At 51.3% G+C, this 71,124-nt stretch overlaps 1 protein-coding gene across 4 annotated transcripts; it reads left to right on the plus strand.

The window, feature by feature from the left end:
* Positions 1 to 10,157: 10,157 nt before the first annotated feature.
* VSTM2B (V-set and transmembrane domain containing 2B) lies at positions 10,158 to 49,050 on the plus strand. Of its 4 annotated transcripts, XM_063615038.1 has the most exons (6): positions 10,158 to 10,242; positions 10,648 to 11,262; positions 11,806 to 11,990; positions 12,984 to 13,013; positions 14,357 to 14,828; positions 48,355 to 49,050. In XM_063615038.1, exons 2-6 carry the CDS (start codon positions 11,181 to 11,183, stop codon positions 48,441 to 48,443), a joined length of 858 nt encoding a protein of 285 aa, XP_063471108.1. In that variant the 5' UTR covers positions 10,158 to 10,242; positions 10,648 to 11,180; the 3' UTR covers positions 48,444 to 49,050. The 4 variants fall into 4 exon arrangements, with proteins under 4 accessions (XP_063471108.1, XP_055092769.2, XP_055092771.2 ...); XM_055236796.2 differs by lacking the exon at positions 10,158 to 10,242 and having other exon boundaries at positions 10,478 to 11,262; XM_055236794.2 differs by lacking the exons at positions 10,158 to 10,242; positions 12,984 to 13,013 and having other exon boundaries at positions 10,477 to 11,262.
* Positions 49,051 to 71,124: the final 22,074 nt, after the last annotated feature.

Below are 71,124 nucleotides of genomic sequence, written 5' to 3' on the forward strand. Positions count from 1 at the left end.
GTGTGTGTGCACGCGCGCACACACACACACACACAGGGAACACCCCATCTGCACACACGCTCTCTGTCTGCACACAATAGGCATGCCATCCACACACGGGTATACTGTCCGCATACAAGTGTGTGCACACACATACACATCCTCTCTGCATACCTGCTGTCTGTGTCCTGAGGTCACACCACTGGGACCCCAGCACCTAGAAGAAAGAGTTAGGGGACATATAGTCATGGGAAAGGGTGGTGCTTGAGGCTGAGACCCAGGGGTGGCCAACTTCTGAGTCCCTCCCCAGGCCCAGAGACAGGGAGGTAGGTGTGGGGGAACTCTAGCCCCTATCGACCCTCCAGTCGCACTCCAGGTGTGGGGAGGACTCTAGCCCCTGCCAACTCTCCAGGTGCACTTGCCGCTCCCTTTCTCACCAGGCCTCCCCCAGCTCTGTCATTCATCTCCTGCTCCTCTGTCCCCTCAGCCTGCTCACCCTAGTATCTCTCTGCCCATCCCCCAGCCAAACGGGCTCTGGAAGCCATGGTGTAGACCGATGGCACCACTGCAATCACACAGGACCAACCCTTCCACAGCAAAGAAGAGAGAGCTCTGAGCCCAGCAAGGCCTGGTCCTCCATCCAGGTGTGCCCCCCACGACCCACCTCCAAGCCAGCACCAGGCCGTTCACATGGCAGGCCCTCCCTAGAGACTTGCCAAGCTGGGTGAGACCTCTAGATACCACTTGTCTAAAGTGGCATGGGACCAGCTCAAAACTCGACAAAGAATCTTGCACCCATTATCCCCCCTCACCAGCTCCCGGTCCTGGAAGGAGCTGGACAGCGAGTGGCACTTGCTGGTGAGTACAGAGAGCCCAGCCAGAGAGACAAGGACAGGGGCACAAGCCAGTGTGGCCCAGCGCCGGGGCTCTCCCCAGACAGAGAATCTCAATCAATAGGGCTTTTTATTTTTATTTTGAAATGGGAAAATGACATTTCGCAACATTACTGTGAAAAATTAAGCTAGATCTGAAGCATCACAGATGTTTTGCAAATAAAACCAGGGCTTGCTGTGGCTGGTGACTGCTGAGTTTAAACCCGCAGGTGCCCTGGCCTGGCCAGCAGACCCCAGGGGGAGCAGCCTGTGTCCACCTGACCCTGCGCTTCTGGGGAAGTGTGGCCTGCCTCAGAGCCTGGGGGGACAGCAGCCACATGTACACGAGGCCAGGCAGCCCCAGCTCCCCAGGCACGGTGACCTTTTGTCAACTTCGGACAGGAACACAAATCTACCGTCACTCTGTATCGGCTATGATTGGATCAAAATCCCATCGGAAAACAGGGGGAAAGGCAATAAAACCTCCAGAATTGATATTAAACCACTGACATTTCACAAACTGAGCAGCGCTGGCAGCTGCCAGTCTATCAGCAGGAGGGACTCGAAGGGGACAAGTCAGGCATGAAGGTCATGGCAGTGCCAGAGAGCTCCTCCCAGGCCCCACGTCAGCACCAAGGGGAGAAGAGGCCTAGACGGCCACAGCCCCCATAGGACCACCACATCCCTCTGCACCTGGTCCGTCCATTTGCCACATGTGCTCTCTTCAGTGGGAGAATAAACTGACCTCTGAAGCCAAAGATGATGTCAAATCCGCAGCTTGTGACTGTCCTCAAACCCCAGTACTGTGCCTACCACAGTCCCACAGTGCAGAGAAGCCACCACCCAGGATGAGACCAGGACAGACCAAGGCTCCTTTGAGAGAACAGCCTGGGCCTGAGGACCAGAAGATGTGAAATGGCCTCAGCTTTCTGCAGCCCAGCATCGACTAACCCCTGTCATGTGCCAGGCAAGGTGACTAGGCAGGTACGAGGATGACCAGAGCACAGCTCCCGCCCTGGAAGGGCTCAGAGCAGGCATCTTTTTTTCCAGGTAACCCCACCTGGGCAGAAGCTGGGAGTGGGCTGAAATGAGACCCTGCTGAGGCCCAGCCCCCTCCCGGAGCACGCCACCTCTCACATGGACAGCAGGCCTCCCAGAGCCCGTCAACTCTGGCACAGACCTGCATGCGCATAGAGCCAGCCCTGTGCTGGCCTTCGAGGGACAGTGCAAGAAGGCCTTAGCTCCCTCCAGTACTCAGGGAGACCCAGAAAGCCACTCTAGAGGTGGCGAATCCTGCCACCTCCCCCAGCCCCCAAGCCCTCGGCAGACATCGCAACACGGTACACTCTCCTGCTAAGCCCAGATGCAGCCTCAGACTCTGGGAGCTGGCCTGAGATGAAAGCAGGTCTGGGGCCTTCCTGAAATAAGAGCTTAAAGCCAGACACGAGGGCAGTTCTTGGTGTAGTGACAAAAACAAGGGCAGTCCAATATGTTAGGAGGAAGCAAGCAGGAGGAAGGCTTCCTGGAGGAGGAGAGACTGCAGCTGGCCAGAGTCTGCCAGGAGAGCTGTGTGAACAGGCAGGCAAGTAGGTGCAGGACCGAGCCAGACTGGCAACCGGGGGGATATGAAGTGGGACGGAGTCCACATCCTGTGCCCTACTGTGGAGCCCCAGGTGGGGCCCTAGACCTTCAGGGGTCACTCAGCCCAGGACAGTGTCGGTGGGATGGAGGATCCTCTGCTTCCCCCACCCTTCAGAGCCACCCCTAGGGCACAGAGGTGAGCCACCAAGAGCCAGGAAACACCTGTGGCCATGGTGTCACCAGCTGGCCCCAGGACCCATTCTCAGGGATGCTCAGGTCAGAAGCCTCTAGATGGTGGCCCAGGAAGATGGAGAAGGGATGCCAGAACCTTGGGGTTTTGGATCGGAAGCCACCCTTTAGTGTGACTGGCATTTCCCGAGCCACTTTTGATCCAGAAATTCAGGGTACACAGAAACGTGAACGTTGACCTGAGTGCACCCTATGATAATTTGCAAAGCTACTTCCTGGGCATCAGCTGGTGGACCTCACAGCAGCCCTGGGAGCAGGGAAGGAAGACAGTGCCCTCTGAGCAGAGGGTCCAAGGCTCAGTGTGGTGGAGAGACTCAGCACAGATCTAACAGTGGCAGTGTCTGCATCCAGGCTTTGACCACCCCTTCACTGCCTCCATTGCACCATGCTCCCCGCCCTGTGTTCCTGCTTCCCTGACGACATCAGACCAACCCTGCAGGAGGCTGGTCAGTCACAGGTGACCGAGGCTGGCAGGACCCAGCGGGAGGCTGCCACAGATGCCCCAGGCCCCCATAGCATCTCCACTGGAACCATTAAACGGCATCCTGCCGGCGGAGAGCCTTCTCCATAGGTCAGGAGAGCACAGGGGAGCCAGGGCCCTGACCCTCTGGCCGACCCTTGGTCATGATGAGCCGGCTCCGTGATTGCTAATCACCAGCCTTGCCATTAAAGTGAAGGAAGCGCACGGGGAAATAGCAGAGTTTATCTCCAACAGATCGATCTGCTGAGATCCGTCTGGCCCCAGCCTCTTAATTCTCCATAATGTCAAAGCAATTTTTGGTTAAGTATACAGTCTGTCCTCTACTAAATTAAACTAATAGATCTAGTGGGAAATAAAACCCCAAGTGTATTGAGAATATTAAAAATAAAAAAATAAACTTTCCATGAGTCTATAAGATTTATCTTGGCAAATGATTAAATAACACACACACACACACACACACACACACAGAGGCTGTAATAAAATCAATTTGGGGGTGCTCAGCTCCACCAGTCACCTCCAAGTTCTGGCCATTCCTCTCCTCTTAGTAATACCACCCGTCCTAAGCACCTGGGTTCAAGAGTGGCTGGGCAATGCCCTCAAATACCCCATGCTACATCCTTACAACACCAAAGCTAGCAATGCATATGCATCAACATGTGGACTGTTGCTGTTAGGGCCACACCCCAGGTGCTGAGTGACTGGCTCTCAAAACCAATCCTCCCATTCATCCACTACGGGCAGCAATGCCAGTACACCCATTTTACAGATGAGAAAAACGAGGCTCTGCAAGGCCAAGGCAAGGCCAGGATCTGAGCCAATGTCCATCAGACTCCATAGCCCTGGACCCCAATCTGCTTCGTTCTGCTTTGCTTTGTTTTGTTTTTTACTTAATTGTCCATTTGGCCATACACGGCCCAGGCCGTGAGGCAGGATCTTGCTTTGATGACACTCATCAGAGACAGCGTCTGGGCTTTCCCTATAGAACACAAAGGCTGGCACCCCAGGGAGGGCAGAGGAACCAGGAAGGGTGGGGTGAGGCAGGCTGGCCCCGGGACTTGGGCACAGGGGCCCACTCTGAAACCCTCCCACCTTCACTGCACCAGATGCACTGCTGTTTGCTGGGGCCAGCTCTGCAGGCAAAGGGGGTGGCCAGCAGAGGAAGGTGGGAGGTGAGGACACATCGAATGGTCCCTCCTCAGAGCCAGGACCCAATAAGGAGGGGTCTGTGGCAACCACCTGGTTTCTGCCCTCAGCTCCCAGCCACCGCCCCTCTAGGGGATGGCAATTTCCCAGCTCCCACCACCCCCTACGCTGCCATCAGGGTCAGAACTCCTTCTTGTCACCAAGCCCAAAGCCTTACCCTGTCCTGTCCCCCAACGCCACTGCTGCTGATCCTGTTATCTTGGAGTTTTCTCTTTGTCCCAGCGAAGTCCCCAGATCTCCTGCCTCCACTCCCTTGCATAGGCAGCTACTTGTCTGGGATGCCGATGTACCCTAACCCCTTCCCACCTATCTCGGCCGGATTCTACTCTGCACTTAGGCAGAGCTCAGGAAGCCTCCCCAGGCAGGACCCACTGCTCACCTCTTCAGGTGGCCCCTGCCAGGGCTGGGATCACTATGTGCTTAGCTTGATTCCCCACGACGCTCTGATCCTCATAGCCAGGGCCATGTCTTGTTTAGCTCTGAGCCCCGCTCTTCTGGGCACAGGAATCCTTGATGTGGCTGCAAAGCCCCAGCTTCCCTTGCCCTGCCTCCTATCCCACCGAACCCCATTCCCTCACATGCCATGCTATACCACCACATCTCCTCCCATGGGCTTGGCGCTCGTGTGTCCTCTGCCAAAAGCCCTCTTCCTTCCCCAGGTCTGCTTGGCTGATAGCCCCTGACCTTCCCCCACCACCAAAATTCCCACTCCGTGCAGGAGTGCACTGAGCACTGGGTGAAATATCAGACTTAGTTTTTGTTTCTTCTCGTCTGTCTTGCTTATGGCAGCATCCCCTGCACCGGCATATCGTGGGACATGTACTAGATAAATGATCAGTCTTCGGGACATGTTGGCTGGAAAAATGTCTGGGGTGAAGCAGGCCCTGCCTGGAGTTTCTCCTGTTGTGTTCCCCTTCTCTAGAGCATCCCCAAACCCAACTGATCCTGCCTGTGACAAGGAAGCACACAGCCCAAGGCTCTGAAGATGCAGTGTGATGGCACTGATGCAGCGATGTCAGGCCAGACCCTGGGGCCTGGCAGCTGTAAGTCCTCTTGCTGCTGTTGGCCAAGCCCTGGCTGACCACGAGCAGGCCTGCTTTGCAGAGTGCGAGTGCACATGGGAAAGGGCAGGCTGCCTCCCTGATGGCCCTGGTGACAGCAGGGGGGCCCTCTCTTGTCTCCATGCAATGCAGGGGCTGGCACCTGCTACCCTCCTCCTGGAACTCAGCACTCCAAGTTGGTGAGGACGTGGGGCAGGCAAGGGCCACAGGAACCCAAAATGTGAGCCATTTCACTTGCCCCTCCCTCCATCTTAAGGGCATCAATCACTGCTTCCCCCTCCAGCAGTACCCAGCAGTCCCTGTCGGGGTCCAGGCAGGGCCAGGCCTCCACCCCTCGATGACATGATGTGTGCCCTTGGAGTGGCGTCTTCCTGGGACCGGACTTCAGGCCATTATCCCTGACACTGGTGGCGTGTGAATGACTAAACTGGCCAAAAATAAAAGCCCTCATAAATCTCCTATTTTCCTATAAGCTGTCGGGTACACAGAGTATGCTGGGATTATTGATAGAAAAGTTTATGGACGGGCTGCATCTTAAAATCAAAATACATTACCCAAAATCAATGTTGCCATACATGGTACAGGGAGGACAAGAAAGGTCAGCCGAGACAAGAATACTGAAACCCCAGCTCCAAGAGGACCTGAGCATTAAAATACATAAATTTTGAAAGTGAGTTCCAGGAAAAACACTCACTTAGGGCTGTAATTTAAGGGTGCTTTCACAAGAGGCTGGGCAGTCTTTTTAAATAACACTTTTTAAAGTGCCTCTGAGAGTACAGTGAATCCATCCACAAAATGGTATTGACAAGCACCCCAGCTCACAGCCCTATAATAACAGCTCATAATAGGTAACGAGTGAGAGCCCCGAGGCTGGGCACACAGTAGCCAGGCCCTGGCAGAAGCAAGCCCCCCGGGCACAGCCAACTGGGCAGGGCAGCCAACCCATGGCCCCATCAACCACATTACAAGAGGATCTGCCTCCAGGTCCCTGTGCACAGCGACCCCACAGGCATTTTATAGCTGTGGATGGAGGGAGGGGAAAACCGTGTTAGTTCCCACTAATGACTAATCAGGACTAGAAACAAAATGATCATGAAATACTCTCAAGTCCCTCGCTTCACATAACCACGATTCACTGCAAACAGGTCATCTTTGTAGGAGCCCGAGAGATAGCCCAGTAGGTAGAGCTGAATGGCTGTGTCTGCAGAGCTTAGTGTCCCTTTGGGAAAAGTGACACGCATGCTCCATCCCAGCCACCTTCTTTAGAGTCTCCAACTGAGAGACCACATCCCACCAGGACATAGTGAGAAGGAACTGGCTCCCCTGCAGGGAGCAGGAAGCCAGACTTGGCAGAGACTGGCAGGGAAGGAACCCAGGGCCCTCTGACTGGCAGGAGCTGCAGTCTGGTCTTAGCTCACTAATCCTCCAACTAGCCAAAGGGCTAAGTTGAAGAGACAAAATCCCTGCCCTGCCCACAGAAAACCCACAGCAAAGGGGAGGCAAAGCGCCCCTACCCCAATGCTCCTAGCAGGGTTCCCAGTCTGAACATTTACTAGGCTCTAACTATGGGCAGGCCCAGCTGGGAGTTAAAGGCACAGAGAAAGCCAGTGTGGTGGCTCACTCCTATAATTCCAGTGCTTTGGGAGGCAGAGGCAGGAGGACTGTTTGAGGCCAGGAGTTTGAGACCAGCCTGCACAACACAGCAAGACCCCATCTCTACAAAAAAAATATTAAAAATAAAACATTAGCTGGGTATGGTGATGCATGCCTGTAGTCCTAGCTACTTAGAAGGCTGAGACAGGAAGATGGCTTGAGCCCAGGGGTTCAAGACCAACCTGGGCAACAGAGCAAGACCTCACCTCTACAAAAATTTTAAACACAAAATTAGCCAAGTGTGGTGGTGCATGCCTGTAGTCCTAGCTACTTGGGAGGCTGAGGCAGAAGGATCGCTTGAGCCCAGGGGTTCAAGACCAGCCTAGGCAACATAGCAACACCCCATCTCTACAAAAAAACAAATATATATATATAGTGGGCTAACCCTCCTGGTGTCAGCATGATAACTCTGGAGGCCGAGGTGCTTGAGCTCAGGTTGTTGAGGTGTCGTGAGCTAAGATCGTGCCACTGCACTCCAGCCTGGACAACAGAACAAGACCCTGTCAAAAAAAAAAAAAAACACACACACAGTGAAGGTGGGTCAGCTGCTGTCATTACAGTCTACAAGGCAGAGCAGAAAACAGATAGACCAAGCTGAACAGACAGGAAAGAGACTACAAGTCTAGCTCAGGCTGCTCCTTGCTCCCATCAGTCAAGGGCAGGGCCTTGCTCTCCACACCAACTACAGGCATCAGGACCAGAGTCTCACCTGGAATAGGGAAGAGCTTAGTATTTTGGTTAAGATCCAGGACCCCAGAGTAAGACAGGCTTTGGGTTGATGCCTCACTCAGCCACTTACTAACTATGTGACCTTGGGCAAGTTCCATAAGCTTCTGAGCTTCATCCATAAAATGGGGTGAAATCACAATGTCTACCCCTGGAGTTGTGACTGAGATAAAATGAGCTCATTCATTCATTCCACAAGTATTTACTTAGCTCCCACTCTGTGCCCGACCCTGTTCTAGGCGCTAGAGATACATCAGTGAACAAAGCAGGCAGAGTCTTAGAGACCTGCAACAATACACTCAATAAATAAGGATGTGGTCCCATGTGTTTGAAGATGGCTGGTGAAATGGAAAAAATAAAGGAAGCAGAGTGAGGGCCTGGCAGTGCTGGGTGGTGGGAGGAGAGGCAGTGTAGACTGCAGTGTTAAATATGGTGGTCCAGGTGGGCCTCATGGAGAAGGTGACTGCTTGGCAAAAACCAGAGCACAACGGAGTTAGCCAAGCAGGTATCTGTGGAAGAAGCATGTCAACCAGAAGGCATGGCTGGTGCAAGGGCCCTGGGGTAGAAGCATGCCCAGTGTGCTGCATTGTAGGAAGGAGAACAGTGCGGCTAGGGGAGTGTGAGCTATGGAGAAGACAGAAAACATGAGGAGATGAAGGAAAAGGGTGAGCAGGAAGCAGAAAGGCAGACGGTTTGACCTTGGCAGCCACTGCAAGGCCACTGGTGTTTATGCCGAGTGAAATGGAAGCCACTGCGGGGTTTTTCAGCAGCGGAAGAGGGATCTGATTTCTCTGAGAAGGATCTCTTTGTCATGTTGAGAACTGATGCCTGGAAAAGTGTCTAGTACATGGAAAGCATGTGAAAACATGTATCTGTCGCTCTTAGGGCAATACCAACTCATGCAGTGGGTGAGAAACACCCAACCCCACAAGGCAGTACAGGGATAAATTACTTCCAGATAATTCCCTCTAGCTACAGGGATTCTCCCATGGGCATCGCTGGTCTCTAGCATTAGCCTCTGCTTGGATCTGGCATCAGGAAAGGAGACTGCTGCCTCTCCAGGTGGGCCACTGCGCGGTGGGCTAGCTTTTTCTTCAGAACCCTGCTTGGAATCAGTCCCTAAATGAGCCTGCTTTCCTGGAACCCCACCATGCTCCTGTATCTGCATAGAGCGGTGCAAGTCTGCCCTCTCCGTTCATAAGCTGAAGACAGCAATGGGGCCTGGCAGGGTCTTACATTCGGAGGTCCAAAGTGGTTTCTAAGGGCACATGGGATTTCCTAGGAAAAGCTCCTGCCATGACAGAAGGAGCTGGCGACTGCCTCTATGGAGCCCTTAGAGAGGAACTTGAGGGAAAGGAGGGAAGTCCTACAGGACCCCCTTCCCTCTGCCCCCAGCAGGAGACCTTAGAAAACAAGGGGTTGATAGATGAGCCACAGCAAGCCATGGGGTGGGAGTGACTCCTGGGCCATAGACGAGGAAACTGAAAGGCAGGCACTGTAGGCACGAAGGGCTGGCCCGGGGCACCCGCTGGCGAGGACATCCTTGGAGAGGGCCTGCAGCTCCTCCCCTCTGAGCTGTGCTGCGCTGGCCGCCTGGACCAGGGTGGCTGCTGCAAAGTGTTTTCTCTCTGGATTTCCTTCTCCTCGGCTCCCAGGGAATCCTCTGGCGGTGCCTCCGGGAGGCTGGTAGCCGGGGAAGCAGGTACGTGAATCCACCGGGCTGCCCCACCCCAACCTGAGGTCAGAGCTGAGGCGTAGGGGCCGGGGTAGGGGCAGAGGTGCCCCGGGGACACCCGGGGAAAGGAGAGAGGAGAGACCCGAGGCGAGTCTTAGGACTCGCCCCTATGACTATGACTACGCGCTGCGTCCGAACCACATGTCCACCCCGCATTTCCCTTCGGGGACCAGATCGCGCTCCCTCAGATGGCTGGAGAGGGGGCAGGCTCCGGGTGAAGGCTGGGGGAGGTACCGGGATGCCGAGTACGCCAGAGCAGGCGGGGGGGTGGATTCCGGCCTCCTGCCGCCTCGGTATCTCGCTTTGCACCGGGCAAAGAAGGGGCCACGACCGGCAAAGAGCGCGTGGAGACGCAGGGACCCGCGATCCAGAGGCAGGAATCCCGCCCCCGCCCGGAAACCTCCCGGGCCCCGAGTCGTGCCCGGCGCTCCCCACCCCACCCCCGCCGCCCCTGCCGTCACTCACGGCCGCTGCCGGCTTGCTAGCGTGTGCGCTCTCCACGCCACAGGCACCTGCTCGCTGGGCGCTGGGCGCTCACTTCTCCCTCGCGCACTGCAGACTCCCGGCGCTGCCGCCGCCACCCAGCCTAGTCTCCGGCTGGGCACAGCGTTCCGCCCTTCCCGCGGCCCCGGGCGCCCACCCACCCGCCATGGCCCAGGCGTGGGCCAAACGGCGGGGCAGCTGGTTGCCCAAACTGGGGTAAGGAGTTGAGGGCTGGGAGCTGCAGAGAGGACCGCGGGACACACGGGGAGCAGGGATGAGTGGCCGTCTCGAGCGGTGGAGACTGGGAAGAAGCCAGGGAGAGTTTGGGTGGGAGGACTCCCAACCCAAGCGGGTGCGGGGCGGGGCTGTACTCCAACCAGAAAGACGGTGGTCCCTCGGATCGACCCCCGAGGAGAGAGGGGGCGCGCTCTGGGGCGGGGGCTGGGCGGGCTGTGGTAGGAGAGGGGAGGGCGGAGGCGATGCAGCGGTGGAGGCGGCTTGGCGCCCAGCCACTGACCGCCCCCTCCCTTCCCCTCCCCTCCCCCTCTCCCCGCCTCTCTCCGGCTCCGGGTCCGCCACGCCGGACCCGCTCTCTCCGCGCTGCGCTGGGTCGGACGCCAGGTCTGCGCGCCGCGGCTGAGCGCCCACTCGCCCTGCGGAAAGAGCCGCGGAGGAACCGGCGGGGGCGGCGGCGGGAGCGGCGGCCGGAGCCGAAGGAGGTGGCAGTCGGGAGCAGAACCAGAAGGAGACAGGGAGGCAGAAGCTCGCGGCTCCGTGGCGCGCACTCCCTCGGCCAGGGATGGGTCCCGGCGCGGCCCAGCCCCTGCCTGGCCCGCCGGGCAGAGACTGAACCGCGGATCCCCACCGTCCTGTGGACGACCGGACAGACAGAGGCACTGACCGATCGCCAGCAGCCTCCCGGTGGGACCGCGTCTCCCGCACACCCCGCGCAGCGCCCCCCGCCGGAGCCGCACCGGGCAAGCCGGCGAGGGAGCGGGGCTGATTGGCGGCCGCCGGCGGCCAGGGGAGGGGGCGCTGCGCGGGGCCATGGCAGGCTTGGAGGCGTCCTAGCCCCAGCCGGAGCCGATCCGAGCCCACGCGGCCGCCGCCTCTCCGCTCCCGGGCCCCCGCCGCCACCGCGCCCCCCGCGGGAGATGGAACAGCGGAACCGGCTCGGTGCCCTCGGATACCTGCCGCCTCTGCTGCTGCATGCCCTGCTGCTCTTCGTGGCCGACGGTGAGGGCGGGAACTTTGCTGCCGCGGTGGGCTCGGGGGGATCTTTGCTGGGGCTGCCACTGAGAAGAAGGAGAAGGAGAACGAACCGGGAAGCTTCGCGGTCTCCAGCAATCCCGCTGTGCAGCCCGGGCCCGGAGGGGTAGGGGGAGGCGAGCGGCGAAGGGTCGCCACAGCAGCAGCGCGGTGCCGGAGTCGTTCCCAGTCCCGCCGGGGCCCCGGCTGCGGAAAGGATGCCTGCGGGGAGCGGGAGTTGGCGCGCCCCAGCCAGGTTCTGGCGGTGCGGCCAGGCGCGGGGGAGAAGCACGAGCAGCCCCCGCCGCCCCGCCTCATCCGGAGGGAAGCAGTAGGCAGCCGATGGCTGGTCCCTGCCGCGGCCCTGCAGCCGCTTCCCCGAACTTTGTTAGCCCCTGCGGCCGTGCGCCACGGAGCAGCTGCGGGGTGGGGGGCACAAGGCCAGCGAGCCAGAGACCGACTGCCTCGCTTTGGGTTGCCCCAGGCCCCCGCCCTACAGCTGGTCACGCCTCTCTCTCTCCCCACCCCCAGCTACATTCACAGAAGTCCCCAAAGATGTGACAGTACGAGAGGGAGACGACATCGAAATGCCCTGCGCGTTCCGGGCCAGCGGAGCCACCTCGTATTCGCTGGAGATTCAGTGGTGGTACCTCAAGGAGCCACCCCGGGAGCTGCTGCACGAGCTGGCGCTCAGCGTGCCGGGCGCCCGGAGCAAGGTAACCCGCCGCCCACGCGGTACCAGCGCGCGCCCAGCTCGCGCCCGGGGCGGCGAGGGCTAACCCGGGAAGGGAAGCAGCCGGCTTCACTCGCGCAGGGCGCCGCCCTGTGGCGCAGGCCATCTTCCACCTTCGCATCCCAAAGCATCTTCAAAGTCAGCAGTGGTTACCCCCAAACCTGTCAATTATTTTGACAGCATCGCTGTTCCCGCCACCTCCCAGAACTCCATTCACGCCCAGCCAGGACGCTTGCTCGTGCTTGCAGGCTGCGGCCCTCTGATGGGTGCTGGATAGTGAAGGAAGCCCCCTTGGTCCCATCAGGCTCTCCCCGCTCTCTGCCACTTTGAGGACCCCAGGGCTCCCAAGGCTGCGTTCCAGAGGCCAGCAGAAAACCGAGTACCGGAAAGCCGGCAGGACCTCCAGCCCTCAGGGGCACAGAGGGGCCACTGCTCTGTGGCCGAAAACAGGCCCACGCTGCCTGTCTAACTCAAAACCCACACTCTCTTACACACTCTAGTGTGCACGCTTGCACACACACACCTACACACACAGGGTCCCACCCAGAGTTACTGCCACTGAGCCTCCCGCTGGGTCCTGTCCAGACACAGCGCCCCTCCCTCCAGTTCTTCACCGCTCCCAGTGAGCTGGGGGAGGATTTTGAGCCACGCGGCAGGGCCTAAGGATGCCCAGAGGGAAGGAGAGGGGCTTTCCTTCCCACCCTGGTGTCCATCCAGGCTCCCCAGTTCAGCCGGCAGGTGTGCACCAGGGCAGCCACCCGTTGGTCAGGCACCATGCTAGCTAACTCCAAAGCCCGCTTCCTCCTGGGAAACTCCTGGAAAGCCGGACGTCCTTTGTGCCCTCAACCCCCACCCCCCGGGCGGTTTCGGTCCTAGTCTGCCGGAGGAGGGTGCCCTTGCCTAAAGGCGGATCCGAGTTCCGCCAGCCAGAAGGCCGCGAGCCTCACGTCTCTCTCTCTCCCTCTTTGCATTTTAGGTAACAAATAAGGATGCAACTAAAATCAGCGTAAGTGTGGAGCCCAGCGCGGGCCGCGGGAGACCCCTTCTGGCCGCCTCGCGTCCTGCAGCTCCCTCCCCTTAGCAAGCCGCGGCAGCCGCGCATGTGGGGCCGCGCAAGTAGGGCCGCGATCGCAGCCTTGCATTGGTGGCTGCTCGGCGTGTCCGGGCGCCATCTGTCGCCGGTTGCAGGGTCGGGTTCTCTTTTGTGTAAATCAAGGGTCCAACGCTTGAGTCCCCTAATTCGGCTCGGCGCTGACCTGTAAAACTCCCCTTGGTCCGGACTGCGCGCTTAGGCCCTCTCGCGCCTGCCAGCCTCCGCTCTGCGGGCATTCCTCCCAGCACCGGGAGCGCGCGGCTGCTCGCCCTCGCCGCGATCGTGGCGCCAGCTTCCCGCCCCCTCTGCCCCGCCCTGAGCATCCGCTCTGCGCCCTCCGCTGCAACCCTTTATCCTCCGCCTGGATTGCGGGTCTGTGTGCGGGATGTTGCAGGCTTGCAGGGGACGGGGTAGGGGATGGTTGTGCCAGGCTGCGAGGGGCCGGGGTCATGGGAGGAGATGAGCCCAAGCTTCCCAGCTAGAGCGTAGAAAGGCCTGGAGATGACGAAGCCTCCTCGTGGGCTCGGTTCAGAGGTGAGGGCTCCCTGGGTGTTTGTTGAGAGCCATAGAGCAGTACTTCCCGAAGTCCCCACCCGGGCGCAGGGGAGGAGCACTTCACTGGGGGGCTTCTGGAGATCCCCCGGAAAGGCGGGTTGGTAGCAGGTGGCCAGGGAGCCAGGCAGCAACCTCAGCGTTGCTTGCCTTCTTGGGAAAGCGGAGTGTTAGCTGTAAAGGGCGGGGTCCGGTGACAGGGTTGCTTTCCTTAGGACGCGATTCAGGCAGGCCCTCCGTGCTCCGGGAGGTGTGGAGGGCCGGCTGGGGCGGGACTGTCGGTTGGAGCGCGTCGGGGCGGGAAAGACGTGGGGCAGTTAGGGAACAAGGAATCCAGCCTGGGGTTTCCTGAAGGTGCAGGAGGGAGGAAGGAGAGGTGGGCTCTGCCCTTCTGAAATGCCAGCTACTTGAAGACAAGCAGTGTTGGTTTGTATGGGCGGAGCAGATGCAAGGCGGGCGTTTTGTTAACGTGATGGGGACGTGGGGACACAGTCCAAAGAGCTGGCTGCCCGGCGTCCACGCAGAGTTGGAAGCCCAATGCCACGGGGTAGACGCGGGTGAAAGGGAAGCCGGATCGTGATGGTGGGCAAACCAGGATCCGGGAAGCGTTGGGGTGGGCGGACGAGGGGACGCGAAGGCCAGGGCGGCCAGAAGAGCAGGTCTGGGAGCTGCCCAGCCCGGCCTCTAACCCTGCTCTCTTGCAGACCGTGCGCGTCCAGGGCAATGACATCTCACACCGGCTTCGGCTGTCTGCCGTGCGGCTGCAGGACGAGGGCGTGTACGAGTGCCGCGTGTCGGACTACAGCGACGACGACACGCAAGAGCACAAGGCCCAGGCGCTGCTGCGCGTGCTCTCGCGCTTCGCGCCGCCCAACATGCAGGCCGCCGAGGCCGTGTCCCACATCCAGAGCAGCGGCCCGCGTCGCCACGGCCCAGCCAGCGCCGCCAACGCCAACAACGCGGGCGCCACGAGCCGCACCACCTCCGAGCCTGGCCGCGGCGACAAGAGCCCGCCGCCCAGGAGCCCTCCCGCCGCCATCGATCCCGCAGTCCCCGAGGCCGCAGCAGCCTCCGCGGCCCACACGCCCACCACCACAGTCGCGGCAGCTGCTGCTGCCTCGTCAGCGTCGCCGCCATCGGGACAGGCGGTCCTGCTGCGCCAGAGGCACGGCTCCGGTAAGGGCGCGCGGAGAGAGGGCGCACGCGCGGGGATGGCTCAGGGCTAGGGCTGCGCGAGGAGAACCCGGGGGACTCCGGACCCAGGACCCGCCCCCTGGGCGTATTTGCATATGCGTACTCCTTCCTAGTTAGGTCGGGAGCGCCCTCCCCTACGGCCCTCTTCCCGAGGTTTCTCTGTCTTTACTCCTGGCCTCTGGAAGCATTTATGATGTGCATTTGTGAATGGAGGAGGGGGCTGCCCTGCCAGCTACCTCAGGGTACGCTGGAGGCTGCAGTGTGGGAAGGCGACCTCTTTTGGGTTTGGAGACCTGGACTCTGAGGGCTGAGCTCCGATGGTGGCAAGGGGCCAGTACTCTGCCAGCATCGGTGGTGGAAATGAGCTATGCCCAGATGGGGGCACTGGCAGCTGGTGGAGAGCGGGAGGCGGTTAAAACTTGAGTTGCGTTGGTTTCTATTTTGTGTGCTCGATTGAACAGACTTTGTCCAAGGGCGTGGAGGGGCCTGGCTGTGTAACCTACGCTCTCTTTGGCTAAATGCAGGATGGCCCTAGGCACCACCTCTGCACTCTGCTGTAAATCGCAGATCCTCTCCCTTTGGCTTTGGGGTGGGGGCAGTAAGGACTGAGCCCCAAGCCACTGTTAGGAAGGCACCCAGAGGGGAAGGCTTGCTTTCTTAGGGAGCTGAGAGGCTGGGAGAAGGAATTGGGGGTGGGGGCAGGATGTGGGAAGGCAGAAGGAGGAGAAGATGATGGCTTGACTACCCCCTGGTAGGCAGCTCTGGGGCAGTAGGAGCCATTGGCAGAGGCAGGGGTGGGGGCGGTGGGGGGTGGTTATGGAGGGTAGAAAGGCTTGCCCAGTGTGCCCCTCCTCCCAAGGCATCCCCCACTCTCTCCCCCTGCTCCAAGCTGGGCCTCAGAGCCCACCCCAGTGCCTGACTGTGAGCAGGTTGCTCCCTCCCTCAGCCCCCTCCTCCGTCTTGTTTGATGCAGAGTCCCACAAGGAGCATCTCTCCTGGCCACATGGCCCTGGGAGCCTGGCTTTGGATACAGGTGCATGTGAAGCCTCCCAGATGTGACAGAGCACATTGTCACACCCCTACGGTGGTAGTTCCCAAAGGGTGGTCTGCCTGCAGGCTCCTGGACTACCTGCAGAATCCACAGGGGCAGGTCTTCATGTCCTTAGTGTTACCATTTCATCCTGCCTCCCTGGCTAACTCTCAAGCCCTCCGACAGTTGAGCCTGCGGTCTGCCTGGCACATCAGTTCAGTTCTGTTTCTCATTCAGCTCTACCCACTGTAGCAGCCTCCTCAGTGTGTCTCAGGCTATTGGCTTGATCCGAAGGCCTCATCCCTCTTGGATGCCGCACAGGGCCCTACAAGACTGTCCCTCAGGCTACTGGGGAAGGTAGGGACCTGCAGAGGGCCTCCACAGCCCAGCTGGGAACTTTCCACCCCCTGCACTAAGATATCCGTAGGTGCTGTGACAAATAAACCCCAAAAGGCCAGTGGCTTGACAAAATTCAAATTTAATATTCCTCATTCATATCAAGTCCTGCCCTGGAGTGCCCTGGGGCACGTGGTGGCTCTGTTCCATGCAGTCATCCAGGGACCCAGGCTGAGAGTACCAGCCTCAGCAGGAGGCTTCCAAAGTCACTCTGGGCATGACATAGAGCCAGCAGACCAGGGAGGAAAGACAGAAGCAGTCCTTGTCAGCTCACTGCCCTAAGAGAATGAAGCCCTAATGCTCTCAGGCATGCATTGTGTATAATGAATCAACTTGTTTCATATGCATTTAGGACGGCCCTAAGTATGTATCATTCTTGGGAGACTGAGAAAATAGCCACTCAAATCATTCTGGCAGCGCTTAACTCTCTCAGAGAAAAGCTGGTTTAGAAAAATGGCAAGATGTTTTTTAAGGGCTAGGTCTAGAAGTGGTAAATATTACTTCTACCCTCTTCCATCGGCCAGAACTCAGTCACATGGTCCAACATGGATGTAGGGCCCGCTGGGAAATGTAGTCCTTGGAGCAGCGGCTGCTTTCGGGCCTCATCTCTTCACAGTGCAACAGGAGCGTGACTCTTCGAGGAGTTAGCCATCTCTGTTCAGCATACAGGCAGTGCTCAGGGAGAGTGCCTATCGACTTACAGAGCCATTGGCTTAACTGATGCTGGTTGGTGAAGAGAACATCCTTCTTCCCCCTCCCCTTGGGCCCCAGCAAGGAAATGTGTGCATTACAGGCTGGGACGTACCTCTAGGATATTCCTGGAGGATTTGAAAGGCAGAAGTCCAGATGTAAGTTGTGCCTCCACCACTTACTGGCTGTGTGATTTTAGGCAAATGACTTACCATCTCTGAGTCATCTGTAAAACGAACAGAATAATCTCTCTGACCTCAGAGGGAGCTTGGTATGGAAACTGCTGTACATATATGTTCATTATTATCACCCTGGTCATTAGCTGCACTAGCTGGAGAGGAGGGGATGGGCAGATAAAGCTAAAAGGTTGGCAGTTGGAAGCCAGGCTATGGAGGGCCTTGAATGCCAAGTAGAACCAGCAGTTGGTTAAAGACTTTGGTCAAGACCGTGTGAAAGAGATCTTTGAGAGTGAACTTCGTTGTGCTCACAAAATGATAATGAGACCAAGGTCATGAGTGTACTCCTGCTTGAATCTGTCTCTTCCACTGGCCTTCAGCCTGAGTCCCAGGCCCAGCCACAGATGACCTGACTGCCTGCCACAGCCAGTCCGATCTCCAGTCTCTGTGCTGGCCGTGGAGGCTGAATGAGAGAGTGAAGATGCTCTAGGACATCTCATCCGGGGAAGGTGGGCCAGACAGTGCCCTTCTTCCCAGAAGATATGGAGGTCCTCGGGTCAGCTCCATGCTGATGGCACAGTGCCCAGTGCCATCCCAGCAGATAGGACCTTGGGCACCCACCAGCCACGGGGCCATATGTTAATGCCCGTGTGGGTCACTCTGCCTTCCACAGAGGGGCTGATGTCCGCTGCCATCTAGAAAGCACAGCTTGCCTGGATCCAAGCGGGGCTGACAGCAGCACCCCTGGGATAGAGGTACAGTGGCCTCTGAGGTCTCTGTCACCCCCTAACCCTTGCCAGCTCCTGAACAGGCCAGGAACTGTGTAGACACATTTCAGAAAGAACCTCCAGTCTCTCTCCAAGTCTCCTTTGGGGTGCCCAGAAGGTGGGCCTTCAGCTGGGAGGTCAGAAAACCTGTGTCCCTCACTCTCCAGGTGAAGCTCTTATGAGAGTGGTTCTGCTCCAGGCACTCTATGTCCCACTCTGGGCACGGAAAACGGATGGCAAGACCTGTCATTCACAAACACATCCGAACAGCCTTGATGCCAAGGAGGGAGCCATGCTCAGTCTTGTGTCCCACCTCGCCCCGGTCACCCAAGGCCACCCAGGCTGTGTGCTGTCAGTGTGAAGCCTGCAGACTGTGTTTTGGAGGATGGGCATTAGTAACCTTTCTGTAGGGCTGCATCACCAGCCAGTGCCCCGAGCTCGGCTGCTGGCACCAGGTCCTGCTGAGAGCCCTGAGAGGCAGCAAGCCAGCCGCTTTGCTCAGAACCACAGCAGCCTGAGCTGCAGAGGGAGCTCGGGGCAGACGACCTTGGGCCTGGCCTCCCAGCCTTGCAATTCTAGGCAGCTTGATGGGGAGGGGTCCAGAAAGGACCGCTGCCTCTTGGTTAATAGTCAAGAGTGTTTGCAGAGGATATCAACCAGGGTGCTGGCAGAGGCACATGGAACATTCAAACAGGGTCACCGGGGGGATAGAAAGAGTGTATGTATCAAGGTGTGGACAGGGTTAGGGCAGCCAACAAAGGATGGGTGCAGGTCCCCAGGGCTGGCATCAGTGGGAGCCATCAGCAGACCTAGCCTAAAGGAGCCAAGACAGGGGCAGCTGGTAGCACCCAGAGAGTAGGAGGGGAGGCACACAGCCATCTCACAGTCACACAGCAAGGATCTCACTCTCCTCCCGCCCTCCATTCCCTGTCTGGGCCTCCCATTGGCCAAACCCTCCTGGAACCTGAGGGCAGGGGCACCCATGTGGTGCAGGCTATAGAGGTCAGCCCTCAGGGGCTCACAGCAGAGTGGAGAAGGGTGGGCTGAGGACCTGGGGGCACTGAAGAGGCTCAGGGCCAGACACAGTGGCTCATGTGCTGGGCGCAGTGGCTCACGCCTGTAATCCTAGCACTTTGGAAGGCCGAGGCGGGTGGATCACCTGAGGACAGAAGTTTGAGACCAGCCTGGCCAACATGATGAGATCCTGTCTCTACTAAAACCACAAAAAATTAGCTGGGTGTGGTGGCAGGCACCTGTAATCCCAGATACCTGGGAGGCTGAGGCAGGATAATGACTTGAACCTGGGAGGCAGAGGTTGAAGTGAGCCGAGATCACGCCATTGCACTCCAGCCTGGGCAACAAGAGTGAAACTCTGTCTCAAAAAAAAAAAAAAAGAAAGAAAGAAAGAAAGACAAGAAAGAAGGAAGGAAGGAAGGAAGGAAGGAAGGAAGGAAGGAAGGAAGGAAGGAGAAAGAAAGAAAGAAAGAAAGAAAGAAAGAAAGAAAGAAAGAAAGAAAGAAGAAAGAAAGAAGAAAGAAAGGAAAGAAAGAAAGAAAGAAAGAAAGAAAGAAAGAAAGAAAGAAAGAAAGAAAGAAAAAAAAGAAAGAGAGAAAGAAAGAAAGAAAGAGAAAGAAAAGAGAGGCTCAGGACACTGGCCATTTCAGATTGGCGACTGCAGGGGTGGTCCCAGCACATCTCCCCACATAGTCCCCCATTAAGCGATCGTTCCTGGAAGGAAGTCAGAAAAAAGTCCCTATTTTTTAAGTGAGCCACTTTGGTAATGCCACAAAGGAGAGAGGGGGGACTTCCTCCAGCCCTCATCCGTTAGCTACTGCACAGCGAGGCAAGAAAGCCCTTCCCATGCCGTATGTGTACCCAATACAGCCAAATACATATTTGCACTAAAAGTTGATGTGCAAAAACTCATTCATTTCACGTCTCATTTGTCAAGAGACATTTTGGTATTTGTGCTTAAAAATAAACATGGACTGGATTAGCAGAGCAGAGCAGGCGCAGGAGGCCGGGCCCTGTCTTAGCTGTGTTCATAAATCTGGCTCCTAATTAATCTGAATGCTGACCCATTTTTCGTGAACACTTTGTTGCTGGTTGCCATTTCTAGAAAAGAGAGAGAGAGACCAGAGTATCTTCCAGACAAACATTTCTAAATGGAAAAGGCACCGCAGTGAAGTCTAGCACGGCCTCAAAAGAATCCAGTTTGCAACTGAATGGCTGGCGTGTTGGCCATAGGTTCCCCTCTGCAGGGACCTTGGGATCAAAGCAGTGGCGTGTGAACCTCTAATTAGCCTCAGGGTTCTGGCTCCAAGGGAAGGCACCATGGCCCCCACAGAGAGCCGGCTGGATGTGGCAAGCTGCTGCTGGGTGCCCACACGGAGAACTGCCTCTCAATATTTCAATTAATAATGAGAGAAAGACAGCCAAGGCCATGGATATGACGGCTATAGAGAGGCTGCAGCTGCTGGGAGCCATCAAGGGGGAGCATCCTTGGATGTCACCATGGCAACCGTAAACCGTGACCAAAGGGGGCCATGGGGAAGGTGGAGACAGTCACTACATCTCGACCCATGCCCTGGTGATGACAGAGCTGAAGGAATGGCACACACGTGACCCAAGAGAATCGCGATGCAGCAGAGTCACCAGCAGTACCAGCAGGCCTAGGACCTGTGGGCCCTGAGCAAGCCATGGAGGTGGCCACCTGGTTTTCCCATCTCCCCGGACCCACAAGGACCCAAAGGCCCTTGCCTTAAATGAACAATCCACTCTTCCCCCAAGCTCTGATGTGACATGAGAATTATAATTAAGAAGAAAACAAATCTGGCAAGAGCTGTCCCAGAGAAGAGAGGGCGAGGCTCTCTGAGTATCCTGAAAGAGAAAATTAAAGGATTTCATAAAGGAAATGGCTGAGCCTCACAGCTGGCAAGCGATGCCTGCTTCATCCCTAACAGCAGCAATCTTACACCATTATCAGCCACATGGCATCCTCTCCCCCAGCAGCCAGTCACTGGGAGCCTGCTGGGCCCAGCCCCACTCTTGCCATGAGGGGGATCCAGAGATGGCAGCGTGAACCCAAACTTAGAGGAGCCAGGGCACCCAGGTAATTCCAGGACAAAGCAGTCTGTGCTGTGCCAGCACTAATCCAGCTGAGGCAATCAGGAGAGCCTTCCTGTAGGTGGTGTGTAACTTACGGCTTGTAAGAAGCACCTGGGGCTGAAGTCCTCCCAATTAGGTCAGACCTTGGAAAGCTTTCAGATGCCCCCTCTCTCCTTCCCAAGGTTGGAGAAGTCCACACCAAATGGAATGGCCTTTGTGTATCAGTCAGCTCACTGGGCAACCATCCTTTCAGCATCAGGAAGACCCTAAATTCAGGATAAAACAGCTGCTCTTGGATTATAATAATGATAAATAATAACATTTGCCTTTTACTGAGCACTTACTCTGTGCCACGCTCTCCTCTCACTGGCTTTCCTCCTTCCCGCAGTTCTCCCTAATGCCTCCTGCTTCAGTCCATCCCCCAGAAGACACAGCGCTCTCTGTGCTCATAGCCAGAGCCCAGACTCTCTCCCCAGCTGGAGTGGCAGCCCCCAAGAAAAGAGCTGGGAGCCAGCCTTGTTAAATGTCACCGTGAGCTAACCCCCCAACAAGGAACTGCTCATTAAACACGCCAGGTGCATATCCTTAAAGCTCTGAATATTAAGGATTCCCCAAGCATCCGTGGGGATAAATGAGGTCAAGTGCTTTTGTAATATGATATTGATTAGTTCTGCTCTGTGTGGACAGAGCAAGGCCTTGGCTGTGGTCTAAACCCCTGAGCTTTCTGGGAGACGCCAGCATGGTTTTAACACATTTTTGCAGCACAGGTGAAAAATAAAAGCATTATCTTTTTTATTCCCCCATGCTTTGCCGACTATCACCAGGCATCTCTTGGAAACTTGTATCCAGAGCAGTGAGAAGGTTTCACTTTGCCTTACATAAGGGCTGCAGGGAAGTTTGAGATGAGAAGTCAACAGGCTCAGCCCCTGTAACTCCCGATTGCTGCCTGTAACTCCCGATTGCTGCCTATTCCTGATGAAGGATGACACACCTCCTTCCCCGGGGTGGTGCTTCTAGGGAAATTAGCCTGCTTGTCAGTGGCTTTGGTGCTCTCAGGGAAGATGTGCTATAAATACCAAGATGGAGGATGCAGTCTGGCCTCCTGTGGGTTAGGGTGTAGCTGCTGGTAAGCAGCCAGTGGTGGAGGTGGCTGGGGGGCCGCTTGCAGACAGCAGCACCCTCGGTGACCGCAAAGTATGAGCATAGCCCAGGCCCCTTCTCCGGCCTGCATCCTCCACAGGATGGCCCTTGAGAGAAAGACCTTGTGCGAAGCCTGTCCCTGCCAGCAATCCTGTTTCTGGAAGTTATTGGTTGTTCTGTTCTGTCGTTACTGCTCTCTGGGCTAAAATATCAAAGCTACCTTGGACAGGCTTCACTTGGCTCTGGTTCTTGCAGTTCAAGAGGAACGTTGAGGGGTCCTGGCGTTGGCATGAAATAAGGAGCCAAAGTGGACATTTCGGAAGCTTTTCCCCACACCCACCTGCCCCCCGCACCCACCTACTCTCCCACACCCATGGGCCCTGCTCCATCCAGCTCAGAAGTAACCAGCTTGCCAGAAGGGCCACTGAGAGGGACAGGGCACCCCCTGAAAGTCCCAGCTGAGCACCCGATGCCCATGAGAGACCGAGGCCAGGAAAATTACCTAGGCAGGTCAGTCCTCCCCACAGCTGCCCATGCTGGTGGGAGAACCAAAGCATCACCCAAGGGAGACTGAACATGGTTCCAGAGGAAGTTACACTTTCTACCACTTCCAACCATTGCATTCTCTCCTGACATTTCAAATGTTCCTCACTGTTCAGCCTGCTGGCTCACAGGTAAGCCAAGATTTTAATGCCAACAAATTTGCCCCATTTCTGGGCCTTTACTGGGCTCTGGCCCTGCAAAAGTCACAGCACGTGCTTCTCACTCCTGCCCTTCATACCCTAAGTATTATACTTGTTTTCTGGATACATCCAACCATTTGATTGGAATCTTGAGTCCATCACTTCCCACTCTCTGTGTGCGAGTTCCATCATCTGTTATCGTCAGCACGACAGCGACTTCTATGCCAGAGAGTGGTTGGCAGGATCGGGGAGGATAATCCGTGGAAAGATGTTAGCTTAGCACAGGGCCTGGCACCTAGAATACATTCAGTGGATGTTGGCTTTGGTAACCAGCGTTATTCATGGGAATGGTGTTAACCATCCAGGATCACTTACTAAGCTGGACAGAATGCTCTGATCTGAGACTTCCTTCATGAGACCATCCTCCCTCCTGCACTTGCTGTGAGCATGATGGAGCTAATGGTGATGGTATTTGTCCATTCTGCATTGCTATCAGGGAATACCTGAGTCTGGTCATTTATAGAGAAAAGAGGTTTATCTGGCTCACAGTTTTGCAGGCTGTACGAGCAAGGCACCAGCATCTACTTGGCTTCTAGTGAGGCTTCAAGGAGCTTTAACTCAAGGCAGGGGAGTAGACGTGTCACATGGTGAGAGAGGAAGCAAGAGAGAGAGGGAGGATGTGCCAGGCTCTTTAAACAACCAGCTTTCATGTGAAGTAATGGAGTAGGAACTCACCCATTACCTCATTACCATGAGGAGGGCACCAGGCCATTTGTGGGGGATCCACTCCCATGACCCAGTTACCTCCCACCGGGACCCACCTCCAACACTGGGGATCACATTTCAACATAAGGTTGGAGGGGACAAACATCCAAACCATCTCAGTGATGGGGCTGATGGAGCTCAGAAACAGAAAGGGCCATCAGATTGCAAATGGTTCAGAGAGTTGCTGTTTTTGTACGTTCTCTGGCTGCACCATTTCAAGGAGGGAAGGTAGAAAGGTAGGTATGGTGCCACATCCTCATCCTAGTCTGGTTGGGGCTGTTTGCCATGAGTCAGGAGCTCCTTGGTGAACAAGGACAGCTTCATCATGGTTTCGTGTGGTCCATCAGCAAATTAAGCCCCCAAGTTTGCCCATGTGCCGAGTCCTGGCTGTGCTAACAGGGGTCCTGGGGAAAGCTGCTCCATGTCATGCCTGGTCATGCTTCTTTGTCATATAGGCTGCTGCCAGTGGTGGGGGCATTGTGATGGGAGGGGGTAGGGCCTTTTGGGTGGCAAGGAGAAGGTCAGGAGAGGCTGGTGTCTGCAGCACTGGACAGCTGTGTCTCCATGGAAGAAGTGAGGAGAAGGTAGAAAGCTCTCTCATCATGTCATATAGCCAGAAGGCCTCCTGGGGTAGGTCTAGACTGAGAGGAGATGCCCGGAGTCCCCGTCACTGGGGCCTTTACAGAGATAGAGTGAGAGAGAGAGGGAGAGCCGCCTGTGTCAGGGAGTGTCCCACAGGGATGGGCCTTTTGGGGACTCAGGCCACCGTTACAAGCTCAAGACATGTGCTGGTTCTTCCACTTGTGTTCCTGCATTTTGCTTTTCACATTCACATCCACCCCAGCTTCCCTTTCTGTGGCTCACTGTGCCCAGAGATTGCTAATAAAGGTGCCACTTGGCACCGAGGCTAGTGAGAAGAATGAAGGACAGAGATAACACCTCTGGGATGTGCTGGGAGTGTGAGCAGGCTGCAGACCAGGCCAGGAAGCCAGGAACCCTCCTGCCTGTCTCCACCTCTCATGCCCATGTGAGCCTGCTTCCCTCCCAGCACAGACAGCCCACTGCAGACTCCTGCTGGAGGCCCACCCACCTGTAATGAGATAGCTCTGGAGACAGACGGCCCTCCCTCTGCTGACCCTGGCCTGCTGCCCATCCGCTGCCCTCAGGAAGGAAGGCATGGTTTTCTTTAAGCCAGGAAAGCTCAGCTGCAATGTCAGTCCCCTTAGAGTGACTTTTACTACAATTGATTCTCATACAAATGCTGCTTGGCCCAGAGGAAGGATCTTTAATAAACCTATGGAAGGGGGAGCTGACACCACATCAGGCTCAATGTGAGTGGGGGGTGGGGATTCCTGGTCTGCTATATCTGGTCTGGCCCAGGCCAAGGGGCAGGGAGCTACCCAGAGCATCAGGCAGACCTAGCCCCTGCCCCGGGGAGGAGCTCATGGTCTAGTTATGGTGGCCATGCAGGAGGATGAACCCAGGGCTCAGCTCAGGCACAAGAGGGGCTCAGAAATGGTGGGCTACCAGGATGGACTAATAGTTGGGAAGAACTCAGAAAGGTGGGGCCAGGGTGGGCTGGTAATTGGGAGAAGACTTCCTGACCCTGCAGCCAAAGGAGTTTCTTTCATTCTGAGCACCTAGATGTGCCTTGCCGCTGCCTCAGGGCTCCCAGCAGTTCTTTCCCTGTCCTGCAGTCAACACCTGCTGAGTGCCCCATCCAGACTGATGCCCATGGACAGCATGCCTGGTTCATTCTCACTGCTGTTTCCCCACTGTCCTATATTCATCAGACTTGGTACTAGTTCATTCATTCATTCAATCATTCATCCAGCAAATGTCCATGGAGCATTTTTTTATGTGCAGGAACTTTTCTAGTCACTGAGGGCACAATGTGATTAAGACTAATGAGGTCCTGAGAAAGTGACAGAGGAAGAGACAGACATTGATCTAATAGTCACATAGCAAGTGGAAATTCGCAGCCATGGCTGGTACTCTAAAGGAGAGGCCCATGGGCTATGGGAGCTAAAATAAGGAGATTTGACCCAGTCAGGGAAGGGTCACCAAGAAAGTGACATTAGAGCCATAATCAAGAAGACGGTTAAGAGTTGGCCTGGTAAAGAAACAAGGCAGAGCTTTCCAGGAAGAGGGACTCACATGTGCAAAGGTCCTGTGGCAAGAGGAATCTGGGGAAATGCAAAGGCCTCACAAAAGCTTACTGTGGTGGGTGCAGAGAAAGCAAGATGGGGAAGCAAAGGGGAAATTAAGTCAAGAGTCAGAGTTTACTGGTCAAACAGGGTCAAACTGTAAGACCTTTTGAAGAGATCAGGAAGCTTTGGCTTTATCCTAAGGGCAGTGGGATGGGGTTTGAGTGGCTAGGGCATGATGCTTTCAGAAATGGTCACTCTAGTTGCAATGTGGAGATTGGAGAGGTGGGATGAATTTGATAGATGGGGGAGACCACTTTGGAGGCAGTGATCCAGTCAAGAGATGATGGGACTTGGACTCATTGGATGGATGGGTTGATGGATGTCTGAATGGGGTGATAAAAACAAGTAGCTGGTGGGTGAGTGAAGGGAAGGATGTGTGAATGGATGGGGGATGAATGGGAGGAAGGATGAATAGATGGGTGGATGATGGAAGAATGAATGGATGGGTAGAAAGAAGAATGAGTGGATGAGTGGATGAATTGGACAATTAATAGATGGGTGGAAGGAGGGATGAGTGGATGAGATAATAAATGGATGGGTAGACGGAAAATGAGTGGATGGGTAGATGGGTAGATAGAAGGGAGAATAAATGAGTGAGTAGAAGGATGATAAGTTGATGGGTAGATGGGTGGATGGGTAGAAGGAAGGATAAGTGAATAGGTAGATGGGTGGATGGTGGGAGAATTATTGGATGGTGGAAGGAAGGATAAGGGAATGAGTGAATGAGTGGGAGAATGAATGGATGGGTAGAAGGAGAATGAGTGGATGGGTAGATGGGTGGGCAAATGGGAGAATGAATGGATAAATACAAGGATGATGAGTGGATGGGTAGATGGGTGGGTGGATGGGAGAATGAATGGGTGGATACAAGGATGATGAGTGGATGGGTAGATGGGTTGACGGATGGGAGAATGAATGGGTAGGAAGAAGGATGGTGAGTAGATGGTAGATGGGTGAATGCATGGGAGAATGAATGGATGGGTAGAAGGGTGATGAGTAGATGGTAGATGGGTGAATGCATGGGAGAATGAATGGGTGGGCAGAAGGATGATGAGTAGATGGGTAGATGGGTGGATGGATTGGAGAATGAGTGTATGGGTAGAAGAATGATAAGTAGATGGGTAGATGGGTGAATGGATGGGAGAATGAATGCATAGATACAAGGATGATGAGTGGATGGGTAGATGGGTGGATGGATGGGAGAACGAATGGGTGGGTAAGAAGAAGGGTGAATCAATGTGTGAATGGGTGGATGGATGGGAGAATTAATGGATGGATAGAAGAATGATGCATAGATGGGTAGATGGGTTGATGGTTGGGAGAATGAATGGGTGGGTAGAAGGAAGATGAGTGGATGGGTAGATAGGTAGATGGATGGGAGAATGAATGGGTGGGAGGAGGGATGATGAGTGGATGGATAGATGGGTGAATGGATGGGAGAATGGATGGATGGATGGATGGATGGATGGATGGATGGATGAGTAGATTGGGAATGGGTAGAAAAATAAATAGCTGATGGATAAGTGGAAAGAAGACATGAGTGGGTGGATGGGTGAATGGAGAGTAGAAAGTAGGAGAAATGGATAAGTAGCTAAAACATGGATGGAAAGATGGGTAGATTTGGGATACAAGTTGAGGCTTGCAGGATGGGTGGGGTTGGGATTGCAGGCATGCCTAAGGTTGGAGTTTCCAGCAACTGAACACTGCACACTCATGTCTTCCAGGAAGGAGGCCATAGGAAAAAAGTCTCCAGGTGGTGGTAGGGCCCAGAATTCCATGCCATTCCATGCTTCTGCCTGCAGTCCCTAGGTCACTGAACATAGACAGAAGGGAAGGGCAGAGTGAGTGGACACAGCCAATCCCAACCTGCTTCCAGCTCCCCTAACCCCTCAGCCTTCAGGGACAGGAACGGTGGACCTCCTCCCTCTGCTGGGCACTGGGTACTCTGGCGGATGCAGCCTGGCCCAGATTTGCTGATTCTTGTCCATATACAAATTAATGTAGATATGTTTTTTCAGGCATTTAAGAAATCCCATCTCCAGGTGGGCAGATAAATAACTGTATTCACATTAAAGACTAATGTAACAAAAATACACCAGGCAATAATTCATAATGCATTCTATTCTACAGAGTCATATTTTAATGCGTGACATATCCCAGGCAGCTCCTCTGTGCTAATTTCATTTAATGAGCACATGTTATAGAATTTTCAGAGCACTATCCCCGGGCAATTAAAATATGTTAACCTTTTTGGTTAAATTGTGTTTCTAAAGAAAAGTCCTCACTGTGAAACAGAAAGAAATATCCAGGTGTCACTGAGGTGGAACCCAAAGGCGAGTTGTAATGGGAAAGGACTGCTGTTAGGTCCTGCGTGTGCTGGTTGGAGGGACCTACAGCCTCCTCCCGGACCTCAGGCCATGCGGCACCATCCCTGCCCTCACATGGCCAGGCCCAGTTCCACTGTGCAGGACAAGGAGCTGAAGCCTAGACCCATACAGTGAACAGCCTTCCTTGAGCAGGCATTAATTGACTACCCACTATTTGCCTGACCCAAGAGATCCAAGGTACACCCTGGCTCCAAGGTTGGGAAGATTGTAGCGGGGAGGTAAGGTACCCCTAGACAATTGGGGTTTAAATGAGGCTAGTATAGGAGATTTCAAGGAGGGGCAGGCTCCACTCATTCAAAATACGGACAGGTCCCCCAGCTCTGTCATCTGCATAATGGGCACACCAGCGCTCCAGCATTCACAAGTCCCAGAGTTTCAGATCTGGAAGGGGCTCTTAGACAGCCTAGGGTAAGCGATTCCCAAACTGTGCTCCTTGGAACCCCAGGAGCCCCACCAACTTCAACCAGAGCCATTCTGCTTCTAATGGTTTTACATATTGGGGTCCCATGCAGCCATTGGTTGAAAATAGGGTTCTACTGCTTTAAAAGATTTAAAAGCAGCTTATATAGTTCTCGTGTGTATATATATATATACCTATATATATATATGCACATTATATTAAATATATATATGCACTTTATATTAAATATACAAATAGTTTTCATATATATGCTACCTTCTAAGGGAAGAATTTGAAGTGGCTTATAAAACTGAATGCGGCATAATAGAAGGAAAAGTTTTTAATGAACAAATTGGAATAAAAGGAAAATGAAGGTGAATTTGTGAAATTATCCTGAGAAAAAGTTAGACAAAGACATGTGTGCTGGCAGTGCTGGGAAGCTGGAAGGTGAGGTCAAGGTCACTGTTGCAGCCCTGGGCTCTCCAGAGGGAACTTGAGACAGGCCTCTCAGCCCCAGCTTGTATCTGAAGGTTAAAAATGCGAGGCCACCTTTGAAGGACCTGGCCCATGTCTGGTGCATTATGGATGGTTAGACCAGCTGGGATGTCTAAGAAAGACTTTCATTCATTCATTCAACAAACATTTTGTGAGCCTCTGTGGGTTCGGGCAGTGTGCTGGGTGATGAGGACATATGCAGCTGAGACAGCCATGGTCTCCACTCTCTCAGGGACACCCTCTAGCAGAGAAGACAGGGGTCAGACGGTGACACGCTACAGCCATCCCCATACAGCCCCGAAGAAATGGAACTTGCCTTGGAGCCTGTAAGACAAAGGGAGCCTCCAGGCTGGGTCAGGGAGGGCCCAATGTCTGAAGGAGACCCATGGTCTGAGGCGGATGGAAATGAGTGAATGGGAGGTCTCTGGGGGTCGGCAGGGTGGATTCATGATGGCACTGGGAGGCAGGCAGGGGTGCGGGGAGAGGGGTAGCCAGGCAAGAGGAGTTAGGTCTTCGACCTGAGACAGAGACTCCTGGGAACTTGGGGAGCAGGAGGAAATTGTGCTTTGCATGTGAAAAGAGTACTCTGGGTCAGGCATGGTGGCTCACACCTGCAATCCCAGCACTTTGGGAGGCCGAGGCAGTTAGATCACCTGAGGTCAGGAGATCAGCCTGGCCAACATGGTGAAACTCCATCTCTACTAAAAATACAAAAATTAGCTGGGTGTGTTGGTGCATGCCTGTAACCCCAGCTACTCAGGAGGCTGAGGCAGGAAAATGACTTGAACCAGGGAGGTGGAGGTTGCAGTGAGCCAAAATCATGCCATTGCATGCCAGCCTGGGTGACAAGAGTGAAACTCCATCTCAAAAAAAGAAAAGAAAAGAGCATTCTGTTTCTGCAAAGGACATGGTTTGGTTCTTTTTTGTGGCTGCATAGTATTCCATGGTATGTATGCACCACATTTTCTTTATCCAGCCCACCGCTGATGGGTATCTGGGTTGGTTCCATGTGTTTGCTATTGTGAATCGTGAGTGCTGTGATGAACATACAGGTGCAGGTGTCTTTTTGGTAGAACCAACCTGCACATGTACCCCCTGATTCTAAAATAAAAGTTGAAAAAAGAAAGAAAAGAAAAGAAAAATGGCACTCCGGGCAGCCACATTAGAGTGCTGGGCTATCCGTGACTGGCTTGTGGGGGCTCGGTGGATGCAGGGAGGCCAGTCAGGAGCTGCTGCCCCCGCCCCAGGTGACAGCTGATGCAGTGAGGGGGAGGGTTGGAGGGCCAGGACTGGGTGGGTGTGGGGTAATGGCAGGGGCAGGAAGTAGATGGATTCAGAGCTGTGTTGGAGTCAGCTTGTGGGGGCCTCTGGGATGGGCCAGAGAAGATGGGTGAGCTCGAGAGGAACAGGAAGGGAATCTAGCCAAGGGAACAGACTGAGCAAAGGCCTGAAGGCAGGAGAGCCTGGGTGCATGCAGTCCCCAGCGCAGGAGCCCCATTTACCTGGTGCTCAAGGCACTCAAAGGAGTGGGGAGACAGGCAAGGCGGCACTGTCCACTGGGTGAAAGGGCTTCCAGCTGGCTAAGGAACTTGGACTCATTCATAGGTACCAGGGAGTCACTGGAGATAACCTTCTACCACCTACCCACTGTGTGACCTTAGTCAAGTCACTCAACCTCTCTGGACCTCACCTATGAAAGGGGAAAGTGGTTTCTACCTCCTAAGGCTGCTGAGAGGGATAAAGGGGAAAATTATCTTGCAGGGGCCAAGTGCAGTTGCTGGCACTGAGAATTGTGTGCCTTTTAGCAGCCCACAGCCTCAAAGGTTAGCAATCCAGATGGGGCAGGGGCCCCCCAGGTGAGGAAGAAGCCCCACGCTGAGGGAGGCAGCCTCGCCATCCCTGATGGGGAGACCCCCGCCCCCGCCACCCCGGTGCTCACTGCAGTTGGGCCACTTGTGGCCCCCTCTGACAGCAGCTGCCCTACCACAGAGAAAAGGCCTGTTTGCCGTTCACATTAAGTGACATCATTAAAGGGCCATTGGGGGCAAGATGTTATCTCAAAAGAGATGGAAAACTGGAGAGGAGGTGGCGACAAAGTTGGCCACATTAAAAAGCCACCATGAATGTTAACATTCAGGGAAAAATCTCATCCCCCATTCTCCTTCCCTTGCAAGTAGCCAGGAGCCGGGGTCAGGCTGAGGCATTCGTGGGGAAGGAGAGTTCCGGCTCTTTGGGCTGCCAGATTTAGCAAATAAAAATATAAGACACCCTGTTAAATTTGAATTTCAGATAAACCACCAGTAACATCTTATGAATGTAAGCATGTTCCATGCAATATTTGGGACGTACTTGTACTAAAAAGTATCCATTGTTTTTCTGAAACTCAAATTCAATGGAATGTCCTGTTTTTTATCTGGCAACCCCAGGCCTGGGGCAAATCACTTCATCTCCCTGGACCTCAGTTTCCCCAACTATAAAATAGGGGTGAAAGTAACTCCTGCCGTTACAAGGATTGAATTTAACGTAGGTCACATACTTGCTGCAGTACCTGGCCCTAATAAGTGCTGGCAACCTTTGCCTCATTATCCCAAACGTGCTGGGTTCTGTCTGCTTGACTGGTCTGGTCCCTGCCATCTGCTCTTGGCTAGAGGTCATCAGTTGCAACACCAGCTAATTGCCATGTCCTGGCTGTGGGTGGGGCTCCTTGCTGGGGGCTGGGGAGAGGGAGGCCCTAAGCCAGCCCTCTGACGCATGGGCTTCCTCCACGACCAGAGAGGTAGGACATGTGAGGAAGGCACTTAGGGGGTAGCAGAAGAGAAGAAGGCAGAGGCAAGGGGCACCTAAACAAACAGCACAGACATTTGTGCCAAGCCCTCTGTGTCTGGGTGCTCAGGGAGGGCTGCCTGGAGGAGGCAGCATGTAGACAAAGGAAAAGTAGGGGGCTAGTCATTCTGTGGGGTCAGCATGGAGATGCTTGCAGGGAACCAGAGCACATGGCTGCAGCAGGGGAGTGGCCAGAGTGAAGTGGGGGGATAGGGGATTATGGAGAAACCCCAACTGTGGCACTCAGGCAGTGGCTCTTTCTCTTGTGGGCAGAGGGCATTCATCAAAGCTTCTGCATCTCAGGAAGAGTGTCCAGATGCGTCTGAAGGATGGAGTGGTTATGAAGGCAGGAGAATGCTTTAGGGGCCACTGCTGTCATTGGGCATGGTGGAGGTCTGAACTGGGGCTGCGGCAGGGGAGAGAGGGCACAGCAGGGAATGGCCAAAACAGGCGGGGAACAGGCCGGGTGCGGTGGCTCACGCTTGTAATCCCAGCACTTTGGGAGGCCAAGGCGGGCGGATCACGAGGTCAGGAGATCGAGACCACGGTGAAACCCCGTCTCTACTAAAAATACAAAAAATTAGCCGGGCGTGATGGCGGGCGCCTGTAGTCCCAGCTACTCGGAGAGGCTGAGGCAGGAGAATGGCGTGAACCCGGGAGGCGGAGCTTGCAGTGAGCCGAGATCGCGCCACTGCACTCCAGCCTGGGCGGCAGAGCGAGACTCCGTCTCAAAAAAAAAAAAAAAAGGTGGGGAACAGGCAGCCCAGCCATATTTGCCCAGGAGTGCTCAGGCTCCTTCCACGTCCTGGACACAGAGGCAGCCATCTGGGCATCATCCCCAAGGGATATGATGTCACCCCCAGGAGGACAGCTTGTCTGCAAACCCAGGAGCTGACTGCCCAGGGCCTGGAAGCGAGGGATGGGGCAGGAGGACCTGTGCACATCTCGTCTGCTCTCACAGGTCCGCACCCCACACTGGACTTTTCTTTAAAATATCTCGATTTCCTTTAAAGCTCAACTGCATCAGTGGCCCCTCGCTTCTGCCCCAGTTACAGTACACATTAATTTTATGGCAGAAACTAATTCTACCCGAACTCCGTTAGTGTTCAATTATTCCTCGCTGACTGCCTTTGAATAAATATCCATGAAGAGGCTTTCAATAAAACATCAACAAGGGAGGCAGCCTCCTTGCAAGGTGGCAGAGGTTCTCACCCTGCAGCGGGCTGGGCCAGTGCTGCGTCCAGGGGAGAGCTGGGAGCCAGGTTCTCAGCAGGGCCTAGGAGATCCCGCCAGATGCTCCCAGGGTGGGGCAGGCTCAGGAGCCCCATCAGGAAGCCAGGAATGTGGGAGCTAGAAGAGCCAGCCCCCCACATGAAAGAAGGGGCGTGTCTGGCCACACAACTGCGTAGGGACAAAGATAGGATGCATGCCAGGCCTCCTGGGTCCTGCGCCAGGCCTGGCACCTAGAGTGCAAATTCAGGCACCCACAAAGGGCCAGGTTGGCTGAGCAAAAGGGGCCCAACTGAGCAAGAGGCGGGGGCGGGACTGGCAGCTCACCCTGGGCCCAGGCTGGGGGCTAGCAGGGAGAGATGAGGGGAAGGATTTCTGCTTGGAAGAGCAGCCCCCGCCCACCCCAGTGTCCTGTAGCTTGGTGGAAAAGCAGGCCTGGGGTTGCTAATTCTGGGGCCTTTCTAGGAAACACCTGAATCTCTGCTTTTATGTAGAAGTCTCCCAATTTTTACATGCTGGATTATAATTTACAATTTGTAAGACTGTGTGCACCAAACTAGACCCTTCTGCAAACCAGACAGCTCTCAGGTGGCCACTTTGTGCCTTTACCTTGTCCCTGGGCTCTGTAGAAGACAGCATTTTGTAACCAGGAAATCAGGGAGTGGGGCAGGCAGGGAAATAAGAAGAGTGAAAGGCCAGTCTCCAGGGGAGCCCCGACGCTGCCTCCAGTGCTGCACCCATGCTGCCCCAGGGGAGCTCTGGCATTGGCCCCAGTGCTGCCCCAGGAGAGCCTGATAATTCCCCCAGTGCTGCCTCAACACTGCCCCAGGAGAGCCCCAACGCTGCCCCCAGTGCTGCCCCAGGAGGCCCCTGATGCTGGCTCCAGTGCTGCCCCAGGAGAACCCTGACGTTGGCCCCAAGGCTGCCCTAGGAGACCCCAGACACTGGCCCCAATGCTGCCCCAGGAGACCCCTGACACTGGCCTCAGTGCTGGCCCTGACCCTGGCCTTGGCATCTGGACCATATATGTCTCGCCACAGGGAAAAGGATGGGGTTTGACTGTAGCCAGGATGGCTACTAGATGCCCTCTCCTACTCTCACTCCACAAGCCCCTGCAAACCCAGAGAAATTTGTTGTATGCTGGCCCCAGGAAGCTGGGAGATGGAGCCTCCTCCTTCAGCTGGGGCATGGCCTTCTGCTGCACTCCTGAGCGGGCCCCAGAGCAGGTGATGGGGAATCGGGAAGAGCAGGTCTGCTCCCAGCTGCCCCAGGCAAACAGCCATCCCCATGGCTAAATGGATGTTCAAGTCCAGCCCATCAAGGCCATGGTTGCCCCTTGGGGGCAGCCCTCTTGTTTCATTCTCATATGACAGCAAAAGAGACTAGAAATAGGCTTGAACATCAGAGCTGAGGGACCCCTATCCAGGACCCTCAGCTTGGTTCTCTAACCTTTCTAGCCAGGAAGCCCTTGTTCTGACTAAAGATCTGTTATAAGCCAGGAGTGGCGGTTCTCACCTATAATCCCAACACTTTGGGAGGCCAGGGCGGGAGGATCACTTGAGGCCAGGAGTTGAAGAGCAGCCTGGGCAACATAGCAAGACTCCATTATTACCAAAAAATTTTAAAATTATCTGGGCATGGTGGCATGTACTTGTAGTCCCAGCTACTCAGGAGTCTGAGGCAGGAGAATCACTTGAGCCTGGGAGTTGGAGGGTGCAGTGAGCTATGATTGCACCACTGTACTCCAGCCTGGGTGACAGAACGAGACCCTGTCAATCAATCAGTCAATCAATCAATGTGCTATGACAGCACAAAATGCAGAACAGACACGAGTGGCCTTGATCTGCTTGACACAGAGGAAGGGCCTGTCTGTGAGACCTCCATGGTTGTCCTCATGGTAGAATATCCAAGCTTACTGTTGGAATGGCTTTGTCTGAAGATGACAATGTCTTCCCTTGAACTAGCTCTTCTCTAGTGGCTGCCTGTACTCAAAGTGTGAATATGCCGTGCAATACTGGACAAAGCAAGTGAAAGACAGGAGAAGCATTACAGCATCAGCCTATGAAATGAGCTTCCACTTAGCCAGGCTGCAAAAGCCAGACCAGCCTGTTGTCCATTTTTGTGTGTAGAGCCAGGCCTCAAATGTATCTTCATTTTACTTACTCTTCTCAAACCTGAAAACAAAAACAAAAACAAAAACAGCACTGTTTGCAAACCCCTGACCCCAGCTGCAGCTCCCAGGCCACCAGCAGGTTTGCAGGGGCAAGGGACCTGGCCAGGCCCAAAGGTTCTCAGCCCCAGTGGAGAGGGCTGCAGCTCTCTTCTAAGCCACAGCCACAGGACAAGGGCCACAGACACCAGCTGGGGCCCATACTACCTCAAAGGCAGAGGGAAGCTATCCATACTTCTAGAAACATGGGCAGCAGTGGCTGCCCTGGCTAGCTGTGCAGGCTCGTAAGCTGGGATTCCCCCACTGTGATCCCAATGCCCACAGGGTAAGAGTGGCCCCCTCTGCACTCCATTCCACAGCATAGAAACAGATACTTCATGGCTATGGAAGTCCCAGCCAATATGGGGATTCCCAACTCTTCTCCCCACTCTCCAGAGCTTGGGTCAGAGGATGGCCTGGAGGAACCTTCACCTTTACTTTTATCACAAGACGTGAAATGGCTTGAGAGCTGCCATATTGCTTTTTGGCAGGGATTTGGAATTCTGCTTTTGCTTGATAAATTGAAATGAGGAATTTCCCAGACAAGCTGCTGGGCTGGCACCTTCAGTGTGCTTATGGTGGGGTGGGGGCTAGGGGGAAGCAGAGATGCCCGTTGTGTTCTTTGAGGGTCTCTTTCAAATGGTTCCAGCGTGTCTCTTATCCTGCTCACTATCTGAATGATAAAAATTAATATCTTAATTGATATCTTAATCTTGAGCCAAAGAAGCTTCGATTCCTTTAAGAAGAGTGATTAGCAAAATGATGATACTTGCTTAATATAAGGAATGAATCAGCTACTGTTCCATCAGAGGGCTTCCCTCACCTCTCAAGCAGCTTGATTTTACAGCTTAATCATGACAAACTTCCACATGCTCCAGCGCTATTCCTGGTACTCCTTAGGACAGGAGGGAATAGATAAAGAAACCATTAGCATCTAATCAATGCATCAGCCTGCATGCCAGCCAGCCCACTCAGCACACAGCCCCAGGAACACAGATGTCTCCACACCGTGTAAAAAAAGAGGCTACAGGGATGGGGATGAGATCCTACCTCAGCTGAGCAGAACTCACCCTCTGGGCCTTGCCTTGTAGGGTCAATTTGGGCCTGAGACCTGTCATTCTGGACAGCAATGGACAGCAGAGGCCAAGTGCTAGACAATGGAACAGACAATGTGACCTGAGCAACATCCTTCACCTCTGTGTGTCTTGTGTCACATTTGGAAAAGGAGGCAATGCCTCGGGAGCAGGTGGACACAGAGCTGCAAGACTCCTGAGCTCTGAGCCATTGCTGATGTACAGACCCCGCTTATTCAGGGCCAGCCTGGAAGCCAGTCTTCTCTGGTCTGCCCCGATTCATTTGGGAAACTTAGATTGTTTATATGTCTGATGAATCACGTAGTAAAAGGTTGCGAATCCTAGGTCCTTCTTTTGCCGAAGATCCAGGGATGTCTCAAAATAAGTGGTTGAGGAATCCTGCGCTGGCAACTGGGGTATCCAGGTTCTCTCACTGGGACTGACTAGGTCATTGACAAGACCCATGGAGAGCGAGGAAAAGCAGGGTGATGCAGTGGCCCACCTGGGAGCCGCATAGGACAAGGGGAGCACCTGCCACAAGCCAAGGGAGGCGGTGAGTGATCATGCTACCTTACCCAGGAAACCATGCTATTTCCACAGATCTGTGCAACCCATGGGTCAGGAGTTCTCCCTCATGAGCCCACGCCACCAGGGCCTTGGGTCCCAAGCACGCCACTCAGCTAGAGACTGCCTAAGACTACTGAGTTCCGGGGAGAGGGGCAGCTGTCATCACTGAGGCTGCCTGCTGCCTGAGATGGCTGAGCTCCCCGGGGGAAGGGCGGCAGCCATCACTGCAGTTCCAGTCTGCTGTTTTTCCCCTGCCAGTATTGGGGAGACTAGGTGGTTTGGACCCAGGAGGAATTCCCCACAGTGCAGCACAGCGGCTGTGGCAGATCATGGTCAGACTGCCCCTTTAGGCCTGACCCTGACCCATCCCTCCTTATCAGGTGGAGCCTCCCTGCAGGAATTTCAGCAACTACAGCCAGGGGTGTAGGGACAGAGCTCTGATCTCCCTGTGACTGAGCCCCTAGTGGAAGGGGTGGCCACGGCCTTCACAGATCAGCAGACTTAGTCTTTACCCCTGCTGGCTCTGAGGAATCTGGGCAGTCTGGACAAGTGGGATCCCCACCAGCATAGCACACCCCCTCTGCCAAGGGGTAGCCAAAGTGTTTCATGAAGCAGTACCAGATCCCATGCCTGCTGACCAAGACTCCCCACAACAGGGGTCACCATACACTTCATACAGGAGTGCTCATGCTGGCATCAGGTTGGTGCCCCTCTGGGATGGAGATCCCAGAGGAAGGAGCAGGCAGCCACCTTTGCTATTCTGCAGCCTCCACTGATGACACCTCCAGGTGTGGGAGAAACCCAGGTGAATAGGGTCTGGAGTGGACCCCCAGCAAACCACAGAAGCCCTACAGAAGCAGGGCCTGACTGTTAAAACACAAACAAACAAACAGAAAGCAACAACAACAGCATCAACAAAAAAAAGTCCCTGCAAGAAAACCCCATCCGAAGGCCAGCAGCCTCAAAGATTGAAGCTACATAAACTCACAAAGATGAGAATCAATGAAAAAACACTGAAAACTCAGAATGCCAGAGTGCCTCTTCTCCTCCAAATGATTGCAACACCTCTCCAGCAAGTGCACAGAATGGGGCAGAGGCTGAGATGGATGAATTGATGGAAGTAGGCTTCAGAAGATGGGTAATAACAAACTTTGCTGCACTAAGAAACATGAGAAAACATTACAAGAGCTGTTAACCAGAAAAACCAGTTTAGAGAGGAAGAGAAATGACCTGATGGAGCTAAGAAACACAACACAAGAACTTGACAATACAATCACAAATATCAACAGCCAAATTGGCCAAGCTGGGGAAAGAATTTCAGAGCTTGAAGACTATCTCACTGAAATAAGACAGGCAGACCAGATTAGAGAAAAAAGAATGAAAAGGAATGAACAAAACCTCCAAGACCTATGGGATTATATAGAAAGACCAAACCTACAACTGATTGAAGTGCCTGAAAGAGGTGGGGAGAACAGAACCAAGTTGGAAAACACACTTCACGATATCATCCGGGAGAACTTCCCCAACCTAGCAAGACAGGCCAACATTCAAATTCAGGAAACACAGAGAACCCCAGAAAGATACTCCATGAGAAGATCAACCCCAAGACACATAATCATCAGATTCTCCAAGGTTGAAATGAAGGAAAAAAATGTTAAGAGCCGCCAGAGAGATAGGCCAGATCAACTACAAAGGGAAGCCCATTATACTAATGGTGGACCTCTCAGCAGAAACCCTACAAGCCAGAAGAAATTGGGGGCCAATATTCAACATTCCTAAAAGAATTTCCAACACAGAATATCATATCCAGCCAAACTAAGCTTTATAAGCGAAGAAGAAATAAAATCCTTTTCAGACAAGCAAATGCTGAGGGAATTTGTCACCACCAGGCCTGCCTTGCAAGAGCTCCTGAAAGACGCACTAAATATGGAAAGGAAAAACTGTTGCCAGCCACTGCAAAAACACACTGAAGTACAAAGACCAATGACACTATGAAGCAACTATGTCAATGAGTCTGCAAAATAACCAACTAGCATCATGATGACAGGATCAAATGCACACATAACAATATTAACCCTAAATGTAAAAGCTCTAAATGCCCCAATTAAAAGACACAGAATGGCAAGCTGATAAAGAGTCAGGACCCACTGGTGTGTTGTATTCAAGAGACCCATCTCACATGCGAAGACACACATAAGCTCAAAATAAAGGGATGGAGGAAAATTTACCAAGCGAAAGGAAAGCAGAAAAAAGCAGGGGTTGCAATTCTAGTTTCTGACAAAACAGACTTTAAGCCAGCAAAGATCAAAAAAGACACAGAAGGGCATTACATAACGGTAAAAAGGATAAATTCAACAAGAAGAGCTAACTATCCTGAATATACATGCACCCAATACAGGAGTACCCAGCTTCATAAAACAAGTTCTTAGAGACCTACAATGAGACTTAGACTCCCACACAATAATAGTGGGAGACTTTAACACCCCATTGTCAATATTAGATCATTGAGACAGAAAATTAACAAGGATATTTAGGACTTGAACTCAACTCTGGATTAAGTGGACCTGATACATAGCTACAGAAGTCTCCACCCAAAAACAACAGAATATACATTCTTCTTGGTGACACATGGCACTTATTCTAAAGTTGATTACAAAATTGGAAGTAAAACACTCCTCAGTAAATGCAAAAGAACTGAGATCATAACATTCTCTCAGACCACAGTGCAATCAAATTAGAACTTAAAATTAAGAAACTCACTCAAAACCACACAACTATATGGAAATTGAACAACTAGTTCCTGAATGACTTCTGAGTAGATAATGAAATTAAGGCAGAAATCAAGAAGTTATTTGAAATCAATGAGAACAGGGACAATGTACCAAAATTTCTGGGACACAACTGAAGCAGTGTTAAGAGGGAAAATTATAGCACTAAATGCCCACATCAAAAAACTAAAAAGATCTCAAATTGACACCCTAGCATCACAGCTAAAAGAACTAGAGAACCAAGAGAAAACAAACTCCAAAGCTAGTAAAAGAAAAGAAATAGTTAAGCAAGATCAGAGTGGAACTAAAGGAAATAGAGACATGAAAAATCCTTCAAAAAATTAATGAATCCAGGAGCTAGTTTTTTGAAAAAATTAATAAAATAGACTGCTAGCTAGACTAATAAAGATGAAGAGAAAGAAGAATCAAATAGAAAATAAAAAATGATAAAGGGGATATCACTACTGACCCCACAGAAATACAAACAACCATCAGAGAATACTATAAACGCCTCTATGCAAATAAACTAAAAACTCTAGAAGAAATGAAAAAATTCCTGGATACATATAACCTCCCAAGACTGAACCAGGAAGAAGTTGAATCCCTGAATAGACCAGTAATAAATTTTGAAATTGAGGCAGTAATAAATAGCCTACCAACCAACAAAAGCCTGAGACCAGATGGATTTACAGCTGAATTCTACCAGAGGTACAAAGAGGAGCTGTTACCATTTCTTCCTAAACTATTCCAAACAATTGAAAAGGAAGGACTTCTCCCTAACTCATTTTATGAGGCCAGCATCATCCTGATACCAAAATCTGGCAGAGATACAAAAAAAAAAAAAAAAAGAAAACTTTAAGCCAATATCCCTGATGAACATTGATGCAAAAATACTCAATAAAATACTGGCACACCAAATCTAGAGGCACATAAAAAAGCTTATTCACCACAATCAAGTCAGCTTCATCCCTGGGATGCACAAAACATAATTCTAAACAGAACGAAAGACAAAAACCACATGATTATCTTGATAGACATAGAAAAGGCCTTCAATAAAATTCAACATCCCTTCATGTTAAAAACTCTCAATTAACTAGGTATTGATGGAACATACCTCAAAATAATGAAAGCCATTTACGACAAGCCTACAGCCAATATCTACAGAATGGGCAAAAGCTGAAAGTATTCCCCTTGAAAACCAGCACAGGAAAAGGATGCCCTCTCTCACCACTCCTATTCACCATAGTATTGGAAGTTCTGGCCAGGACAATCAGGCAAGAGAAAGAAATAAAGCGTATTCAAGTAGGAAGAGAGGAAGTTGAACTGTCTCTTTTTGCAGATGACATGATCCTCTATCTAGAAAATCCCATTGTCTCAGCCAAAAAGCGACTTAAGCTGATAAGCAACTTCAGCAGTCTCAGGATACAAAATCATTGTGCAAAAATCACAAGTATTCCTGTGATAGACAAGCAACAATAGACAAAAAGAGAGCCAAATCACAAATGAACTCCCATTCACAATTGCTTCAAAGGGAATCAAATACCTAGGAATACAGCTGACAAGGGAAGTGAAGGATCTCTTCAAAGAGAACTACAAACCACTGCTCAAGGAAATCAGAGAGGACACAAACAAATGGAAAAACATCCCATGCTCATGGATAGGAAGAATCAATGTTGTGAAAATGGCCATACTACCCAAAGCAATTTAAAGATTCAATGCCATTCCCATTAAACTACCATTGACATGCTTCACAGAATTATAAAAAAAAAACTATTTTAAAATGCATATGGAGCCCAAAAAGAGTCCATATAGCCAAGACAATCCTAAGCAAAAAGAACAAAGCTGGAGGCATCATGCTACCTGACTTCAAACTATACTACAGGGCTACAGTAACCAAACAGCATGGTACAAAAACTGATACAAAAACAGCCACATAGACCAATGGAATAGAATAGAGAACTCAGAAATAAATAAGACGCACATCGGCAACCATCTGATCTTTGACAAACCTGACAAAAACAAGCAATGGGGAAAGGATTTCCTATTTAATAAATGGTGCTGGGAAGACTGGCTAGCCGTATGCAGAAAATTGAAACTGGACCTCTTCCTTACACCTTATACAATAATTAACTTAAGATGGATTAAAGACTTAAATGTAAGCTGGGCATGGTGGCTTACACCTGTAATCCAGCACTTTAGGAGACTGAGGTGGGTGGATCACCTGATGTCAGGAGTTCAAGACCAGCCTGCCCAACATGGTGAAACCCCGTCTCTACTAAAAATACAAAAAATTAGCCAAGCATGGTGGTGGATGCCTGTAATCCCAGCTACTCAGGGCACTGAGGCAGGAGAATTGCTTGAACCCGGGAGGTGGAGGTTGCAGTGAGCTGAGATGGTGCCATTGCACTCCAGCCTGGGCAACAAGAGCAAAACTCCATCTCAAAAAAAATAAAAATAAAAAAAAAACTTAAATGTAAAACCCAAAACTATAAAAACCCTAGAAGAAAATCTAGGCAATACCATTTGGGACATAGGCACAGGCAAAGATTTCATGACAAAAGCGTCAACAGCAAATTGCAACAAAAGCAAAAATTGACAAATGGGATCTAATTAAACTAAAGAGCTTCTGTGCAGCAAAAGAAACTATCATCAGAGTGAACAGACAACCTATAGAATGGGAGAAAATTTTTGCAATCTATCCATCTGACAAAGGTCTGATATCCAGAAATTACAAGGAACTTAAACAAATTTACAAGAAAAAAAAACCTCATTAAAGAGTGGGCAAAGGACATGAACAGACACTTCTCAAAAGAAAACATTTATGCAGCCAACAAACATATATATATATATAAAGCTCAACATCACTGATCATTGGAGAATGCAAATCAAAACCTCAGTGAGATACCATCTCACGCCAGTCAGAATGGTGATTATTAAAAAGTCAAGAAACAACAGATGCTGGAAAGGCTGTGGGGAAATAGGAGTGTTTTTACATTGTTGGTGGGAATGTAAATTAGTTCAACCATTTTGGAAAACAGTGTGGTGATTCCTCAAAGACCTAGAACAAGAAATATCATTTGACCCAGCAATCCCATTACTAGGTATTTACTCAGAGGAATATAAATCATTCTATCATAAAGATACACGCACACATATGTTCACTGCAGCACTATTCACAATAGCAAAGACATGGAATCAACCCAAAAGCCCATCAATCATAGACTGGATAAAGAAAATGTGGTATGTATACACCATGGAATACTATGCACCCATAAAAAGGAATGAGATCATGTCCATTACAAGGACATGGATGGAGCTGGAAGCCATTTTCCTCAGGAAACTAATGCAAGAACAGAAAACAAAACACCACATGTTCTCATTAATAAGTAGCAGCTGAACAATGAGAACACATGGACACAGGGAGAGGAACGACACACACTGGGGCCTGTCAGTGGGGAGGTTAGGAGGGAGAGCATCATGATAAATAGCTAATGCATGTAGGGCTTAATACCTAGGTGATGAGTTGATAGGTGCAGCAAACCACCATGGCACATGTTTACCTATGTAACAAACCTGCACATCGTGCACAAGTGTCCCAATACTTGAAATAAAATAAAAATCTTTTAAAAAGAAACATAAAAATAACACCACAATGAGATACCATCTCACGCCAGTTAGAATGGCAATCATTAAAAAGTCAGGAAACAACAGATGCTGGAGAGGATGTGGAGAAATAGGAACGCTTTTACACTGTTGGTGGGAGTGTAAATTAGCTCAACCATTGTGGAAGACAATGTGGCTATTCCTCAAGGATCTAGAACCAAAAATACCATTTGACCAAGCAATCTCATTACAGGGTATATACCCAAAGGATTATAAATCATTCTACTATAAAGACACATGCACACATATGTTTATTGCAGCACTGTTCACAATAGCAAAGACTTGGAACCAACCCAAATCCCTATCAATGATAGACTGGATAAAGAAAATGTGGCACATATACACCATGGAATACTATGCAGGCATAAAAAAAATGAGTTCATGTCCTTTGCAGGGATATAGATGAAGCTGGAAATCACCATTCTCAGCAAACTAACACAAGAACAGAAAACAAAACACTGCATGTTCTCATTCATAAGTGGGAGTTGAACAATGAGAACACATGGACACAGGGAGGGGAACATCACACACTGGGGCCTGTTGGGGGTTGAGAGGCTAGGGGAGGGATAGCATTAGGAGAAATACCTAATGTAGGTGACGGGTTGATGGGTGCAGCAAACCACCATGGTACGTGTATACCTATGTAACAAAGCTGCACATTCTGCACATGTATCCCAGAACCTGAAGTATAATAATATTTTAAATAAATAAGTAGGTGCTTGAGGAGACAGTTTGCCCTGCTGGCTTTAGCTTGGAAAATTTTCCTCTTGAGAGAAGGAAATCCACAACCTGAGAATATTATTCTCCAGCCCTTTTAGAGAAGAAGTTATGTCACCCTTTTCTGTAATATCTATTTGCATGGCACTTGACTCTGTTTGAGGCACTGTTGTTTACATGTTTGTATTGTTAGCTTTTGACACATAATGAAGGACCCCAAAACTCAATGGCTTTGGCAGAACACCACAGCTGTTTTTAGCTCAGGATTCTGTGGCTCAGCAATTTGGGCTGGGCTCAGTTGGGCGATTCTTCTGTTGGTCTGTTGGGCTCATTCATATATCTGCGATCGGCTGCTAATTCAATCGAGGCCAGGTTGGTCTAGAGGGATGTCCACTAGGGCATCTCTTGGCTCTTATCCTGCAGCAGGCTGGCCCAGGCTTGTTCATGTGACAGTGGGTTCTAGGAGGCACAAGAGAGAGGGCAAACCTCAGTGCACAAGCACTTTTCAGGCCTTTGCTCACTTCACACCTGATAATGTTCCATCAGCAAAAGCAAGTCATGTGGCCAAGCCCAGAGTCAGTGTGGGAGGGCACTATGATAGCGATGCTGGGATGGGGAAGGGGGACTTGTAGCCATTTTTGCAATCAACCACTATGATATTGCTTAATCTGGACCCTTGCCCAATGAGAAATGCCTTGCACATATTAATTTTATGGAGCCATGCACATCCCATTTTATGAGGTGAAGAATGTTGCCCTGGGTCATATAGCAAGCTGGAAATAGGACTAGGCTTGGAAGCCCATCTCTCCAGTGCCACCCCACTGCACCATCCCACTTCTCTAGGTTCCATCCCACCCCAACATCAGTGCCAGGCCAGGAAGAGAATGAAGTGTCATCCAGGAGCCAAACCCTGGCTACCCGTACAGACATCCACCAGCAGAGACACAGCAGACCCTGGGTGAACCCTCCCCAGGCATCAGCCTCCAGGAGCCAACGCTGCAGCCCCACTGCCACTGTAGCCCCCACCCTGGCCCAGCACAGAGTGGCAGGCTGGTTATTTCAATCAGCAGTGTTTTGAAAATCCTGCAATTTAAAACCTTTTAAACATGAGTAGGTGAGGCTGCGATAGTGCCAATGACTAGTTGGGAGTACTTAGAGGCAATTTTAAATGTCTCCTGAAATCTCCATGCCAACGGTCCCATGGGGCACCAGGCAAGGTTCACGCTGTCAGGCTCACCCTCCTGTTAGCCATTTCCCCTGCCACTGCGTACCCTGAGGGCCTGGAGTTCCATGCACAAGTGCATCCACCTTTAAACACCTCATGCAGATTATTTCTGTCTTACTTGCACCTGCCTTCGTGTCAGGATTTGCAGAAGCCTAAAGATCAGAGCCGGGGGCCAGGCATGATGGCTCATACCTGTAATCCCAGCACTTTGGGAGGTCGAAGTGGGCAGATCACTTGAGGTCAGAAGTTTGAGACCAGCCTGGGCAACATGATGAAATTCCATCTCTACTAAAAATACAAAAATTAGCCAAGCATGGTGGCCAGCACCTGTAATCCCAGCTGCTCGAGAGGCTGAGGCAGGAGAATCACTTGAACCTGGGAGGCGGAGGTTGCAGTGAGCTGAGGTCACGCCACTGCAGTCCAACCTGGGTGACAGAGTGAGACTCTGTCTCAAAAAAATAAAAAAAATTAAAAATTAAAAAGGCCAGGTGTGGTGGCTCAGGCCTGTAATCCCAGCACTTTGGGAGGCCGAGGCAGGTGGATCACCTGAGGTCAGGAGTTCGAGACAAGCCTGGCCAATATAGTGAAACCCCATGTCTACTAAAAATACAAAAAATTAGCTGGGCATGGTGTGGGGCGCCTGTAATCCCAGCTACTTGGGAGGCTGAGGCAGGAGAATCGCTTGAACCCAAGAGGTGGAGGTTGCAGTGAGCTGAGATTGCACCATTGCACTCCAGCCTGGGCAACAAGAGTGAAACTCCATCTCAATTAATTAATTAAATAAATCAGAGCCAGGATATCTGTGAGACCCATGGGCCCAGTCTGGCTGTGGGTGAAGTACCCAGGAGGCAGTACCCTGCTCTCCTGGCTGGATCCCCACTTTCCACATACCCAAGCCTCGGTGAACTCCACCCAGGCACCTGGGCATCCATCAGCTCGTCCATCACATCCTCCCGTCGTCCTTCCCAGTGATGCCCGACAGCAAGGAATGAGAGCAGATTGGAGTCTTCGCAGTGACAACCGCAGGACGATTCTTCCCACAAAAGGGGCCCAGAGGCAGAGCACCGGCCTGAGCTGTGCTGCAGGAGGGCCAGGAAGGACGACTGCCTGAAGCATAAAGATCTGGAGAGGAAGGTCTGCACACCTGGAGTTTTGCTGTCCTAACGCTTCTCAGCCGGGGCCCTGAACTGTGTGCAGAAGCGATGGTCTATGGACAATTCACCTACCCCTTGGACAGCACCACCCACTTTGCATTCAGATGTTTGAACACACTTTGCATTCAGATGTTTGAACACAGCCTGTGTTTCCCACAGTGGTCAGGTGGAATCCCAGACTTTCAGGCCAGATGATTTGTACAACCTCCTCCTTCTGCAAAAAGAGGATGATGGGGGCCAGGACATGTACTCCATGACACAGACAGCTATGGCCAGAGCAGGGAGAATTAAGGAGCAGGAGATGCCTTGGATAGGAAGGACTAAGGGTGCTGCTACCTGAAGAGAGGAGAGCTGTGCATTCAGGCCCAGCCTTGTCAGGGAAGCCTCAAGTCTCTGTTTATTAAGGCTGGAGGGAACCAGCCATCCTGGCTGCAGTGGTGGAGTGAAAGCACTACTGAAAATTGACACAGGGTAGGGTTTCCTCACAGGCATGGGGCTGCAGCCCAGCTGGTAGGGTCAAGAGAAGGGAGGAGAGAGACCTCCGGATGGTGCAGGTGAGCAGGGCGGGGCTGGAAATGGCTTCCACTCATGCCGCTGACTCTAAGCAAGTAGCACTGATGTCCCCAGGGGGTTTTGGCAGCACCAAGGAGCGTGCAGGGTGCTTCCACACTTGCTCCTCTCATAACCCTGGAGGGAGCATCCCACTTCCCAGGCGAGAAGCCCGGGGTTTATGGGTGGGCTTTCCCCAGTTGCATGGGAGGCCTTAAAACAGATGAAGACCCTAAGGACCGACGGGGAGCCAGGCGGGGGACCCAGGCAAAGCAGGGTGAGGCACAGGTGTTACGGCATCCATGGCAGGCCAGGGGCCAGGTTATGACCACATTGGAGAGACAGGTGGGAGTGACCCAGATGTTGCTGGGGTTATTCCTCAAAGACCCCAGCCCACTCATCTCCACCAACCTGCGATTTCTCAGCTCCACACTGCAACCCAAAGGGTGGACAGACAAGGTTGCTGTGGAAAAAAGACTTACACACAGCAGCATCAGGATGCCCGAGACAGGGTGACTGGGAGTGTGAAGCTGTGCAGTTTAGGCAGGGGCATGGAGGGGATGCCGGGATGCACAAGGGACAGAATTGTGTGCGATCGTGTAGACTTCATGGAGGAGGAGGACAAGCAGGGCGGGAAATGATGAGGACATTTTGCAGCATGTATTTGGAGAGAAGGAATCATATTGTCTTTTTTTTTTTTCTTTTTTTGAAATAGAGTCTCATTCTGTCTCCCAGGCTGGAGTGCAGTGGTGCGATCACAGCTCTCTGCAGCCTCCAATTCTTGGTCTCAAGTGATCCAGCCTTCTGAGCAGCTGGGAATACAGGTGCATGCCACCACACACAGCTAATTTTTTATTTTTTGTTGTGATGGGGTCTCACTATGTTGCCCAGGCTGGTCTCAAGCTCCTGGGCTCAAGTGATCCTCCAGCCTCAGCCTCCCAAAGTGTTGGGATTACAGGTGTAATCCACCACACCCAGCTCATATCATCTTTTTATTAAAATAAGGTAATGACTTGGACATTAGAGCTGTCACACCCCACTTCAGGCCAGGCACTTGTGTCTGATCTCACTAGGATCCTAAAGTATGTGGTCTGTAAATTACAAACTGCAGCAACAAAATGCTTTATCATTAAACCAAGGCAGCCACCATGCACCAGCCTCCAGCTGGGTGCTAAGCGTGAGTGGCCCCAGCCTGGGGAAGCCTCACTGCTCCTGGTCTGCCGTGAGCTCCTAGGTTCTTGTGACTCAGGTGTTAACCTTGCCGGTTTTCTCATCCCCTGCAGGCACTGGCCGTAGCTACACCACAGACCCGCTCTTGTCCCTGCTTCTGTTAGCTCTGCATAAGTTCCTGCGCCTGCTGGTGGGACATTGACAGACAAGGCCAACCTGAGCATCTCAGAGGCCGCACGTGACCTGCCCGGGGCCCTTGGTGAGGACCATGTCGCTGGATGGACACAGAGAGACTGAGAGACGCATGAAAAAGTCCACACAGAAAATAAATAAATCATATTTTTGGGGAAGTTACACAAATGTAGAACACCTAAAATAATGCATCTAGTTTCCAAATAATTTGGAGTTTGGCCCATGCAGTCTGCATGGGAATCAATGATTTCTCTACTTCGATGTAGTCTTCTTTTCCACATTTTCCCTCCAAGTCTTCATTTTGCACGAACTGTTGAGCAGTTATCTTTAGGATAATACGTACAAATGTTGGGGTCAAAGCCTTTTGACAAAGCAAAATATTTTTAGTAGATTATTGTGTTTAGGTTTTTTTAATTTACTTTTTTTCTTTGGGGGCTTTTCTTTTTTATTAAATTATTTCTTTTGAGGCATTTTGATTAAAAAAGACACATCCTAATTAAAATTCAGTCAATAATATTTATTTTTAAATAAAGATTGGAAACAAGGTCAGACACTTGTTTATAAACTGTATTGTATATTGCTGAAGAACAGTTGAATAAAAAACAACTTTGAAATAAGCTTTCTACAGCCACGTATGAATGTCAAGCGTTGGTGCCCACTGCAGCCTGGCTGCCTGCCGTCCCCTCCTGTGCTTTGACGCCAGCTGCACTTTTGGCTGGGTGTCACCCGGCGTGGAGGACAGCCCAGGGCACCTGGCTGAGACCACGCTGAGCAGATGGGAGCACCTGCCCAGCCTCCCCTAGGGACAGGGCACCTCATGGAGGCCGCAGTGAGACGAGCCCCCAGCCTGGGTCCTGAAGGAAAGGAGATCGCTAGGAGGAGGCGTGAAATAAGTCAAGAACCACTCCTCCCCCACTTGGTTTCAATGAATCATGCAATTCATTCGCCCACGTGGAGATTGTATGTCAAGGTGTATTTACTGTGGTTAGCTTTGCTGCTAGTTTGAAGGGGGGATTTGGAGAGAAAGTAGGGCTTGCCACACTCCTTCCCGTGCATATGAAGATTGCTTTGAGCCTCTGAAACTCATAAGTTTGGAGCAGATTACACATGTCCTGTGGAAACGGGCATGCCCTGGGTGGGGGCTACTATGTATACTTCATTCTAAGACAGCATCTCATTAGATAGCTGGAGCCCGTGGATTTGTTTAAAACCCAGCCACATTTTAACACCTGCGGTTTCAATAAGTGTGGTTGTCATTGATGTTGTTCAGCAAATACTTCCCTTCTCCGCTGGCCAGGCCCGTTGCAGGATAGCGCTTCCCGTTCTCCTGTGGCGGGTAGGGCCACAGCTCTGGCGCATGAGCTGGGAACAGAAAGGATCCGCACTGCTTCTAGTCCAAGGCACAGGATTGCTAGTGCGATCCTCCAAAGCACTTGTCCTCTAACGTGACGACTCGCAGCGTTCACATCAGCACGTGTTGTTCCAGCCTAGGTCCCTGAGTGACTGCGATGAACACAGCCTTCCCTGTGGCCAGCGCTGGATCCTGCAGCCCCATGAGGAGTCCGCCGTGGCCGCTTCACCCACCCATCTTCGGGCGTTATTGCAGCATAACCCAGCCTTTCCTGATTGGTTCAGTGTGTAGTTGATCGACTGTATTTAGCTCAGGGGAGGAGTAATTGTGCATTTGGACAGTCCCACGTGTACAGAGACCTCCAGGATGGAGCTGATGTCTGGGGAGGCCTGTGTGGAGAGAACGTCCGGACGGCTGTTTCTGATGGGTACATTAACTTGTTTCACATTTCCTTTATATTGATCAGCACCAATCGAGCTGTAAGTTTAATCACTCTGTCTGGTGGATAGTGATTCTGTCCAGAAGGATCATGTCCTTTTATAGTTAACTCAATACTGCAGCAGCTAATGTCATGTTAAATACTGGCCCAGTGTGCTGGAGAGCAAACCGTACTTCCCGGATACCAATGGAACCGGGACAATGTGTCAGTAAGGGTGACGTTGTACCGATCGTTCCAGGGGATGGAGGGCTGGAGAGTCATTCCCCATCACCAAAACCAGATGCCTCTGTACAAACACAGGTGATCAGGTCCCAGCCTAGAAGCTCCCAACCTTTAGCATTATGTGCACAGGGGAGGGGCAAGTGTGATGGGCACGGTGGAGGGGGCAGGTGTGATGGGTACAGGGGAGGAGCAGGTGTGATGGGCACAGTGGAGGGGGCAAGTGTGATGGGCACAGGGGAGGGGGCAGGTGTGATGGGCACAGGGGAGGGGCTGATGTGATAGGCACAGGGGAGAAGCTGGTGTGATGGGCACAGGGGAGTGGGCAAGTGTGATGGGCACAGGGAAGAGGCTGGAGTGATGGGTAGAGGGGAGGGGCAAGTGTGATGGGCACAGGGGAGAGGCTGGAGTGATGGGTACAGGGGAGGGGGCAGGTGTAATGGGTTGAGGGGAGGGGCAGGTGTGATGGCTACAGCAAGGGGACAGGTGTGATGGGCACAGGGGAGGGACTGCTGTGATGGGCACAGGAGGGGGCAGGTGTGATACGCACAGGGGAGGAGCTGGTGTGATGGGCACAGGGGAGGGGAGGGGCTGGTGTGATAGGCACAGGGGAGGGACTGGAGTGATGGGTACAGGGGAGGGGGCAGGTGTAATGGGGACAGAGGAGAAGCTGGTGTGATGGGCACAGGGGAGGGGCAGGTGTGATGGCACGGGGAAGGGGTCAGGTGTGATGGCACGGGGAAGGGGACAGGTGTGATAGGCACGGGGGAGGGGCTGGTGTAATGGGCACGGGAGGAACTGCTGTGATAGGCACAGGGGAGTGGGCAGGTGAGATGGGTACAGGGGAAGGGCAGGTGTAATGGCTACAGTGGAGGGGACAGATTTGATGGGCACAGGGGAAGGGCTGGTGTGATGGACACAGAGTAGGGGCTGGTGTGATGGGTACAGGGGAGAAGGCAGGTGTAATGGCTGCAGGGTAGGGGCAGGTGTAATGGGCACAGGGGAGGGGCAGGTGTGATGGGCACAGGGGAGGGGCAGGTGTGATGGGCATAGGGGAAGGGCTGGTATGATGGGCATAGGGGAAGGGCTGGTATGATGGGCACAGGGGAGGGACTGCTGTGATAGGCACAGGGGAAAAGCTGGTGTGATGGGCACAGGGGAGGGGCAGATGTGATGGGCACAGGGGAAGGGCTAGTGTGATGGGTCCTGGTGAGAGGAACAGGTGTGCTTTGGAGAAACCAGCTTTTTCTGCACAAAGAGGATTCCCCTCAAACACAGAAAATTATTCCTCATATCTGCCTCCTGGGGACAGAGCACTTCCAGGTGGGAAGCCGAGCATGAGGCTGAGCAAGTTCCCTGAAGGAGAGGCTGAGCCCGGCCTCCAGCAGAAGTTAATGGAACTGAGACTGGGGCTGTCGCGGGGCTGGAAGCCAAGGCAAATCTCTGGACCCAGGCTCCCAAGGAGCGGCTGCCAGCAGTCCCGCTGGTCCACGGCCCCGGACACAAAGAAAGGAGAAGTTAAGTGCATCCCTAAGTGTCCGCAGTGCCAATCCACGGGGTCTGGGCTCGTGCTTTCTGGGGTCTCACGCACTCCAAGAATGAGGACAAAGAACGCTCAGCCTGCACTGCGTTTTATGGAATGCACACAAACCAGAAGAGAGAAGCGCCCTCCAGAAACAAAAACCGTGGCGTGGTGCTCGCTCCCAAAACTGCCTTTCCCTTTGGAGTTTGCTTTCAGCCTTGGCAGACATGGGCTGGGGTTGGAGAACAAGACAATTTATTTCGGTTTGGGAAGAATGCACTGTGGGCGGCCTCGGGAGCTCGGGTGCAGGCTGAGAGGACCCCCGCCTGCTTGAAGGGACTGTGGAGCTGTGGGTCTGTGTAGCAACTAACTCCAAAGTGAGGGACAGGAGTCCAGAGGGAGTGCAAACTCCACCCCAGCCGGGGGCTGAGTGACAGCAGGGAAGAGAAGGAGGGCAGCCAGGGTGGGGGCAGGGGGAGACCAAGCCAAGCCCAGACCCCCGTGGAGGAGCCCTGCTCTGCCTGGTGATGTGGATTGTCCATGATTCTAGCCCCTCATGTGGTGCTGACCCACCTGCGTCCTCCAGGCAGCCACCAACATTTAGGGGCATAGCCTGGAAGGAAGGACAGGAATTCCCAGAATTTGATGGGAGGTGGTATGAGCAGAGCTGCAGCATTCTGAGTTTCAGTTCTGTTTCAACCCCACATTCCTGGTTACAGCTCTGGCTCAGAAAACAACAGCTCTGTCGGATCCAAGCCTGCTGTTGGTTGGAATACAGCAAACAGCCATTTGTGAGCTGCTGAGCTTGTGGCTAAATGGACTTCTGCCCCTGCCAGCCAGGGGAACAGTTCTTGCTTTTTTTTTTTTTTTTTTTTTGAGATGGAGTCTAACTCTGTCCCCCAGGTTGGGGTACAGTGGCATGATCTTGGCTCACTGCAACCTCTGCCTCTGGGTTCAAGCAATTCTCTTGCCTCAGCCTCCCAAGTAACTGGGACTACAGGCACCCGCCAATATACCCGGCTAAATTTTTTTGTATTTTTAGTAGAGACAGTGTTTCACCATGTTGGCCAGGCTGGTCTCAAACACCTGACCTCGGGTAATCTACCCACCTCAGCCTCCCAGAGTTGGGATTACAGATGTGAGGCACTGCACCCAGCGAGTTCTTGCCTACTTTTGCACTGCTTCTTCCAGTGGGCCCATCCCCACTTTGGGTGACACTGGGCATTCATTTTGCCTGCATTTCAGAGGATGCAACTCCTGCTTTTCCTGGGGAACAGGTGGCCAGAGGCTTTGGTGCATTTGCCCCTACATGCATGCACACACCTGTATGTAGCAGCTGCTGCTTTAGAACACCATTGCTTTCCTTCTCACTAAGGCTGCGGCAGCAGGAATGGTGCAGCACTGAGGAAACTTCAGCCAACTGGGCACCCTGTCTCCCCAGAATGGAGCTGCTGCCCCTCTGGGCTCCCTGCCTTCATCAGCCAAGAAGAACCTGCACACCCTACCACAGCATAAATACACCTTTTACCTCATGCCAGGGGCCCTAGAAACACATGGAAAACCCACGACGATTATGAGGGACCTGCCCCACTTTGTGGCTGCAGACACAACATGAGGTAGAGTCTGGAAACACCACCAGGGGTGACCCCTTTTAAATGACAAAGACCCAAGGAGCACCAAAAATATATTTCAAGTCATAGAAAACATGACTTCACACCAAGCCTAACTTGCCACCAACTAGCAAAGACCCAACAAAGATCACATGTGTTCCCTGTACCTGATTGTTTAAAAGGGAGAAATGGTAAGTGGACTTTTAGTAGAAAGCATATATGTGGTCTCGTTTAGATTTTGAAGTTAGAAATGATTTTTTAAATGAGACTGAAAAAGCGGTAATTATAAAAGAAAATATAGACCGGGCATGGGGGCTCATGCCTGTAATCCTAGCACGTTGGGAGGCCGAGGTGGGTGGATCATGAGGTCAGGAGTTCAAGACCAGCCTGGCCAACATGGTAAAACCCCATCTCTACTGAAAATACAAAAATTAGCGCAGTGTGGTGGTGCGCACCTATAGTCCCAGCTACTCCAGAGGCTGAGGCAGGAATTGCTTGAACCCGGGAACCAGAGGTTGCAGTGAGCTGAGACTGTGCCACTGCACTCCAACCTGGGTGACAGAGCAAGACTCTGTCTCAAAAAAAAAAAAAAAAAAAAGAAAGAAGGAAAATATGGGCAATTTTGACTACATTATAACAAAGAGCATTTGTTTATCAAAAACCATCACAAAGAAAGTGAAAAGAGACTTACAAAATACACCCAAGGAAGGATTACTATCAAACATGTACAAAGAATTCCTAGAAATCAATAAGAAAAGCAAAAACAGGCTGGGCATGGTGGCTCACTGTAGGGACCAGCCCCACAGGGTCGGCGGGTCTCTCCCCGTGTGCGGAGACGAGAGAGTGTAGAAATAAAGACACAAGACAAAGAGATAAAAGAAAAGACAGCTGGGACCGGGGGACCACTACCACCAATGCACGGAGACTGGTAGTGGCCCCGAATGTCTGGCTGCCCTGTTATTTATTGGATACAAAGCAAAAGGGGCAGGGTAAAGAGTGTGAGTCATCTCCAATGATAGGTAAGGTCACGTGGGTCACATGTCCACTGGACAGGGGGCCCTTCCCTGCCTGGCAGCTGAGGCAGAGAGAGAGAGAGGAGACAAAGAGAAAGACAGCTTATGCCATTATTTCTGCATATTAGAGACTTTTAGTACTTTCACTAATTTTCTACTGCTATCTAGAAGGCAGAGCCAGGTGTACAGGATGGATCATGAAGGTGGACTAGGAGCGTGACCACTGAAGCACAGCATCACAGGGAGATGGTTAGGCCTCTGGATAACTGCGGGCAAGCCTGACTGATGTCAGGCCCTTCACAAGAGGTGGAGGAGCAGAGTCCTCTAAACTCCCCCGGGGAAAAGGAGACTCCCTTTCCCAGTCTGCAAAGTAGCAGGTGTTGTTCCTTGATACTTTTCGCTACCGCTAGACTACCATCCGCCTGGCAATGGGCATCTTCCCAGACGCTGGTGTCACCGCTAGACCAAGGAGCCCTTCTGGTGGCCCTGTCTGGGCATAACAGAAGGCTCGCACTCTTGTCTTCTAGTCACTCCTCACTATGTCCCCTTAGCTCCTATCTCTGTATGGCCTGGTTTTTCCTAGGTTATGATTATAGAGCAAGGATTATTATAATATTGGAATAAAGAGTAATTCCTACAAACTAATGATTAATGATATTCACATATAATCGTATCTAAGATCTATATCTGGTATAACTATTCTTGTTTTATATTTTATTATACTGGAACAGCTCGTGTCCTCAGTCTCTTGCCTTGGCGCCTGGGTGGCTTGCCGCCCACAGCTCACACAGGCGAGGCAGGTGGAGCACCTGAGGTCACGAGTTCGAGACCATCCTGGCAAAGATGGTGAAACCCCGTCTCTACTAAAAATACAAAAATTAGCCAGGCCTGGTGGCACATGCCTGTAATCCCACCTACTCGGGAGGCAGAGGCAGGAGAATTGCTTGAACCCAGGAGACGGAGGTTGCAGTGAGCCGAGATCATGCCACTGCACTCCAGCCTGGGTGACAGAGCAAGTTGACTCCATCTCAAAAAAACAAAAAAAAAGAAATGCACAAAAAGTATAATGGGAAGATGGACAAAGGATGTGAACCACCATATCATGGGAGAGAAAATATGGCCAGAAAAAAATATAAAAGGTTTTCAGCCTCAATAGTTATGAGAGAAATGCAAATCAAGGCCACAATGATTATGCCCACTTAATTATCAAAAATTTAAGTCTGACAAAGGCCAGGTGCCGTGGTTCATGCCTGTAATCTCAGCACTGTGGGAGACCAAGGCAGGAGGATCATGTGAAGCCAGGAGTTCCAGACCCTGTCTTGGCATGATAGCAAGATCTCATCTGTGTTAGTCCATTGTTACTGCATTGCTGTAAAGAAATACCTGAGACTGGGTAAATTATAAAGCAAAGAGGTTTATTTGGCTCATGGTTCTGCAAGCTTTACAGGAAGCATGATTCTGGCATCTGCTTGGCTTCTGGTGAGGTCTCAGGAAGATTTCACTTGTGGTGGAAGGTGAAGTGAGAGCCAGGGAGGGGAGAGCCGTGAGGAGAGAGACGAGGAGGGGATGGGTGCCACACTCTTAAAACAACCAGATCTCAAGTGAACTAACTGAAGGAGAGCTCACTCATCCCCAAAGGGGTGGCACGAAACCGTTCATGAGGGATCCATCCCATGACCCAAACACCTCTCACCGGGCCCCAACTCCAACACTGGGGATCACATTTCAACGTGAGATTTGGAGGGGACCAACATCCAAACCATATTACCATCTTTGCAAACAAAAAAATTAAAGATAGCCATGCATGATGGCAAGCCTGTAGTCCCAGCTACTCAGGAAGGTGAGACAGGAGGATCTCTTGAGCCCAGGAGTTCAAGGTAGCAGTGAGCTGTGGTCATGCCACTGCACTCCAGCCTGAGTGACAGAGTTAGACCGTATCTCTAAAAAAGTAAAAATAAATAATAGTCTGACATACCAAGTGTTAGAGAAGTTGTCCATCTCCAAGATCACCTAAGCATTGACTGTGGGTGACTATGGGAATGTAAATTGATACAACCTCACTGGAAAACACTTTGGCACTAACTGTTAAAAGTGAATATTCACATACTGTGACCGAGAGATTCCAATCCTTAGTGGCAAAATCTCTTTCTCTTGTGCTCTGGGGAACATTAAAAAACAAACAAACAAACAAAACCTTCAAGGCAGCCCCATTCAATACACTGGAAACAGATGAGTTGATGAGTTCCCATCTACAGGAGAGAGGATGCAGACGCTGTAGAAAGTTCCCACGATGATATGAACATGGCACCAGCTACTCCATCAAGGGTCAACGTGAATGAACTGCAAAGAACATGCAACAAAACACTAAGCCTTAGCATCTATTAGTGGGGAAAACCCCAAAAAGGGCAGGATGCTCACGTCTGTAATCCCAGCACTTTGGGAGGCTGAGGTGGGAGGATCGCTTGAGCCCAGGAGTTCAAGACCAGCCTGGGCAACATAGCGAGACTCGGTCTCTATTAAAAATTTTTAAAATGTAGCCAGGTGTGGTAGCATGTGGGAGGCTGAAGTGGGAGGATCACTTAAGCCATGGAAGTCAAGGCTGTCGTGAGTTTTGACTTGATAGCACCACTGCACTCCAGTCTCAGCAACCTAGTGACACCATGTCTCAAAAAAAAAAAAAGAAAAGAAAAGAAAAAAGAAAAAAGCCCTGAAGATTACATACAGTATAATGCCTTTGTCATAAAGTTAAATCCAAACTAAAACCAACAGATAGAGGGAGGATGGATGGATGGATGGATGGATGGATGGATGGATGGATGGACAGATAGACTTCTTAAGAAAACACGTAGCTAAGATAAAACTGTCTTCAAAGGAAAGCAATGGAAAGGTGAAGGTGGATACAGGACCGTGGTTACCTTGGTGTGGGGAAGCAGAGGTGTAAGGAGCCCACAACTGGATGAAGGTCGTCATCAAACTCTTAGTTTTCAAACTGAGTAATGGGTTAGGGTACATCTCGTGTTATCAAAAATGAATGAATGGCCAGGTGCGGTGACTCATTCTTGTAATCCCAGCACTTTGAGAGGCCGAGGTGGGTGGATCACTTGAGGCCAGGACTTCCAGACCAGCTTAGCCAACATGTTGAAACCCTGTCTCTACTAAAAATACAAAAATTAGCTGGACGTGGTGGCGGGTGCCTGTAATCCCAGCTACTCGGAAGGCTGAGGCAGGAGAATCACTTGAACCCAGGAGGCGGAGGTTACAGTGAGCCAAGATCACATCATTGCACTCCAGCTGGGGGGCCAAGAGCGAAACTCTGTCTCGAAAAAAAAGGGGGCGGGGGGAGAGGAAAAAGTGATACAGTCCTATCCAGGACTTATATTAAAACAAAAACAAAGTACCAACTTTTCCTTTCCACAGTCCCCAAGACAAATTCACATCTAACTCCATCTCCCACCCAGAGGTTGCAAACTGGCACTTCTCAAGCTGCATCTGGCTGCAGACATGCTATGTTTGACATTCACGGGAATGTTTCTCATTATTTTACAATATCAGAAAGTCTCATGTAAACATCCAAATTTCTCCTGTCCTTTGCAGCAACATGGATGGAGCTAGGGACCATTATTCTAAGTGAACTAATTCAGAAACAGAAAATCAAATACCACATGTTCTCACTGATTAGAGAGCTAAACAGTGGGTACATACATATGGACATGATGAGAATGACAGACACTGGGGACTCCAAAAGCCAGGAGAGTGGGAAGGAAGTGAGGGTTGAAAAATTACCTATCAGGTAGGGTGTTCACCGTTTGGGAGGTGGGTTTGCTAGAAGCTCAATCCCAACCATTACGTTATACGCCTATGTAACGAACACACACATACACTTAAAATTTGTTTTAAAAACCCAAATTTCTGGCTTCTCCTGAAAAAAATACCATATGCAGCCACACGGGGCTCATATTCCTATGTGGTGACAATTGGTGGGTTCCAAGTAACAGCTGCCCCCATGATACTCCAGGAGGTCCTTCCCCTAGCTCTACCCTGCCTTCACCCTCTGCAGCCTCAGCCAGCTGTGGTCACTGTACTGGCCTCACAGGCCCAGAGAAAATGGTCGCCATTCAGAGTGTTTCTGAAAGAGAGCTGAGGCAAAAGAAGTTTTAGGGTTAACCGGAATCCCATTCCTGAAGCAAGTAATTGATGTTTTCGAATAACATGTATCCAGTTTTTGATTTAAGATCGCAGCAAAGAAGTTAAAGTAGATTGCAGATAACCTGCGCTTTCTTTTTCTGTGCAAGATTTTTCTGTGCTTTTTCATTTTGGTAAATTATAGTATACAAAATGGTCTGGTTTTGCTTTGAAAGAAGGTCTGCTGTGTGTCTAAAACACAATCTACTAACATACTCTTATCTGCATAATCGATTAACTCCCTGTTTGCGACCAGACATCTTTCTGCTCCCTAAATACCAAAAGACGTGGCCATTATTGTTTAAGCCTCCTTCAAGGACTCATTTCTAAGCCCTTTGATGGTAAAATTTTGCTCCCCACCCCCCAACCTCCACCTGCCATGGTTTCTCCAAACTGTGCCCTAATGAATTGGTGCTTTTAACTAAGACAGACCACGGTCACTTTTCAAAACGTTAATTCCCATAAAATGGGATGTCAGTTTTACAAGGAAGGCTCTCCTTTATCAGCAAAAACTGATTCCATTTGACTGATTAATTGTCCTTAGAACTGTCAAAGGCTTCCAGACTAGGGATGGCGGCTTGGGAGGAGGCAGCCATGCAGCCTTGCGATGTGGGGCACTCCTGGTCTGGGGAAACTAGGAGATTACAAATGCACAAATAATTAATTCAAATCAATACAGCGAGGGGTTCAGGCTGAGAGACATTCAATTAACGTTGCTCAAAGAGAAGATGCTGATCTTCAGCTAGTCCGCTCCATGCTGCAAATAATAGAGCATTTTTAATTTGTGCAGCAGGGATGTTAATCTTTTGCCATGTAATCCAGTCCTTGGGGAATGCCATAAATATGTGGCGCTGCACATGTGAGGCTCCCTGCGGAGGGCACTCAGTCAACCCAGCCCTGGCTTTCCTGCCTGTCTGTATGTCAATCTCTCAACACTCAATTAGGAAATATATGATAGGCTAATAGAGGATGGATGGATGGATGGATGGATGGATGGATGGATGGATGGACGAATGGATGGATGGATGGATGAATGGATGGATGAATTGATGGACAGATAAATGGATATAGAGGCAGAGACAGACAAAGGTTCAAAGATTATCAGACATCCTTTACCCCCCACCCATAAACACTTTATGACTTCTGGATTTTGCCTGAACCAACAGCACAAATAAATCCCCAAGGAATTATTCACATTTCAAAAGGATTCACTTCAGAATGCCTTTAAATAGCAAGCTCCTGTAGCATGTTTAAAATAGGATCTGAATCCCAATTTTATTATACAGAGAAAGAGAAGCACACACATACGTATGAATAATGATTTAGAAGGTTAGACACCAAGGTGTTAAAAGTTTATGTTTCTATGTAAGTGGGATTGTAGATACTTTAATGCCTGACTGAGGTCTGGCTTCTCTGTGATGAACATTTATTATTTCTGTAATAAGATAAAAGCAGTAAAATATTTTTAATTTAACAAAAGACAATTCCACCCCCCAAAAATGTAAGATTCACTTCATAAAGATGTAACTCTCCACCTGTTTTCAGAAGAACATTTGCTTTGTAAAAAGAGCCTCTCCAGGAACGTGCTACTTAGTCCTCGTTCTTTGATAACTGAGCATGGAGGCTCTGAGCACATCACTTGGGTGGGGAGCTTGAGGCACCTTTGGGTGGGTGGTCCCCTACCACGCCCACTACACCAAGAGATGGCCCACCAAGAGTTGTCCTGGTGGTAACCAGGACTCAGGGGAAGGAGAGGCTAGAAATGTGGGGTGCCTCTGGGACCATGGACCCCCAAAGCTCTGCAGCACCTGGACATTAACTACGTTTATTCATTCAGCAAACACACATTGATCACTACTCCATAAACAGCCCTGTACAGGAAGAAACAGATAAAGTATGCAAGGATCACCGCCTAACCCCCGGTAAGGGAGCTGGTGGTCTGGTAAGAAGAATCAACACCTCCACAGCTAAGTGGAATTCAAGCTGGACTGTGAGACCCACAGTAGGGAGCTTAGCAAGGGACTCAGGAAGGGAAACAATTCATTGTGATGGGTGGGGGTGGGGGAGATAGCAGGGACTTATCAAATGTTTGTGGAAATGAGCTCAAGTAGCATTTGAGCTGGGTCTTAAGAGGCCTCCTCGTCTCTCCCTGATGCTCGGAGAGTCTTATTAGACACAGACAGCTGGATCTCCCCTACAACCAGAGCCACTGTCGTTTGGGCAAAAGTCAATCCTTTCTCACTAGCGGCTGTCACCAGAAGTGGCAGCCTCATTGCATCTCTTTCTGAGGCATGTTGAGATGTGGAAACAAGAGCCAGTGAGTCTTGGGGTATCTGAGCCACAGGCAGCCCGTGTGGGAGTCTCGGAGCCCACTCAAGAGCGTGGATAAATCTTGGGACAGGATTGTGACAGGCAGCATATGCAGAAGGTTGAGTCAGCCCTGGAGAGTGGTGCGTCCTGAGCAGCTCCAGCAGGCGGTGCCTGGGAGAGACGGGCTGCACCGCGTGAATCAGAGGGCACCTGTCATGATGGAGACAGATGTGTGGGGTAAGCCAGCCACACCACAAATCAAAAATAACAAGGAAAACTCTGGGCAGATGAAACTAGAGAAACGTCAGCTCTTAGCCTTGCCAAAGCCGGGCTGCTCCGTGCACAGAGACTCACCCGAGACAACAGAAACAGGGCTGGGTGAACGTTTTGCAAATGAATAGTCAGAGAGAGCCACGGGATGCATTTGTTGACCTTGTCGGAAAACTAAAATCAGTCCAATAAATGAGAAATTTGCCATTTGCCCCCTAAATTTTATGAGGCGGGGACTAAGAAAATGATCCATCAAGCAGGAAATATTTTAGCTATTGGTTTTTATTTATTAGAGAGGTGTACAGAGTTTGGCATGCTACACTGTACATTTTCTACAAAATAGAAATCCGTAAAAACCAGAGAGAAAGTTGAGATTTTTTCCCTGCTTGTTGCTACGAAGTTCTTGGTTTCCCAATGTATGTCACTGGTAAAGATGAAAAGGGGAATTTTCGCTGTAAAATCATATGCAAATGACCCTCAAGATAATGATTCAGCCACTCCAATGAGGGGGCATCTACTATCTTCCCACAACCTGGCTTACTCAGGCACTCAGGGCTAGAGATGTGACCTTTAGCTGTATCCTGACTATAGCAGAATCTTTTTGTGCCATGCATGACATTCCCTCAGCCCTCTCGGACTTCAGCCCCAGCTGGGGTGGAAGCTTCCAGGACAGACACAGGCTCCTGTAGAGGAGAAAGAGATTACTCAAGGGGGAACCCCGCGCCTCTCTGATTTTCCCTCCTGGGCTTCCTCTAAGCCATATAGCCTGTTTGGCTCAAGATCAGCCTCTGTGGAAGCACACTGCAGTTGGATGGCTCCTGGAGGGTCCCACAGGTGAATGTCTGCATCTCCCTGTCCGCAGGCAGGTCCGTCCAGAAGGCATTGTGCCTGCTCCTCAGTGTACAGCCACACCCCTGCTGCCCAAGCAGCGAGCTCCATAGCACATCCTTTCTTGGCTTTTTCTTCTTCCAGGCTCACACTCTCTGCTCCTTCTCTCCCACTTTCTAGACTGACCCCCAAATAAATGACTTCCTCCTCTGTCCTTGCCCCAGGCTCTGATGAGAACACAGACTGTGCAGCTGTGTGATACCGGCATCCATTTCCCTCACACAGACTGGGTGTTTCCTTGGGGAATTACCATGCTCTTGGCGTGCACAGATTGGAGGGAGGCAGATCCAGGAGGGAACCAAAGTGGCCAGATTCTCGCTTCCCCATCCCCGAGGCCGCCTCTGGGACAAGCACTGACTCATGCCTGAGCCACCGGGTTCCCCTGGAGGGGATCAAGGGTGAGGGGAGCAGCTCACTGCCGGTCCCCAGGGGCAGGGGCTTGGTTTGCTGAACTGTCTCTGCTGTATGGCCCTGGCTGTGGCTTCTCCTTCCTGGCCCACCCAGCTCCCTTGGTGCCGCCTACCTCCCCTGAGCTCCTGACACCCCTTTCCACTACCACCACCAGGAGATTCTCCCCAGTGGAAGGGAACAGGGCAGGTTCCGTGGGTACCACCCAGATCCCCAGCTGACATGGTTAGCTGCAGTGACAGAGCCAGCTCAAGCCAGCCTAGGCTAGCCAGGGCAGTATATCAGGATATGGGGGAGCTTCATGGAACCCAAGTGTGGAGTTTCACCTGCGCATCAGGGTGGGGTTATGAGCTGAATGTTTATGTCCTCCCAATATTCATATGTTGAAATCCTAACCCTCAAAATGATGGTACAAGAAGGTGAGGGCCTTTGGGAGGTCATTACGTCATGAAGGCTCTATGGGATTAGTGTCCTTATAAAAGAGACCCCAGAGGGACCCTCACTCTTTCCACCAAGGACACAAAAAGAAAGCACTGTCCATGAACCAGGAAGCCCTCACCAGACACCAAATCTGCTGATGCCTCCGTCTTGGACTTCCCAGCCTCCAGAATGGTGAGAAATAAATTTCTGTTGTTTTTAAGCCATCCAGCCTATGAGATTTTGTTATAGCAGCCTGGATGGACTAAGACACCATCACTACCCAGTGTCTAACACATCTGCTTCATGCCCCTCACTCTACCTACTGGCTTCCTTCACTCAGGGCCTTGCAGCTGGTGAAAAATGACCCAATCCCAAATATTCATGATACATGCAGCTACCCGAAGAAAGGGCATTCACCTCTTTCTCCCACTTTCTCTCTCTTTCTCTCTCTCTCTTCCTCCCTCCCTCCCTCTCTCCCTCCCTTCTTTTCCTCCCTCCATTTCTCTCTCTCTCTTCCTCCCTCCCTCTCTCCCTCCCTTCTTTTCCTCCCTCCATTTCTCTCTCTCTCTTTCTCTCTCTCTCTCTCTCTCTCTCTCATGCATACACACAGAGAGAGAGAGAGGGAGTCCTAATTCAAATTCCCAGAGAAGCACTCAGATTGGCACAGCTTGGGTCAGACAACCAGCCCTAATTCACTCAGCCAACAGTGACAAGGCATGAGGAGTTATCCAGTAGGACTGCCAGCTCCACACCCCTAGGATGGCCAGCCCCAACCCCGAGGACTACCAGCCTCACCCCTACTGCTGGAGGGAACAGAGAGCCACCGGGATCTGGGAAGATGCTCTAAAGAATGTTCACCACAGCAGCACTTTTCAACAGTCTCCATGCATATGAATCACAGGAAGACCTTATTAAAAAGCAGGTCTTGCTTCACTGGGCCTAGGGTAAGGCCTGAGGGTCTGCATTTCTAGCAAACTGTCGGAGGCTGCTGATGTGGCTGTACAGGACCCACACGTTGAGTAGCAGAGCATTCCAGATTGGGTAAGGAGGACATACTCAACCCTCTTCATCTCACCAAGGAAGCCACCCACCCCTCCTTCCTTCCAATGAGAGAAACCTGTTTGCTTAACTGCAAAGATTAAAAGGAAGCCTTCTTGCTTGTTGAGATATGATAAGGGGTGAGTTGTCACTGACATTTTGATGAGGCTTTTTTTACACAGGGACATTTAACACAGCCTACAAACCAAACCATTAAATGTTCAGCCAAGCAATTACTTTCACCAAGTAGTGAGAAAATCAGATCAAATCAGACCCCAGCTCTAAGCCTCACCCCATCATCTGCCAGGGATGGTGATGGGAACATCACTGATAAATTATAAATGGCAATTCTACATCTGGACACAGCACTTTTGTCTCGACCACATCAACTGGCCATGTCAAAGTGGTCTGTCATCTGTCCCACTCTCCCAGTCCCCAGAGTCCTCAGCTGTTTACTGTGGGCCCCCAGCCTCCCGTAAATCTCACCCTCTGCTGTCGTGGTGTCTCCTGCCTTCTTTCAAGATGGATCCTCATCTGCAGAGACCCTGATCTGCACCCACCATAATGTGCCTTCCCCTCCTTGGTCTCCATCTGCTCTTGTCCTGTCCTGTTTGTGATCTCAATTGCCACAGGTACTAGCCTTCCCTATTCCGACTGCTCTTTGTGGCTGTAGCCAGTGTGGCCCTGCAGAGACCTTCCCTTCTTGCTATCAGTCTGCAGGTGACCAAGGTCTCTGCACAAGGCACCCCAGGCATGGGTCAGGGACCATTTAGGGCAGCAGCACCCTCTTACCAGTGATCCTACAAACTGAATGCTACAGTGCCTGCCGTGAGGCTGCCAGATGTTGGAGGTCCATATGTCCCTTTACTCAGAGCCTCAGAAACAGGCATATGAGGGCCCTGGGGGGCCACATGGCATTGTGTTCTGGAGACCATCTTCCAAGGGGAATCCCGCCGATGCAGAAGCAACACAGCCATGCATCAGGTACTCAGCACTTCACATGGCCACTGTACCCTATGTTTTGGCCCGCCCTCTGCACAGCTGCCTTCTGGAAAAGCAAGTTTCCCCACACTATCCAGAGCCAGAATTAGGACCCAGAATGTGCCTGTGGTCTTCACGGAGGTTAATCTTGGATGTAGGCCTGGGCTCAGAGCCAAGAGTCTTCTTCTGGGCATCCACACTTGCAAAGTAGCTTGCAACCCTCATTAGGGAAGCAACTTCTGAAAAGAGAATTCTGCATCCCTGACCCCCACCCAGAGAACCCCCCTCCTCAATTCAGCATCATGGTCAGGACTAGTTCAACCGTAAGTAACAGAAAAACAACTCATGTGACTGCAAAGTGCAGGCACGGCTGGACCCACGGTGCAAGCATTATCAGGACCAATTCTCCCTCCATCTCTTGGTTCTGCCTTGGGCTGACCTGGCTGCAAGGCAGGCTCCTCTCCATGTCTTGACTCCAAGGGCTCCTGCCTCACATCTTCCTAATTTAGCAACCAGTGGAATGGGCCCATTAGTCTGGCTTGGGTTGTGTGCCACACGGAGCCATTCACGGTGGCCAGGGAGACATGGTGCTCTTCTTGGCCAGGCATGAGTCATAAGCCTAACACTAGAGCTAAGGACTGAGGGTGGGAGGTGGGGCTCCCCAGAGAGAAGTGGAGGAGCTGCTAGCAAAAGAAGGCAAGTAAATCACAATTTGGCTAAAATAACTAAACCTTTGGGAACAACACATAGCTCTTTGACTTGCAATTACTACAAATAATATTACATTAAGCAGTTAACCAACAGACTCAAGAAATAGCATGTCCTCCTTCCTTCCTTGCTTCCTTCCTTCCTTCCTTCCTTCTTTGCTTCCTTCCTTCCTTCCTTTCTTTCTATTTTTGAGACGGTCTCCCTCTGTTGCCCAGGGTGGAGTGCAGCGGCATGATCTCGGCTCACTGCAGCCTCCCTGCCTCGGGATCCCTGATTCTCCTGCCTCGGCCTGCCGAATACTTGGGATTGCAGGCGCACACCACCACGCCTGGCTGGTTTTTGTATTTTTGGTGGAGACGGGGTTTTGCCGTGTTGGCCAGGCTGGTCTCCAACTCCTGACCTCGAGTGATCTGCCCGCCTCGGCCTCCCAAAGTGCTGGGATTACAGACCGAGTCTCGCTCACTCAATGCTCAGTGTTGCCCAGGCTGGAGTGCAGTGGCGTGATCTCGGCTCGCTACAACCTCCACCTCCCAGCCGCCTGCCTTGGCCTCCCAAAGTGCTAAGATTACAGCCTCTGCCCGGCCGCCACCCCGTCTAGGAAGTGAGGAGCGCCTCTGCCTGGCCGCCCCGTCTGGGATGTGAGGAGCGCCTCTGCCCGGCCGCCCATCGTCTGGGATGTGAGGAGCGCCTCTGCCTGGCCGCCCCGTCTGGGAAGGGAGGAGTGCCTCTGCCTGGCCACCCTGTCTGGGAAGTGAGGAGCGTCTCTGCCCCACTGCCCCGTCTGGGAAGTGAGGAGCGCCTCTGCCTGGCCGCTGTGCAACCTTCCAAGTGTGAAGTGACAGCCTTCGTTGTAGAATGAATGAAGACACTGGCACTGATTATATAACACCTTGGCAGCTATCTCAAGTCGTTGATGGTGGAGGTATTGGAATTATAGAAGAAAGCAAACACACAAATTTGACTAAAGGCTATTTGTGACTTCTTTCTATTGGCCCCGGCAAACCAAGGTTATTCTGGATAGAAATAGCCTTGAAAAGGTGATATATATATGAACGTATCTGATTTTTTTCCCCGTATAATTCTTACTTTGTTTATTTGATATTCAGTTGTGTTTGTAATCACGGAAAAATAAAAGCATATATTTTCAAAAAAAAAAAGAAATAGCATGTCCTGGGTAATCCCATATTTCTAGTTAATGTAGTTGAGCCCCACACACCATACTCTCAGACTGCTGAAATTCTTAATTTGAGTTGACCCAGATGCAGATCCTGAGATTAGGATTTGAGCAAAAGTAGTCTCTTTGGGAGGTAATGAAATATCTGCAGTGTAGAGGGAAAGTGAGACAAGGAAGGGAAGACACCCTAAAAAGGGTGTGCTATCAAGCTAGTTACCGCTATGGGAGACTAGAACTAATCCAACAGGGGAACTAATTCCATTGGGGAACTGTATTCACCTGTTCCCACGATGCTAATAAAGACATACCAGAGACTGGGTAATTTATAAAGGAAAGAGGTTTAATGGACTCATGGTTCCACATGGCTGGGGAGGCCTCACAGTCGTGGGGGAAAACAAGGAGAAAAAAAGTTATCTCTTACATGGTGGCAGGCAAGAGAGTGTGTGCAGGGGAACTCCTATTTATATAATCATCAGATATTGTGAGACTTATTCACTACCACAAGAACAGTATGGGGGACCGCCCCCATGATTCAATTATCTCCACCTGGCCTGCCCTTGACATGTGGGGATTATTACAGTTCAAGGGGCGATTTGAGTGGGGACACAGACAAACCATATCAGGAACACTGGGGAGACTGGAACTAATCCTACTGGGGAATCTCACTGGGGAACTCCAATCCTGGGGGAGATTGCAAAACACACCTCAGAGCTGTCCTACCCAAAGGATGAGGGAGGTGGGGTATTGATACTCCCACTGCTGTCTGTCATTATTGAAAGCTGTTCTTGGGGCTGCCAACTTCCTGGCACTTCTGGCTTGCTGCTTCCATTGACGAAGGAGCCCCAGGCAAAGAGATGCAGATTCTGGCCATTGGAACTTGGAAGTGGGATTGACATGCACAAAAGTGGGAGGAGTGAGAGGATACAGACAGGGAGCAAACCACATCCGATACACCAATTTCCAAAGAATAACTATGCTGAATTACATTGCCATGGAGGCCCAACAGTCACTGGAGAATCATGTAACTCCTCTAGGGCTATCACAGGAATATCATTGTCTGCTGTGTCAAGCCCTTTACACAAATATAGTTAACAGAGATTTTTGATAGACCATTGAGTGAAGCCTCTTTATGGCGTTTAAATGCTAGAAATGTCTGCTTGGAGAGTGATACTTTATTCCACTTTGGTATTATTCTAAGAATTTCAAAACATTTTATAAATAACATGGTCTCTAAGCCATCCTGAGAAAAGAAAACTGAATTTCAAGTGGGTTTATTTTTTAGAGTCAATTTCTTTTTTAAAAAGATCCAAACCAGTTGCATAACCTTCTGGAGACAAAGTCACTGACAAATTGATTTTTGCACATTTCACTCAATTGTTCTGACTTTTGACTAGAAACCGCCACAGCAAATATAAACACCAGCCTCTGGTGGGTTACTGTGGCCAGTCCACAGAGCTTGTCTCCACTTGTTTTCATCCCAAAGAAATAAAAACAGAGGTTAAAGAAGGAACACTTTGCTCTGGCAGAACCCAAGCTGAGGATTTGAGCATTACACATAAGAGTCATCCCAACTGCAGGCCATTAACCTGACATTCACAGGAGACTTTACCATTTAAGAGGCAATTTAATGTCCGTCATTTCACGTGACCTTGTGAGATGGGAAGGACATGGGTTATGAGTTCCACTCCACAGACGAGGGAACCAGGCCTCACCAGGCAGGGAGTTCCTGAGGTTGTTGGAAGAGGTAGAAGCCAAACAAATCTCTAAACTCACCACATTCTATGGTAAAGGTCTTTCTGCTACACTGTTGGTCCCAGATGTTAGGTTTCTCATGAATTAGCAAAAGTATTAGATTGAACCATCTGACATTGCCATTTTTATGGGTCACAATGATCAAATACAGCAAATTTGCCATTTTATGGGTCAAAAACAGTCAAATGTCAGCAATTTCACATGGTCTGACCTAATATGAAACAATTGGAAAGTTGGTTTTGGTGAGCAAGACCACTGAGAAACACTTCATTATTAATGCCATTTCAGACGGGAAGGACATTTTAACCAAAAAGATAGGAAGGTTGCATCTCCGCACACAGGACCTTGTGCTTTTGTGCTTGCTGTGCTGTCCACGTTGTGCTCATTGGACCAGGTTTGGGAGCCAGGGAGCCACATCACTCTGGAGTCTTCTGGGCTGACTTTCTCCCTCATGAAAAGAAAATGCCAGGGGAGCCCTTCTTGGGGCCACTGTCATGGAAACTCTGTGCTCCAAGGATAGGGCTCTGACTCCGGCCCCCTCCTTCATCCAATTGATCTGCCAGCCAGCCCTACCGGCCCCAAGAAAGGAAAGAGGGTGGCAGGTAGGAGGCAGCTGTCATCTGATCCTCAGGTAAGGCATGGCAAAGCATAGGAGGGCTGCAAAAGTGGCAAGCAATGTCATCTGCCTGCGGAACCACCCCCACCAAATAGTGAAGATTAGATACACAAGGGAGCAACTCCTCCAATGCATCTTACAGCAGAAAGCTGCAGGCTGAGTAAGAGTGATGACTCGTAATGCACAACTGTTTTAAGACAATACCTTTTTATGGTTTTTTTTTTTTTAAATTGTGTGTTTAGTCTTCCCCTGCACCAAGCTCAATATTTAAGTCAAGCATTTTCAAGAATGGGCCCCACAGATCATCATCTTCACTGCATTATTTCTAATTGCATTATTGCTTAATTGCAGAGCAATAGAGTGTATAATTTGAGTGCTGTGATGCCTGGGGGGCCAGGGATGATTTAACTTTCCATGCAAAGCCCTGAGCTGGGGAAAACTGGCCTGAAGACAGCAGCAGGGGTACACCTTCCTTTTCCAGCTGACTTATTGAATATCTCACCTCTGCCACATCAGAGAGGCAGCAGAGAGCAAAGAACCCTTGCTTGGATCACACCTCATGCTACTCTTGGGGCAGAACAGCCTCACGAAGAGACCTGAAGTTCAGAAATGATGCATCCAACAGTCATTCTATGCCTGCCACTGGGCTGCATGAGCACCAGGAATGCAAAGAAAAATAGAGCTCGGTTCCTGGCAACTGGAGAGCTAGAGTCTAGCAAAGGGGAAACAGAGCTGTCAACAGAGCCACTCGATGATGGAGACAAGCGAGGAGGCTTCCTTGAGAAGGGGAGCCTAGGCCTAGTCTCTGTTTAAAAAAAAAAAAAGAAAAAAAAAGAAGAAGAAAGAAAGAAAGTTAGGTAAATAAGGGACTGTGAGACTAAGTGCCGACCAGACCTGCTTCTCTTGGATGCCATCGATTGGTTGAGTGCTGCCAGAAGGAGCCAGTAAGTGGGGCGGGGTCGGTGGGGGGGTGGGGTGCAGATATAGAGAAGGGGAGAAGGAAAACAAGGGTGTGATATTGGATGAAGTCCCAGATCCAGCCTAACCCCGTGGGAATCTCTGGAGTATAATTGCACCTCAGAATTTGACCTGCACCAAGGCAATGATGCTGGGCTTTTTTTTTTTTTGGGAGATGGAGTTTCACTCTTGTCACCCAGTCTGGAGTGCAATGGCACTATCTTGACTCATTGTAACCTCCGCCTCCCAGGTTCAAGTGATTCTCCTGCCTCAGCCTCCCGAGTAGCTGGGATTACAGGTGCCCGCCGCCACTCTCGGCTAATTTTTGTATCATGAGTAGAGACAGGGTTTCACCATGTTGGCCAGGCTGGTCTCAAACGATGCTGGGCTTTTCTTCTCCCAACCAATCATTGACTATGGGCTGCTCTGAGATACACAGATACTTCTCTGCATGCGTGGGAGGAGGCTCTAGTGCCCAAGAGCAGCCTACAGGAGGTTGCAGGTTGCAGGTACAGTCTATTAGCAGAAAGCACACAGATGCTTGGGGATAGCTGCATGGAGTTGATAAAAGTGATCCAAGAGGATCAAGGTGGATACAGCCTCCAATCTGTAAATGCCATGTGACTTGACCCTGACCATAAGATGTGGATGGAACGAGATTTGCCAAATTCAGATCTGCACATATAACCCCCAGCACAATTAGTCACCTGACCTGCTCTCTTTCCAGTTAGTGTAAGTCCTCCAACTTAGTTCTTTCTTTTCAAAATCATTTTAGCTATTCTAGATTATTTTACTTGCACATAAAATTTTTAATTAGCTATTTTTGATTCTTT

Source organism: Symphalangus syndactylus, chromosome 13 (genome assembly GCF_028878055.3).
Source record: "Symphalangus syndactylus isolate Jambi chromosome 13, NHGRI_mSymSyn1-v2.1_pri, whole genome shotgun sequence".
NCBI classification, from domain to species: Eukaryota; Metazoa; Chordata; class Mammalia; order Primates; family Hylobatidae; genus Symphalangus; species Symphalangus syndactylus.

Bases quoted from the DNA above. Each gene is read 5' to 3' on its own strand.
- VSTM2B (XM_055236796.2), top strand. From the start codon at position 10,506: ATGCAGCGGTGGAGGCGGCTTGGCGCCCAGCCACTGACCGCCCCCTCC. The intron at 13,014-14,356 runs GTAAGTGTGGAG...GCTCTCTTGCAG, and splicing joins AGGATGCAACTAAAATCAGC to ACCGTGCGCGTCCAGGGCAA. The intron at 14,829-48,354 runs GTAAGGGCGCGC...CATCCCCTGCAG, and splicing joins GCGCCAGAGGCACGGCTCCG to GCACTGGCCGTAGCTACACC.